Source organism: Ascaphus truei, unplaced genomic scaffold (genome assembly GCF_040206685.1).
Source record: "Ascaphus truei isolate aAscTru1 unplaced genomic scaffold, aAscTru1.hap1 HAP1_SCAFFOLD_391, whole genome shotgun sequence".
In the NCBI taxonomy this organism is placed as follows: domain Eukaryota; kingdom Metazoa; phylum Chordata; class Amphibia; order Anura; family Ascaphidae; genus Ascaphus; species Ascaphus truei.
Window position 1 is genome coordinate 1 of NW_027456721.1, and position 67,500 is coordinate 67,500.

Consider the following 67,500-nt stretch of genomic DNA (forward strand, 5'->3'; position numbering starts at 1 on the left):
CCTATATATCTTAACTGCCCTATACTACACCGAAATAACCTATACTGCTTTCTTCCAGATCTGACTCAAGCTTCACACGGAAGACATCGGAACCCCCCCTAACCCAGAAGACAGGTAGGGAACACCTCCCCTCCAATGTATAACATTGCGGGAATGAGGGTATCTGGACATTGAGGGACTGCGGATCAGGTAAGATCCCAGGAGGGATTGCTGCTTTAGATATTGTAAAGCGGGGACGTCCAGACACTGGTTAAGGGGTTCAGGAAACTAGTCATTCACACCTGGCTTTTATTTCTAGATCCAACATTTACAAACACACACACGTAACAAGGCCTAATTGTAGTATAATGTAATACAATAAATACATTTGTCAAAAACGAATGTTCTGACTAGGAATTTATTAAATGTATTTTATTAATATATTTTATTTTAAAGCGGGGTTGGGGGGCGGGACTAGGGGCGGAGTTGGGGGCGGGGACTAGGGGCGGAGTTGGGGGCGGGACTAGGGGCGGAGTTGGGCCGGGACTAGGTGGCGAGTAGATTTTTTGGTTGATTTGTCGAACACTGGATATACAGGCATACCCCGCATTAACGTACGCAATGGGACCGGAGCATGTATGTAAAGCGAAAATGTACTTAAAGTGAAGCACTACCTTTTCCCCACTTATTGATGCATGTACTGTACTGCAATCGTTATATACGTGCATAACTGATGTAAATAACGCATTTGTAACAGGCTCTATAGTCTCCCCGCTTGCGCACAGCTTCGGTACAGGTAGGGAGCTGGTATTGCTGTTCAGGACGTGATGACAGGCGCATGCGTGAGCTGCCGTTTGCCTATTGGGCGATATGTACTTACTCGCGAGTGTACTTAAAGTGAGTGTACTTAAAGCGGGGTATGCCTGTATACATATATATATATTTTGGGAGAGTGGGGGGTGAGGGAGTGAGGTGAGGAGTGAGGGGGATGGTTAGGGGAAGGGAGGTGAGGGGGAAGGGTAGGGGAGGGGGAAGGGGGGGAGGGGGCTTCTTACCTGTAGATAATGCCTTTCGAGTGAAGGAATTGTAATCCGCACAGAATCTCAGCTCCGTAAAACCTACAGAGGAATAAACACAAGAACTGAACAATCTCATCGCCTCCTTCAGACAAATAGAAAGATTGGGCGGCTTCGGTTTCTCTGGAAATGAGGGGACATTGGAGAGTTGGACCCTGTTCTGTTCATGTTAGTGAGCGTTATATACTCTCATAGTTCCCCTGGAATGAAACACTGCGGACTCACGTGGCTCGGTACAGGTCAAAACGTCCCTTGTCCTGAATGTGGAACATCAGGTCACCTCCGTTCAGGAACTCCATGACAAAGAAGAGATGTTCCTGTCCCAGGACACAAGAGGGGGTGAGAGGATGAGGAGAGGACAGGACCTCTTCAGCGCATCACTGACACCTCAAAATCATCTACCCGCCCCACCCTGAATTACCCAACAGACAGGGTGTTGGTGACACAGTAGACAAGACGCAACACGCAGTACCTGGCCGAGTAATGGCAGATAGATTTCTCCCTGGACTCCCCCTTCCATCCTACACCCACGTGGGTCTCCAGCCCCCCCCAACACCGGCACGGGTTCACCCCTCACATCAATGACCCCCTCCACCCCAAATAAAGATCCTTCCCCTTTCCTCAACGGTTAATCGTTGGACCGACGCGTTTAAAGGCCTCCAAACCGCGGGCGGCAGACGGAGGACATTGTGGGGCGCCAGGTCTACACACGCCCTGCAGTATAGTGCCTGCCAGCACGTGGCCCAACGAAAAAGAAGCTCATCCCAGACAAGGGGACGACTGGATGTTTGCCGCCCTGACCATAGTTCATTTTAACTTGGGGCTGGGCCATCTTTACAGGGCTAATCCCACTTCTGGCCCCAATAACTTTGTGTCCAAAAAATTACATCACACAAACTGAAAACGTTCTCAGAGATCTGTGAGGTCCAATATTGGTCTATTGGTAACAATCTACCACCAAAATCAAACCTCCAAAGACCAAATTTGACCACTAGTCTTGAAAATGGGTTTCCGATCCCCCAGATTTACCACCTTAACCACAACACTGACATTGCAGTCAGGTCATATCCTATGTGTGGTCTAAAACATGGTGTTTGAGGTGGGATCCGAATCCATTGCGGGCAGTGCCATGAGCCCCCTCTGTGCCCCAGCGGGTACCTTGGTCTGGAAGGTGCAGTAGACATGGGTGAGGAAGGGGTTGTCCCAGGCCAATGCTAGCACTCTCTTCTCTACCATGGTACACTCCACGTCATCGTCCATCAGCACCACGTCCTTCTTCAGGGCTTTCACCGCAAAGAACTCGTTCTTGCCTTTCAGCTCGGCCAACAGCACCTGCAAGGAGCCGGGAAGGTGAGCCGTCTGCGGGTGGCCAGAGGAAGGGACGCACCCCAAGCCTTTAGAGGGTCACATGTCACTCACCTTCCCAAAGCTGCCTTTCCCCAGGACCTTGTGGAAGAGGAAGTTCTCCGCTGTCAGGCGGTTGCTGATGCTGGAGACCCTGATGGGGGGCCGAGGGCTGACCCCCTCCCACAGCTTATCGTACTCGTTATCTGCAGGGAGAGGGGGGTCATGCGGAGGCAGGGAGAGGGGGGGGGGTCATGCAGAGGCAGGGAGAGGGGGGTTCATGCGGAGGCAGGGAAAGGGGGGGGGGGTCATGCAGAGGCAGGGAGAGGGGGGTTCATGCAGAGGCAGGGAAAGGGGGGGGGGGGTCATGCAGAGGCAGGGAGAGGGGGGTTCATGCGGAGGCAGGGAGAGGAGGGGGGATCATGCAGAGGCAGGGAGAGGGGGGTTCATGCGGAGGCAGGGAGAGGGGGGGGGGGATCATGCAGAGGCAGGGAGAGGGGGGTTCATGCGGAGGCAGGGAAAGGGGGGGGGGGGTCATGCAGAGGCAGGGAGAGGGGGGTTCATGCAGAGGCAGGGAAAGGGGGGGGGGGTCATGCAGAGGCAGGGAGAGGGGGGTTCATGCAGAGGCAGGGAAAGGGGGGGGGGTCATGCAGAGGCAGGGAGAGGGGGGTTCATGCAGAGGCAGGGAAAGGGGGGGGGGTCATGCAGAGGCAGGGAGAGGGGGGTTCATGCAGAGGCAGGGAAAGGGGGGGTTCATGCAGAGGCAGGGAAAGGGGGGGTTCATGGAGATTTAGGGAGAGGGGGGGTTCATGGAGATTTAGGGAGAGGGGGGTTCATGCAGAGGCAGGGAAAGGGGGGGTTCATGCAGAGGCAGGGAAAGGGGGGGTTCATACAGAGACAGGGAGGGGGTTCTTGAAGAGGGGGGTTGTCCCACTCCGCAGTTTTCATGGGGAGTTGCAGTAACACAAAGCATTCGCTGCTCACAACTTATCCGCGTGTGTATGTGCGCGCGCGCGTATGTAAGTGTATGTGCGCGCGCGCGTATGTGAGTGTGCGCGCGCGCATATGTGAGTGTATGTGCGCGCGCGTATGTGAGCGCGCATATGTGAGTGTATGTGCGCGTGCATGTGCGTGAGTGTGTGTGTATATGCATGTGTGTGTGCGTGTATGTGTATGCGTGTGTGCGTGTATGTGTATGCGTGTGTGCGTGTATGTGTATGCGTGTGTGTGTATGTATGCGTGTGTGTGTATGTATGCGTGTGTGTGTTTGTATGCGTGTGTGTGTGTGTGTGTGTGCGTGTGTTTGTGTGTGCGTGTGTTTGTGTGTGCGTGTGTTTGTGTGTGCGTGTGTTTGTGTGTGCGTGTGTTTGTGTGTGCGTGTGTTTGTGTGTGTGTGTATGCACGCGTGTGGCACATACAGTATGACTAACAACTTTTTTTCAGCCGAGACTGCCAAAAATATCGGCATCAGCAATCAGCTCTGATACACACTCACACATGCACACACATGCACGCACGCACGCACGCACGCACAGACACGCACGCACACGCTGTGAGACGCACAATCACTGACAGTGTTCCTGCTGCGTAGTCCACTGTATACAGGATAAGACGCGCTGCCCCTTCTGCCCTTGGAAATGCCAAACTCACCGGTTGCATCGGCCCCGCTGGCTCCGGGCGCTTTTGGAAACACGCCCTGGTAAATCCCAAACTCATCCAACACGGGATCGGATTTCCTGCTGGATTTCTAAGGACGACACACAAGAATGAGATCCGCCGCCTACCGCCGCGGTATTAGCAGATCCGCGGAATGCGTCGGCATGCAGTGCAAGGCGGGTTTTTTTTTTATTCCCTTTCGAATTTTGAGAAGAAAACGTGTGAAAATGATCGATTGTTACCAACATCGGTTTAGAAAATCCTAATATTCTCTCATTTACTAATAATCATTAGTTTCCAAATCTTCTCTCATTTCCAAATATTCTCTAATTTGACATTTTTTTTCCACCCAAAAAATAAGTGCCGATTTTTTCCAATCTCCTAACAAATTTGCGACTGTTCAAAAATACAAAAAACAAAACCCGTTTGTGGCGAGTAAAATGGAGGAGAATCCTTTGCCCGCCTCTAATGATTAGGGATAGCAGTCAGAAGCGGAGCACAAGCAGTCCCCTGTAAGGAGAGATAACCCAGCGCCGGCCCTCTGCCCAGCACCGCTCCTTTCTGCTCCTTCTGTCTCTACTATTATAGAACTCAAACTCCTCTCTTGCTCCGTGTCAGGGACTCTCGGCCCTGCTCTTCCCCCTCTCCTCGCCCCACAAGGGCAGTCTCTCTGCCCTGCTCTCCTCGCCCACCGAGGGCAGTCTTTTGGCCCTGCTCTCCCTCCTCTCCTTACTCCTTATGAGGGCAGTCTCTCAGCCGTGCTCTCCTCCCTCCCCGTAGGCAGTCTCTCAGCCGTGCTCTCCTCCCTCCCCGTAGGCAGTCTCTCGGCCCTGTTCCCCCCACCTCCCGAAGGCGGTCTCTCGGCAATGCTCCCCCCCTCCTGAAGGCGGTCTCTCGGCCCTGCTCCCCCCCCCCCTCTCCTCGCCCCCCCCCGAAGCCGGTCTTTCTGCCCTGCTCCCCCCCTCGCAGGCGGTCTCTCTGCCCTGCTCCCCCCCCTCTTCTCGCCCCCCGAAGCCGGTCACTCTGCCCTGCTCCCCCCTCGCCCCCCGAAGCCGGTCTCTCTGCCCTGCTCCCCCCTCGACGCCGGTCTCTCTGCCCTGGTACCCCCTTAGCCCCCCGAAGCAGTCTCTGCCCTGCTCCCCCCTCACCCCCCGAAGCCGGTCTCTGCCCTGCTCCCCCCTCACCCCTCGACGCCGGTCTCTCTGCCCTGGTACCCCCTTAGCCCCCCCAAGCCGGTCTCTCTGCCCTGGTCCCCCCTCACCCCTCGACGCCGGTCTCTCTGCCCTGGTCCCCCCTTAGCCCCCCGAAGCCTGTCTCTGCCCTGGTCCCCCCCCCCCGAAGCCGGTCTCTCTGCCCTGCTCCCCCCTCGACCCCCGAAGCCGGTCTCTCTGCCCTGCTCCCCCCTCGACGCCGGTCTCTCTGCCCTGCTCCCCCCTCGACGCCGGTCTCTCTGCCCTGCTCCCCCCTCGCCCCCCGACGCCGGTCTCTCTGCCCTGCTCCCCCCTCGACGCCGGTCTCTCTGCCCTGCTCCCCCCTCGCCCCCCGACGCCGGTCTCTCTGCCCTGCTCCCCCCTCGACCCCCGAAGCCGGTCTCTCTGCCCTGCTCCCCCCTCGACGCCGGTCTCTCTGCCCTGCTCCCCCCTCGCCCCCCGACGCCGGTCTCTCTGCCCTGGTCCCCCCTCGCCCCCCGACGCCGGTCTCTCTGCCCTGCTCCCCCCTCACCCCCCGAAGCCGGTCTCTCTGCCCTGCTCCCCCCTCGACGCCGGTCTCTCTGCCCTGCTCCCCCCTCGACGCCGGTCTCTCTGCCCTGCTCCCCCCTCGCCCCCCGAAGGTGCTCTCTCTGCCCTGCTCCCCCCTCGCCCCCCGAAGCCGGTCTCTCTGCCCTGCTCCCCCCTCGCCCCCCGAAGCTGGTCTCTCTGCCCTGCTCCCCCCTCGCCCCTCGACGCCGGTCTCTCTGCCCTGCTCCCCCCTCACCTCCCGAAGCTGGTCTCTCTGCCCTGCTCCCCCCTCGCCCCTCGACGCCGGTCTCTCTGCCCTGCTCCCCCCTCACCTCCCGAAGCTGGTCTCTCTGCCCTGCTCCCCCCTCGCCCCCCGAAGCTGGTCTCTCTGCCCTGCTCCCCCCTCGCCCCCCGAAGCTGGTCTCTCTGCCCTGCTCCCCCCTCGCCCCCCGAAGCCGGTCTCTCTGCCCTGCTCCCCCCTCGCCCCCCGAAGCCGCTCTCTCTGCCCTGCTCCCCCCTCGCCCCCCGAAGGTGCTCTCTCTGCCCTGCTCCCCCCTCGCCCCCCGAAGCCGCTCTCTCTGCCCTGCTCCCCCCTCGCCCCCCGAAGGTGCTCTCTCACCATGCTCCCCCCTCGCCCCCCGAAGGTGCTCTCTCACCATGCTCCCCCCTCGCCCCCCGAAGGTGCTCTCTCACCATGCTCCCCCCTCGCCCCCCGAAGGTGCCCTCTCACCATGCTAACTTGGGTCAGCGCTTCCGCCAGCAGCTTCTGGTTGATGCCACATAAATTGGCCACTTTCTTCTCACACTTGTGATGCGCGTTCATCCCGCACTCTGATCGCGGGAGAGAGCCAAGCGAGGGAAGCAGAGCAGTCATCGTGTTACTAACAGCAATACTAATAGCAAGAGTACTAATAGCAATAATACTAATAATACTAACAGCAATACTCTGATCGCGGGAGAGAGTCAAGCGAGGGAAGCAGAGCAGTCATCGTGTTACTAACAGCAATTCTAATAGCAAGAGTACTAATAGTACTAATAGCAAGAGTACTAATAGCAAGAGTACTAATAGCAAGAGTACTAATAGTACTAATAGCAAGAGTACTAATAGTACTAATAGCAATAATACTAATAGCAATAATACTAATAGTACTAATAGCAAGAGTACTAACAGCAATACTAATAGCAAGAGTACTAATAGCAATAATACTAATAGCAATACTCTGATCGCGGGAGAGAGCCAAGCGAGGGAAGCAGAACAATCATCGTGTTACTAACAGCAATTCTAATAGCAAGAGTACTAATAGTACTAATAGCAAGAGTACTAATAGTACTAATAGCAATAATACTAATAGCAATAATACTAATAGTACTAATAGCAAGAGTACTAATAGCAAGAGTACTAATAGCAAGAGTACTAATAGTACTAATAGCAAGAGTACTAATAGTACTAATAGCAAGAATACTAATAGCAATACTAATAGCAATAGTACTAATAGTACTAATAGCAATACTAATAGCAATAATACTAATAGTACTAATAGCAAGAGTACTAATAGCAATACTAATAGCAATAATACTAATAGTACTAATAGCAAGAATACTAATAGCAATACTAATAGCAATAATACTAATAGTACTAATAGCAAGAATACTAATAGCAATAATACTAATAGTACTAATAGCAATACTAATAGCAATAATACTAATAGTACTAATAGCCAGAATACTAATAGCAATAATACTAATAGTACTAATAGCAATACTAATAGCAATAATACTAATAGCAATAATACTAATAGTACTAATAGCAATAATACTAATAGTACTAATAGCAATACTAATAGCAAGAGTACTAATAGTACTAATAGCAAGAGTACTAATAGTACTAATAGCAATAATACTAATAGTACTAATAGCAATAATACTAATAGCAATAATACTAATAGTACTAACAGCAATACTAATAGCAATACTAACAGCAATAATACTAATAGTACTAATAGCAAGAATACTAATAGTACTAATAGCAATACTAATAGCAATAATACTAATAGTACTAATAGCAAGAATACTAATAGCAATACTAATAGCAAGAGTACTAATAGCAATACTAATAGCAAGAATACTAATAGTACTAATAGCAATACTAATAGCAATAATACTAATAGTACTAATAGCAATAATACTAATAGTACTAATAGCAATAATACTAATAGTACTAATAGCAAGAATACTAATAGTACTAATAGCAATAATACTAATAGTACTAATAGCAAGAATACTAATAGTATTAATAGCAATAATACTAATAGTACTAATAGCAATAATACCAATAGTACTAATAGCAATAATACTAATAGTACTAATAGCAATAATACTAATAGTACCAATAGCAGTAATACTAATAGTACTAATAGCCGTAATACTAATAGCAATAATACTAAAAGTACTAATAGCAATAATACTAATAGTACTAATAGCAATAATACTAATAGTACTAATAGCAATAATACTAATAGTACTAATAGCAATAATACTAATAGTACTAATAGCAATAATACTAATAGTACTAATAGCAATAATACTAATAGTACCAATAGCAATAATACCAATAGTACTAATATTAATAATACTAATAGCAATAATACCAATAGTACTAATAGCAATAATACCAATAGTACTAGTAGCAATAATACTAATAGCAATAATACTAATAGTACTAATAGCAATAATAACCATAAAAACATCAATAATAATAATATCAATAATATCAATAATAATAATACAAATAATAGTAACAACAGTAATAGTAATAATAGCAGTAATAGTACTAATAATAGTAATAATAAAGGCTAATTAGTTGTGGTGACATTTCTTAGAAACGCAGAGCGTGACGGCAGGTAAGAGCCCCCGCCGGCCCCCCGGCCCCCCGGCCCCCCGGCATCTGACCATTTTCCTATACGCTGTAAAACCTCGGACCCTATTAGACCCTTGGGGCTTTCTATCTTATATAGGATTTAGCCTGACGTCTGTCCCCAACAGCTTTGAATCCCCTTCCTGCATTACCCACTACCACCTCTGCTGGGAGCCACGCCATGCATCCACTGCCCTTTCAGCCTGACATTTCCCCTTGGCCCCGCCCCCTCTCATTGCCCACGACACACAGCCGGCGAGCGGTCACTCACCGTCACACTTCAGCCCCTGCTTGACCAGGCCCCACAGCAGGCTGCCACAGTGGTCACAGAACGTGGGGCTCATGTAGTTGTAGACCTTGAAGCGGTGAGGCATGTCGATGTTGAATCGTTCCTTCTGGAACTGTGAGGGGAGAGAGCCGTGGCGGGCGTTAGCAGGAGGCGCAGCGACACATCGGGAGTTGGGGGGGGGCCCAGAACGGCCCGGCGGGGGGCAGCACTCACCATGGTGTCCCGGCTGTTGGTAGCCGTCCCCGTGCACCTGCCGATGATCTTCTCGATGCATTTCTTGTGGATGGCAGCATTGCATTCTGGGAGCAAAATGAAGGGTTGTGTGGTCAGACGTGGGGCCGAGCCCCGCGAGAACGGGTCGCGTGGTCAGGCGTGGGGCCGAGCCCCGCGAGAATGGGTCGCGTGGTCAGACGTGGGGCCGAGCCCCGCGAGAACGGGTCGCGTGGTCAGACGTGGGGCCGAGCCCCGCGAGAACGGGTCGCGTGGTCAGGAGTGGGGCCGAGCCCCGAGAGAACGGGTCGCGTGGTCAGGAGTGGGGCCGAGCTCCGAGAGAACGGGTCGCGTGGTCAGACGTGGGGCCGAGCCCCGCGAGAACGGGTCGGGTGGTCAGACGTGGGGCCGAGCCCCGAGAGAACGGGTCGCGTGGTCAGACGTAGGGCCGAGCCCCGCGAGAACGGGTCGCGTGGTCAGACGTGGGGCCGAGCCCCGAGAGAACGGGTCGCGTGGTCAGACGTGGGGCCGAGCCCCGAGAGAACGGGTCGCGTGGTCAGACGTGGGGCCGAGCCCCGAGAGAACGGGTCGCGTGGTCAGACGTGGGGCCGAGCCCCGCGAGAACGGGTCGCGTGGTCAGACGTGGGGCCGAGCCCCGCGAGAACGGGTCGGGTGGTCAGACGTGGGGCCGAGCCCCGAGAGAACGGGTCGCGTGGTCAGACGTGGGGCCGAGCCCCGCGAGAACGGGTCGCGTGGTCAGGTGTGGGGCCGAGCGCCGAGAGAACGGGTCGCGTGGTCAGACGTGGGGCCGAGCCCCGCGAGAACGGGTCGCGTGGTCAGACGTGGGGCCGAGCCCCGAGAGAACGGGTCGCGTGGTCAGGCGTGGGGCCGAGCCCCGAGAGAACGGGTCGGGTGGTCAGACGTGGGGCCGAGCCCCGAGAGAACGGGTCGCGTGGTCAGGCGTGGGGCCGAGCCCCGCGAGAACGGGTCGGGTGGTCAGACGTGGGGCCGAGCCCCGAGAGAACGGGTCGCGTGGTCAGACGTGGGGCCGAGCCCCGAGAGAACGGGTCGCGTGGTCAGACGTGGGGCCGAGCCCCGAGAGAACGGGTCGCGTGGTCAGGTGTGGGGCCGAGCCCCGAGAGAACGGGTCGGGAGGTCAGGCGTGGGGCCGAGCCCCGAGAGAACGGGTCGCGTGGTCAGACGTGGGGCCGAGCCCCGAGAGAACGGGTCGCGTGGTCAGGCGTGGGGCCGAGCCCCGAGAGAACGGGTCGCGTGGTCAGACGTGGGGCCGAGCCCTGAGAGAACGGGTCGCGTGGTCAGAATCAGGGTGAAGGATGAACAGGGAAAGGCATGAGAGAGAGCGGGACCGCACGGGAAGGGAGAGAGAGCGCACGGGAAGGGTGAGAGTGCGCACAGGAAGGGAGAGAGCGGGACCGCACGGGAAGGGAGAGAGAGCGGGACCGCACGGGAAGGGAGAGAGAGCGGGACCGCACGGGAAGGGAGAGAGAGCGGGACCGCACGGGAAGGGAGAGAGTGCGCTCGGGAAGGGAGAGAGAGCGCACGGGAAGGGAGAGAGCGCACGGGAAGGGAGAGAGAGAGCGCACGGGAAGGGAGAGAGAGCGCACGGGAAGGGAGAGAGAGCGGGACCGCGCGGAAGGGAGAGAGCGCGCACAGGAAGGGAGAGAGTGGGACCGCACGGGAAGGGAGAGAGCGGGACCGCACAGGAAGGGAGAGAGCGGGACCGCACGGGAAGGGAGAGAGAGCGCGCACGGGAAGGGAGAGAGAGCGCGCACGGGAAGGGAGAGAGAGAGCGGGACCGCACGGGAAGGGAGAGAGAGCGCGCACGGGAAGGGAGAGAGAGAGCGGGACCGCACGGGAAGGGAGAGAGCGGGACCGCACGGGAAGAGATAGGGGGAGAGAAATTAGCGACAAAGAGTAAAAAAGTAACCGGCATGACAGATGTGGCTACAGAGAAGACAATAAGATGTTAGTTATCTGGTTTCCGCGCTCCCTTGTACGGTTATATGCACGCGTGTTCCTATCCGCGCTCCCTTGTACAGTATATGCACGCGTGTTCCTATCCGCGCTCCCTTGTACGGTTATATGCACGCGTGTTCCTATCCGGGCTCCCTTGTACGGTTATATGCACGCGTGTTCCTATCCGCGCTCCCTTGTACGGTATATGCACGCGTGTTCCTATCCGCGCTCCCTTGTACGGTTATATGCACACGTGTTCCTTTCCGCGCTCCCTTGTACGGTTATATGCACACGTGTTCCTATCCGCGCTCCCTTGTACGGTTATATGCACGCGTGTTCCTATCCGCGCTCCCTTGTACGGTTATATGCACGCGTGTTCCTATCCGCGCTCCCTTGTACAGTATATGCACGCGTGTTCCTATCCGCGCTCCCTTGTACGGTTATATGCACGCGTGTTCCTATCCGGGCTCCCTTGTACGGTTATATGCACGCGTGTTCCTATCCGCGCTCCCTTGTACGGTATATGCACGCGTGTTCCTATCCGCGCTCCCTTGTACGGTTATATGCACACGTGTTCCTTTCCGCGCTCCCTTGTACGGTTATATGCACACGTGTTCCTATCCGCGCTCCCTTGTACGGTTATATGCACGCGTGTTCCTATCCGGGCTCCCTTGTACGGTTATATGCACGCGTGTTCCTATCCGCGCTCCCTTGTACGGTATATGCACGCGTGTTCCTATCCGCGCTCCCTTGTACGGTATATGCACACGTGTTCCTATCCGCGCTCCCTTGTACGGTATATGCACGCGTGTTCCTTTCCGCGCTCCCTTGTACGGTATATGCACACGTGTTCCTATCCGCGCTCCCTTGTACGGTTATATGCACGCGTGTTCCTTTCCGCGCTCCCTTGTACGGTTATATGCACGCGTGTTCCTTTCCGCGCTCCCTTGTACGGTTATATGCACGCGTGTTCCTTTCCGCGCTCCCTTGTACGGTTATATGCACACATGTTCCTTTCCGCGCTCCCTTGTACGGTTATATGCACGCGTGTTCCTTTCCGCGCTCCCTTGTACGGTTATATGCACACGTGTTCCTTTCCGCGCTCCCTTGTACGGTTATATGCACACGTGTTCCTATCCGCGCTCCCTTGTACGGTTATATGCACGCGTGTTCCTTTCCGCGCTCCCTTGTACGGTTATATGAACACGTGTTCCTTTCCGCGCTCCCTTGTACGGTTATATGCACACGTGTTCCTATCCGTGCTCCCTTGTACGGTTATATGCACGCGTGTTCCTATCCGGGCTCCCTTGTACGGTTATATGAACACGTGTTCCTTTCCGCGCTCCCTTGTACGGTTATATGCACATGTGTTCCTTTCCGCGCTCCCTTGTACGGTATATGCACGCGTGTTCCTATCCGCGCTCCCTTGTACGGTTATATGCACACGTGTTCCTTTCCGCGCTCCCTTGTACGGTTATATGCACACGTGTTCCTATCCGAGCTCCCTTGTACGGTTATATGCACACGTGTTCCTATCCGCGCTCCCTTGTACGGTATATGCACGCGTGTTCCTTTCCGCGCTCCCTTGTACGGTATATGCACACGTGTTCCTATCCGCGCTCCCTTGTACGGTTATATGCACGCGTGTTCCTTTCCGCGCTCCCTTGTACGGTTATATGCACGCGTGTTCCTTTCCGCGCTCCCTTGTACGGTTATATGCACGCGTGTTCCTTTCCGCGCTCCCTTGTACGGTTATATGCACTCGTGTTCCTTTCCGCGCTCCCTTGTACGGTTATATGCACGCGTGTTCCTTTCCGCGCTCCCTTGTAGGGTTATATGCACACGTGTTCCTTTCCGCGCTCCCTTGTACGGTTATATGCACACGTGTTCCTATCCGCGCTCCCTTGTAGGGTTATATGCACGCGTGTTCCATTCCGCGCTCCCTTGTACGGTTATATGAACACGTGTTCCTTTCCGCGCTCCCTTGTACGGTTATATGCACACGTGTTCCTATCCGCGCTCCCTTGTACGGTTATATGCACGCGTGTTCCTATCCGGGCTCCCTTGTACGGTTATATGAACACGTGTTCCTTTCCGCGCTCCCTTGTACGGTTATATGCACACGTGTTCCTTTCCGCGCTCCCTTGTACGGTATATGCACGCGTGTTCCTATCCGCGCTCCCTTGTACGGTTATATGCACACGTGTTCCTTTCCGCGCTCCCTTGTACGGTTATATGCACACGTGTTCCTATCCGCGCTCCCTTGTACGGTTATATGCACACGTGTTCCTTTCCGCGCTCCCTTGTACGGTTATATGCACACGTGTTCCTTTCCGCGCTCCCTTGTACGGTTATATGCACACGTGTTCCTTTCCGCGCTCCCTTGTACGGTTATATGCACGCGTGTTCCTATCCGCGCTCCCTTGTACGGTTATATGCACACGTGTTCCTTTCCGCGCTCCCTTGTACGGTTATATGCACGCGTGTTCCTATCCGCGCTCCCTTGTACGGTATATGCACGCGTGTTCCTATCCGCGCTCCCTTGTACGGTATATGCACACGTGTTCCTATCCGCGCTCCCTTGTACGGTATATGCACGCGTGTTCCTTTCCGCGCTCCCTTGTACGGTATATGCACACGTGTTCCTATCCGCGCTCCCTTGTACGGTTATATGCACGCGTGTTCCTTTCCGCGCTCCCTTGTACGGTTATATGCACGCGTGTTCCTTTCCGCGCTCCCTTGTACGGTTATATGCACGCGTGTTCCTTTCCGCGCTCCCTTGTACGGTTATATGCACACATGTTCCTTTCCGCGCTCCCTTGTACGGTTATATGCACGCGTGTTCCTTTCCGCGCTCCCTTGTACGGTTATATGCACACGTGTTCCTTTCCGCGCTCCCTTGTACGGTTATATGCACACGTGTTCCTATCCGCGCTCCCTTGTACGGTTATATGCACGCGTGTTCCTTTCCGCGCTCCCTTGTACGGTTATATGAACACGTGTTCCTTTCCGCGCTCCCTTGTACGGTTATATGCACACGTGTTCCTATCCGTGCTCCCTTGTACGGTTATATGCACGCGTGTTCCTATCCGGGCTCCCTTGTACGGTTATATGAACACGTGTTCCTTTCCGCGCTCCCTTGTACGGTTATATGCACATGTGTTCCTTTCCGCGCTCCCTTGTACGGTATATGCACGCGTGTTCCTATCCGCGCTCCCTTGTACGGTTATATGCACACGTGTTCCTTTCCGCGCTCCCTTGTACGGTTATATGCACACGTGTTCCTATCCGAGCTCCCTTGTACGGTTATATGCACACGTGTTCCTATCCGCGCTCCCTTGTACGGTATATGCACGCGTGTTCCTTTCCGCGCTCCCTTGTACGGTATATGCACACGTGTTCCTATCCGCGCTCCCTTGTACGGTTATATGCACGCGTGTTCCTTTCCGCGCTCCCTTGTACGGTTATATGCACGCGTGTTCCTTTCCGCGCTCCCTTGTACGGTTATATGCACGCGTGTTCCTTTCCGCGCTCCCTTGTACGGTTATATGCACTCGTGTTCCTTTCCGCGCTCCCTTGTACGGTTATATGCACGCGTGTTCCTTTCCGCGCTCCCTTGTAGGGTTATATGCACACGTGTTCCTTTCCGCGCTCCCTTGTACGGTTATATGCACACGTGTTCCTATCCGCGCTCCCTTGTAGGGTTATATGCACGCGTGTTCCTTTCCGCGCTCCCTTGTACGGTTATATGAACACGTGTTCCTTTCCGCGCTCCCTTGTACGGTTATATGCACACGTGTTCCTATCCGCGCTCCCTTGTACGGTTATATGCACGCGTGTTCCTATCCGGGCTCCCTTGTACGGTTATATGAACACGTGTTCCTTTCCGCGCTCCCTTGTACGGTTATATGCACACGTGTTCCTTTCCGCGCTCCCTTGTACGGTATATGCACGCGTGTTCCTATCCGCGCTCCCTTGTACGGTTATATGCACACGTGTTCCTTTCCGCGCTCCCTTGTACGGTTATATGCACACGTGTTCCTATCCGCGCTCCCTTGTACGGTTATATGCACACGTGTTCCTTTCCGCGCTCCCTTGTACGGTTATATGCACACGTGTTCCTTTCCGCGCTCCCTTGTACGGTTATATGCACACGTGTTCCTTTCCGCGCTCCCTTGTACGGTTATATGCACGCGTGTTCCTATCCGCGCTCCCTTGTACGGTTATATGCACACGTGTTCCTTTCCGCGCTCCCTTGTACGGTTATATGCACGCGTGTTCCTATCCGCGCTCCCTTGTACGGTTATATGCACACGTGTTCCTTTCCGCGCTCCCTTGTACGGTTATATGCACACGTGTTCCTTTCCGCGCTCCCTTGTACGGTTATATGCACGCGTGTTCCTTTCCGCGCTCCCTTGTACGGTTATATGCACACGTGTTCCTTTCCGCGCTCCCTTGTACGGTTATATGCACACGTGTTCCTATCCGCGCTCCCTTGTACAGTTATATGAACACGTGTTCCTTTCCGCGCTCCCTTGTACGGTATATGCACACGTGTTCCTATCCGCGCTCCCTTGTACGGTTATATGCACGCGTGTTCCTATCCGGGCTCCCTTGTACGGTTATATGCACGCGTGTTCCTATCCGCGCTCCCTTGTACGGTATATGCACGCGTGTTCCTATCCGGGCTCCCTTGTACGGTTATATGCACACGTGTTCCTTTCCGCGCTCCCTTGTACGGTTATATGCACACGTGTTCCTATCCGCGCTCCCTTGTACGGTTATATGCACACGTGTTCCTTTCCGCGCTCCCTTGTACGGTTATATGCACGCGTGTTCCTATCCGCGCTCCCTTGTACGGTTATATGCACGCGTGTTCCTATCCGCGCTCCCTTGTACGGTTATATGCACGCGTGTTCCTATCCGCGCTCCCTTGTACAGTATATGCACGCGTGTTCCTATCCGCGCTCCCTTGTACGGTTATATGCACGCGTGTTCCTATCCGGGCTCCCTTGTACGGTTATATGCACGCGTGTTCCTATCCGCGCTCCCTTGTACGGTATATGCACGCGTGTTCCTATCCGCGCTCCCTTGTACGGTTATATGCACACGTGTTCCTTTCCGCGCTCCCTTGTACGGTTATATGCACACGTGTTCCTATCCGCGCTCCCTTGTACGGTTATATGCACGCGTGTTCCTATCCGGGCTCCCTTGTACGGTTATATGCATGCGTGTTCCTATCCGCGCTCCCTTGTACGGTATATGCACGCGTGTTCCTATCCGCGCTCCCTTGTACGGTATATCCACGCGTGTTCCTTTCCGCGCTCCCTTGTACGGTTATATGCACGCGTGTTCCTTTCCGCGCTCCCTTGTACGGTTATATGCACGCGTGTTCCTTTCCGCGCTCCCTTGTACGGTTATATGCACACGTGTTCCTTTCCGCGCTCCCTTGTACGGTTATATGCACGCGTGTTCCTTTCCGCGCTCCCTTGTACGGTTATATGCACACGTGTTCCTTTCCGCGCTCCCTTGTACGGTTATATGCACACGTGTTCCTATCCGCGCTCCCTTGTACGGTTATATGCACGCGTGTTCCTATCCGCGCTCCCTTGTACGGTTATATGAACACGTGTTCCTTTCCGCGCTCCCTTGTACGGTTATATGCACACGTGTTCCTATCCGCGCTCCCTTGTACGGTTATATGCACGCGTGTTCCTTTCCGCGCTCCCTTGTACAGTATATGCACGCGTGTTCCTTTCCGCGCTCCCTTGTACGGTTATATGCACGCGTGTTCCTTTCCGCGCTCCCTTGTACGGTTATATGCACGCGTATTCCTATCCGGGCTCCCTTGTACGGTTATATGCACACGTGTTCCTATCCGCGCTCCCTTGTACAGTATATGCACGAGTGTTCCTTTCCGCGCTCCCTTGTACAGTATATGCACGCGTGTTCCTATCTGCGCTCCCTTGTACAGTATATGCACGCGTGTTCCTATCTGCGCTCCCTTGTACAGTATATGCACGCGTATTCCTATCCGCGCTCCCTTGTACGGTATATGCACGCGTGTTCCTATCCGCGCTCCCTTGTACAGTATATGCACGCGTGTTCCTATCTGCGCTCCCTTGTACAGTATATGCACGCGTGTTCCTATCTGCGCTCCCTTGTACAGTATATGCACGCGTGTTCCTTTCCGCGCTCCCTTGTACGGTTATATGCACACGTGTTCCTATCCGCGCTCCCTTGTACAGTATATGCACGCGTGTTCCTTTCCGCGCTCCCTTGTACAGTATATGCACGCGTGTTCCTTTCCGCGCTCCCTTGTACGGTTATATGCACGCGTGTTCCTTTCCGCGCTCCCTTGTACGGTTATATGCACGCGTGTTCCTATCCGGGCTCCCTTGTACGGTTATATGCACACGTGTTCCTATCCGCGCTCCCTTGTACAGTATATGCACGCGTGTTCCTTTCCACGCTCCCTTGTACGGTTATATGCACACGTGTTCCTTTCCGTGCTCCCGCGTACAGTATATGCACGCGTGTTCCTTTCCACGCTCCCTTGTACGGTTATATGCACACGTGTTCCTTTCCGTGCTCCCGCGTACAGTATATGCACACGTGTTCCTATCCGCGCTCCCTTGTACGGTTATATGCACACGTGTTCCTTTCCGCGCTCCCTTGTACGGTTATATGCACGCGTGTTCCTTTCCGCGCTCCCTTGTACGGTTATATGCACACGTGTTCCTTTCCGCGCTCCCTTGTACGGTTATATGCACACGTGTTCCTTTCCGCGCTCCCTTGTACGGTTATATGCACACGTGTTCCTATCTGTGCTCCCTTGTACGGTTATATGCACACGTGTTCCTTTCCGCGCTCCCTTGTACGGTTATATGCACGCGTGTTCCTTTCCGCGCTCCCTTGTACGGTTATATGCACACGTGTTCCTTTCCGCGCTCCCTTGTACGGTTATATGCACGCGTGTTCCTTTCCGCGCTCCCTTGTAGGGTTATATGCACACGTGTTCCTTTCCGCGCTCCCTTGTACGGTTATATGCACACGTGTTCCTATCCGCGCTCCCTTGTAGGGTTATATGCACGCGTGTTCCTTTCCGCGCTCCCTTGTACGGTTATATGAACACGTGTTCCTTTCCGCGCTCCCTTGTACGGTTATATGCACACGTGTTCCTATCCGCGCTCCCTTGTACGGTTATATGCACGCGTGTTCCTATCCGGGCTCCCTTGTACGGTTATATGAACACGTGTTCCTTTCCGCGCTCCCTTGTACGGTTATATGCACACGTGTTCCTTTCCGCGCTCCCTTGTACGGTATATGCACGCGTGTTCCTATCCGCGCTCCCTTGTACGGTTATATGCACACGTGTTCCTTTCCGCGCTCCCTTGTACGGTTATATGCACACGTGTTCCTATCCGCGCTCCCTTGTACGGTTATATGCACACGTGTTCCTTTCCGCGCTCCCTTGTACGGTTATATGCACACGTGTTCCTTTCCGCGCTCCCTTGTACGGTTATATGCACACGTGTTCCTTTCCGCGCTCCCTTGTACGGTTATATGCACGCGTGTTCCTATCCGCGCTCCCTTGTACGGTTATATGCACACGTGTTCCTTTCCGCGCTCCCTTGTACGGTTATATGCACGCGTGTTCCTATCCGCGCTCCCTTGTACGGTTATATGCACACGTGTTCCTTTCCGCGCTCCCTTGTACGGTTATATGCACACGTGTTCCTTTCCGCGCTCCCTTGTACGGTTATATGCACGCGTGTTCCTTTCCGCGCTCCCTTGTACGGTTATATGCACACGTGTTCCTTTCCGCGCTCCCTTGTACGGTTATATGCACACGTGTTCCTATCCGCGCTCCCTTGTACAGTTATATGAACACGTGTTCCTTTCCGCGCTCCCTTGTACGGTATATGCACACGTGTTCCTATCCGCGCTCCCTTGTACGGTTATATGCACGCGTGTTCCTATCCGGGCTCCCTTGTACGGTTATATGCACGCGTGTTCCTATCCGCGCTCCCTTGTACGGTATATGCACGCGTGTTCCTATCCGGGCTCCCTTGTACGGTTATATGCACACGTGTTCCTTTCCGCGCTCCCTTGTACGGTTATATGCACACGTGTTCCTATCCGCGCTCCCTTGTACGGTTATATGCACACGTGTTCCTTTCCGCGCTCCCTTGTACGGTTATATGCACGCGTGTTCCTATCCGCGCTCCCTTGTACGGTTATATGCACGCGTGTTCCTATCCGCGCTCCCTTGTACGGTTATATGCACGCGTGTTCCTATCCGCGCTCCCTTGTACAGTATATGCACGCGTGTTCCTATCCGCGCTCCCTTGTACGGTTATATGCACGCGTGTTCCTATCCGGGCTCCCTTGTACGGTTATATGCACGCGTGTTCCTATCCGCGCTCCCTTGTACGGTATATGCACGCGTGTTCCTATCCGCGCTCCCTTGTACGGTTATATGCACACGTGTTCCTTTCCGCGCTCCCTTGTACGGTTATATGCACACGTGTTCCTATCCGCGCTCCCTTGTACGGTTATATGCACGCGTGTTCCTATCCGGGCTCCCTTGTACGGTTATATGCATGCGTGTTCCTATCCGCGCTCCCTTGTACGGTATATGCACGCGTGTTCCTATCCGCGCTCCCTTGTACGGTATATGCACGCGTGTTCCTATCCGCGCTCCCTTGTACGGTATATCCACGCGTGTTCCTTTCCGCGCTCCCTTGTACGGTTATATGCACGCGTGTTCCTTTCCGCGCTCCCTTGTACGGTTATATGCACGCGTGTTCCTTTCCGCGCTCCCTTGTACGGTTATATGCACACGTGTTCCTTTCCGCGCTCCCTTGTACGGTTATATGCACGCGTGTTCCTTTCCGCGCTCCCTTGTACGGTTATATGCACACGTGTTCCTTTCCGCGCTCCCTTGTACGGTTATATGCACACGTGTTCCTATCCGCGCTCCCTTGTACGGTTATATGCACACGTGTTCCTTTCCGCGCTCCCTTGTACGGTTATATGCACGCGTGTTCCTATCCGCGCTCCCTTGTACGGTTATATGCACGCGTGTTCCTATCCGCGCTCCCTTGTACGGTTATATGCACGCGTGTTCCTATCCGCGCTCCCTTGTACAGTATATGCACGCGTGTTCCTATCCGCGCTCCCTTGTACGGTTATATGCACGCGTGTTCCTATCCGGGCTCCCTTGTACGGTTATATGCACGCGTGTTCCTATCCGCGCTCCCTTGTACGGTATATGCACGCGTGTTCCTATCCGCGCTCCCTTGTACGGTTATATGCACACGTGTTCCTTTCCGCGCTCCCTTGTACGGTTATATGCACACGTGTTCCTATCCGCGCTCCCTTGTACGGTTATATGCACGCGTGTTCCTATCCGGGCTCCCTTGTACGGTTATATGCATGCGTGTTCCTATCCGCGCTCCCTTGTACGGTATATGCACGCGTGTTCCTATCCGCGCTCCCTTGTACGGTATATGCACGCGTGTTCCTATCCGCGCTCCCTTGTACGGTATATCCACGCGTGTTCCTTTCCGCGCTCCCTTGTACGGTTATATGCACGCGTGTTCCTTTCCGCGCTCCCTTGTACGGTTATATGCACGCGTGTTCCTTTCCGCGCTCCCTTGTACGGTTATATGCACACGTGTTCCTTTCCGCGCTCCCTTGTACGGTTATATGCACGCGTGTTCCTTTCCGCGCTCCCTTGTACGGTTATATGCACACGTGTTCCTTTCCGCGCTCCCTTGTACGGTTATATGCACACGTGTTCCTATCCGCGCTCCCTTGTACGGTTATATGCACGCGTGTTCCTATCCGCGCTCCCTTGTACGGTTATATGAACACGTGTTCCTTTCCGCGCTCCCTTGTACGGTTATATGCACACGTGTTCCTATCCGCGCTCCCTTGTACGGTTATATGCACGCGTGTTCCTTTCCGCGCTCCCTTGTACAGTATATGCACGCGTGTTCCTTTCCGCGCTCCCTTGTACGGTTATATGCACGCGTGTTCCTTTCCGCGCTCCCTTGTACGGTTATATGCACGCGTATTCCTATCCGGGCTCCCTTGTACGGTTATATGCACACGTGTTCCTATCCGCGCTCCCTTGTACAGTATATGCACGAGTGTTCCTTTCCGCGCTCCCTTGTACGGTATATGCACGCGTGTTCCTATCCGCGCTCCCTTGTACAGTATATGCACGCGTGTTCCTATCTGCGCTCCCTTGTACAGTATATGCACGCGTGTTCCTATCTGCGCTCCCTTGTACAGTATATGCACGCGTGTTCCTTTCCGCGCTCCCTTGTACGGTTATATGCACACGTGTTCCTATCCGCGCTCCCTTGTACAGTATATGCACGCGTGTTCCTTTCCGCGCTCCCTTGTACAGTATATGCACGCGTGTTCCTTTCCGCGCTCCCTTGTACGGTTATATGCACGCGTGTTCCTTTCCGCGCTCCCTTGTACGGTTATATGCACGCGTGTTCCTATCCGGGCTCCCTTGTACGGTTATATGCACACGTGTTCCTATCCGCGCTCCCTTGTACAGTATATGCACGCGTGTTCCTTTCCACGCTCCCTTGTACGGTTATATGCACACGTGTTCCTTTCCGTGCTCCCGCGTACAGTATATGCACGCGTGTTCCTTTCCACGCTCCCTTGTACGGTTATATGCACACGTGTTCCTTTCCGTGCTCCCGCGTACAGTATATGCACACGTGTTCCTATCCGCGCTCCCTTGTACGGTTATATGCACACGTGTTCCTTTCCGCGCTCCCTTGTACGGTTATATGCACGCGTGTTCCTTTCCGCGCTCCCTTGTACGGTTATATGCACACGTGTTCCTTTCCGCGCTCCCTTGTACGGTTATATGCACACGTGTTCCTTTCCGCGCTCCCTTGTACGGTTATATGCACACGTGTTCCTATCTGTGCTCCCTTGTACGGTTATATGCACACGTGTTCCTTTCCGCGCTCCCTTGTACGGTTATATGCACGTGTGTTCCTTTCCGCGCTCCCTTGTACGGTTATATGCACACGTGTTCCTTTCCGCGCTCCCTTGTACGGTTATATGCACGCGTGTTCCTTTCCGCGCTCCCTTGTACGGTTATATGCACGCGTGTTCCTTTCCGCGCTCCCTTGTACGGTTATATGCACGCGTGTTCCTTTCCGCGCTCCCTTGTACGGTTATATGCACACGTGTTCCTTTCCGCGCTCCCTTGTACGGTTATATGCACACGTGTTCCTTTCCGCGCTCCCTTGTACGGTATATGCACGCGTGTTCCTTTCCGCGCTCCCTTGTACGGTTATATGCACACGTGTTCCTATCCGCGCTCCCTTGTACGGTTATATGCACATGTGTTCCTATCCGCGCTCCCTTGTACGGTTATATGCACGCGTGTTCCTTTCCGCGCTCCCTTGTACAGTATATGCACGCGTGTTCCTTTCCGCGCTCCCTTGTACGGTTATATGCACGCGTGTTCCTATCCGCGCTCCCTTGTACGGTTATATGCACGCGTGTTCCTATCCGCGCTCCCTTGTACGGTATATGCACGCGTGTTCCTTTCCGCGCTCCCTTGTACGGTTATATGCACACGTGTTCCTATCCGCGCTCCCTTGTACGGTTATATGCACGCGTGTTCCTATCCGCGCTCCCTTGTACGGTTATATGCACGCGTGTTCCTATCCACGCACCCTTGTACGGTTATATGCACGCGTGTTCCTATCCGGGCTCCCTTGTACGGTTATATGCACGCGTGTTCCTATCCGCGCTCCCTTGTACGGTTATATGCACACGTGTTCCTTTCCGCGCTCCCTTGTACGGTTATATGCACACGTGTTCCTATCCGGGCTCCCTTGTACGGTTATATGCACGCGTGTTCCTATCCGCGCTCCCTTGTACGGTTATATGCACACGTGTTCCTTTCCGCGCTCCCTTGTACGGTTATATGCACGCGTGTTCCTATCCGGGCTCCCTTGTACGGTTATATGCACGCGTGTTCCTATCCGCGCTCCCTTGTACGGTTATATGCACACGTGTTCGTATCCGCGCTCCCTTGTACGGTATATGCACGCGTGTTCCTATCCGCGCTTCCTTGTACGGTTATATGCACGCGTGTTCCTATCCGCGCTCCCTTGTACAGTATATGCACGCGTGTTCCTTTCCGCGCTCCCTTGTACGGTTATATGCACGCGTGTTCCTTTCCGCGCTCCCTTGTACGGTTATATGCACACGTGTTCCTATCCGCGCTCCCTTGTACGGTTATATGCACGCGTGTTCCTATCCGCGCTCCCTTGTACGGTTATATGCACGCGTGTTCCTATCCGCGCTCCCTTGTACGGTTATATGCACGCGTGTTCCTTTCCGCGCTCCCTTGTACGGTTATATGCACACGTGTTCCTTTCCGCGCTCCCTTGTACAGTATATGCACGCGTGTTCCTATCCGCGCTCCCTTGTACGGTTATATGCACACGTGTTCCTTTCCGCGCTCCCTTGTACGGTTATATGCACACGTGTTCCTTTCCGCGCTCCCTTGTACAGTATATGCACGCGTGTTCCTTTCCGCGCTCCCTTGTACGGTTATATGCACACGTGTTCCTTTCCGCGCTCCCTTGTACGGTATATGCACGCGTGTTCCTTTCCGCGCTCCCTTGTACAGTATATGCACACGTGTTCCTTTCCGCGCTCCCTTGTACGGTTATATGCACACGTGTTCCTTTCCGCGCTCCCTTGTACGGTTATATGCACACGTGTTCCTATCCGGGCTCCCTTGTACGGTTATATGCACACGTGTTCCTTTCCGCGCTCCCTTGTACGGTTATATGCACACGTGTTCCTTTCCGCGCTCCCTTGTACGGTTATATGCACACGTGTTCCTTTCCGCGCTCCCTTGTACGGTTATATGCACGCGTGTTCCTTTCCGCGCTCCCTTGTACGGTTATATGCACACGTGTTCCTTTCCGCGCTCCCTTGTACGGTTATATGCACGCGTGTTCCTTTCCGCGTTCCCTTGTACGGTTATATGCACGCGTGTTCCTATCCGGGCTCCCTTGTACGGTTATATGCACACGTGTTCCTTTCCGCGCTCCCTTGTACGGTTATATGCACACGTGTTCCTTTCCGTGCTCCCTTGTACAGTATATGCACGCGTGTTCCTTTCCGCGCTCCCTTGTACGGTTATATGCACACGTGTTCCTATCCGCGCTCCCTTGTACGGTTATATGCACACGTGTTCCTATCCGCGCTCCCTTGTACGGTTATATGCACGCGTGTTCCTATCCGCGCTCCCTTGTACGGTATATGCACGCGTGTTCCTTTCCGCGCTCCCTTGTACGGTTATATGCACACGTGTTCCTATCCGCGCTCCCTTGTACGGTTATATGCACGCGTGTTCCTATCCGCGCTCCCTTGTACGGTTATATGCACGCGTGTTCCTATCCGCGCTCCCTTGTACGGTTATATGCACGCGTGTTCCTATCCGGGCTCCCTTGTACGGTTATATGCACACGTGTTCCTATCCACGCTCCCTTGTACGGTTATATGCACGCGTGTTCCTATCCGGGCTCCCTTGTACGGTTATATGCACGCGTGTTCCTATCCGGGCTCCCTTGTACGGTTATATGCACACGTGTTCCTTTCCGCGCTCCCTTGTACGGTTATATGCACACGTGTTCCTATCCGCGCTCCCTTGTACAGTATATGCACGCGTGTTCCTATCCGCGCTTCCTTGTACGGTTATATGCACGCGTGTTCCTATCCGGGCTCCCTTGTACGGTATATGCACGCGTGTTCCTTTCCACGCTCCCTTGTACGGTTATATGCACACGTGTTCCTATCCGCGCTCCCTTGTACGGTTATATGCACGCGTGTTCCTTTCCGCGCTCCCTTGTACGGTATATGCACGCGTGTTCCTATCCGCGCTCCCTTGTACGGTTATATGCACACGTGTTCCTTTCCACGCTCCCTTGTACGGTTATATGCACGCGTGTTCCTTTCCGCGCTCCCTTGTACGGTATATGCACGCGTGTTCCTATCCGCGCTCCCTTGTACGGTTATATGCACACGTGTTCCTATCCGCGCTCCCTTGTACGGTTATATGCACGCGTGTTCCTTTCCGCGCTCCCTTGTACGGTTATATGCACACGTGTTCCTTTCCGCGCTCCCTTGTACGGTTATATGCACACGTGTTCCTTTCCGCGCTCCCTTGTACGGTTATATGCACACGTGTTCCTTTCCGCGCTCCCTTGTACGGTTATATGCACGCGTGTTCCTTTCCGCGCTCCCTTGTACGGTTATATGCACACGTGTTCCTTTCCGCGCTCCCTTGTACGGTTATATGCACACGTGTTCCTTTCCGCGCTCCCTTGTACGGTTATATGCACACGTGTTCCTTTCCGCGCTCCCTTGTACGGTTATATGCACACGTGTTCCTTTCCGCGCTCCCTTGTACGGTTATATGCACACGTGTTCCTTTCCGCGCTCCCTTGTACGGTTATATGCACACGTGTTCCTTTCCGCGCTCCCTTGTACGGTTATATGCACGCGTGTTCCTTTCTGCGCTCCCTTGTACAGTATATGCACGCGTGTTCCTATCCGTGCTCCCTTGTACGGTTATATGCACGCGTGTTCCTTTCCGCGCTCCCTTGTACGGTTATATGCTTTTTTTTTATTTTATTTTTTTATTTTTACTTTCTTATTCCTTTTTTTTTTATTTTTCTCTTTTTTTGAATAATTTTATTTTTTTTTGTATGCACGCGTGTTCCTTTCCGCGCTCCCTTGTACGGTTATATGCACGCGTGTTCCTTTCCGCGCTCCCTTGTACAGTATATGCACGCGTGTTCCTATCCGTGCTCCCTTGTACGGTTATATGCACGCGTGTTCCTTTCCGCGCTCCCTTGTACGGTTATATGCACACGTGTTCCTTTCCGCGCTCCCTTGTACGGTTATATGCACACGTGTTCCTATCCGGGCTCCCTTGTACGGTTATATGCACGCGTGTTCCTTTCCGCGCTCCCTTGTACGGTTATATGCACGCGTGTTCCTTTCCGCGCTCCCTTGTACGGTTATATGCACGCGTGTTCCTATCCGGGCTCCCTTGTACGGTTATATGCACGCGTGTTCCTTTCCGCGCTCCCTTGTACAGTATATGCACGCGTGTTCCTATCCGTGCTCCCTTGTACGGTTATATGCACGCGTGTTCCTTTCCGCGCTCCCTTGTACGGTTATATGCACACGTGTTCCTTTCCGCGCTCCCTTGTACGGTTATATGCACACGTGTTCCTATCCGCGCTCCCTTGTACGGTATATGCACGCGTGTTCCTATCCGCGCTCCCTTGTACGGTTATATGCACGCGTGTTCCTATCCGGGCTCCCTTGTACGGTTATATGCACGCGTGTTCCTTTCCGCGCTCCCTTGTACGGTTATATGCACGCGTGTTCCTTTCCGCGCTCCCTTGTACAGTATATGCACGCGTGTTCCTTTCCGCGCTCCCTTGTACGGTTATATGCACACGTGTTCCTATCCGCGCTCCCTTGTACGGTTATATGCACACGTGTTCCTTTCCGCGCTCCCTTGTACGGTTATATGCACACGTGTTCCTTTCCGCGCTCCCTTGTACGGTTATATGCACGCGTGTTCCTTTCCGCGCTCCCTTGTACGGTTATATGCACACGTGTTCCTATCCGCGCTCCCTTGTACGGTTATATGCACGCGTGTTCCTTTCCGCTCTCCCTTGTACGGTTATATGCACACGTGTTCCTTTCCGCGCTCCCTTGTACGGTTATATGCACACGTGTTCCTTTCCGCGCTCCCTTGTACGGTTATATGCACACGTGTTCCTATCCGCGCTCCCTTGTACGGTATATGCACGCGTGTTCCTATCCGCGCTCCCTTGTACAGTTATATGCACACGTGTTCCTTTCCGCGCTCCCTTGTACGGTTATATGCACACGTGTTCCTATCCGCGCTCCCTTGTACGGTATATGCACGCGTGTTCCTATCCGCGCTCCCTTGTACGGTTATATGCACACGTGTTCCTTTCCGCGCTCCCTTGTACGGTTATATGCACACGTGTTCCTATCCGCGCTCCCTTGTACGGTATATGCACGCGTGTTCCTATCCGCGCTCCCTTGTACGGTTATATGCACGCGTGTTCCTTTCCGCGCTCCCTTGTACAGTATATGCACGCGTGTTCCTTTCCGCGCTCCCTTGTACGGTTATATGCACACGTGTTCCTTTCCGCGCTCCCTTGTACGGTTATATGCACACGTGTTCCTATCCGCGCTCCCTTGTACGGTTATATGCACGCGTGTTCCTATCCGCGCTCCCTTGTACGGTATATGCACGCGTGTTCCTTTCCGCGCTCCCTTGTACGGTTATATGCACACGTGTTCCTATCCGCGCTCCCTTGTACGGTTATATGCACGCGTGTTCCTATCCGCGCTCCCTTGTACGGTTATATGCACACGTGTTCCTTTCCGGGCTCCCTTGTACGGTTATATGCACGCGTGTTCCTATCCGCGCTCCCTTGTACGGTTATATGCACACGTGTTCCTTTCCGCGCTCCCTTGTACGGTTATATGCACACGTGTTCCTTTCTGCGCTCCCTTGTACGGTTATATGCACGCGTGTTCCTATCCGCGCTCCCTTGTACGGTTATATGCACACGTGTTCCTTTCCGCGCTCCCTTGTACGGTTATATGCACACGTGTTCCTATCCGCGCTCCCTTGTACGGTTATATGCACACGTGTTCCTTTCCGCGCTCCCTTGTACAGTATATGCACACGTGTTCCTATCCGCGCTCCCTTGTACGGTTATATGCACGCGTGTTCCTATCCGCGCTCCCTTGTACGGTATATGCACGCGTGTTCCTTTCCGCGCTCCCTTGTACGGTTATATGCACGCGTGTTCCTATCCGCGCTCCCTTGTATGGTTATATGCACGCGTGTTCCTATCCGCGCTCCCTTGTACAGTTATATGCACACGTGTTCCTATCCGCGCTCCCTTGTACAGTTATATGCACACGTGTTCCTATCCGCGCTCCCTTGTACAGTTATATGCACACGTGTTCCTATCCGGGCTCCCTTGTACGGTTATATGCACACGTGTTCCTATCCGTGCTCCCTTGTACGGTTATATGCACACGTGTTCCTTTCCGCGCTCCCTTGTACGGTTATATGCACACGTGTTCCTATCCGCGCTCCCTTGTACAGTTATATGCACGCGTGTTCCTATCCGGGCTCCCTTGTACGGTTATATGCACACGTGTTCCTTTCCGCGCTCCCTTGTACGGTTATATGCACACGTGTTCCTATCCGCGCTCCCTTGTACAGTTATATGCACGCGTGTTCCTATCCGGGCTCCCTTGTACGGTTATATGCACACGTGTTCCTTTCCGCGCTCCCTTGTACGGTTATATGCACGCGTGTTCCTATCCGCGCTCCCTTGTACGGTTATATGCACGCGTGTTCCTTTCCGCGCTCCCTTGTACGGTTATATGCACGCGTGTTCCTATCCGCGCTCCCTTGTACGGTTATATGCACGCGTGTTCCTATCCGCGCTCCCTTGTACAGTTATATGCACGCGTGTTCCTATCCGCGCTCCCTTGTACGGTTATATGCACGCGTGTTCCTATCCGCGCTCCCTTGTACGGTTATATGCACGCGTGTTCCTTTCCGCGCTCCCTTGTACAGTATATGCACGCGTGTTCCTTTCCGCGCTCCCTTGTACGGTTATATGCACACGTGTTCCTATCCGCGCTCCCTTGTACGGTTATATGCACACGTGTTCCTTTCCGCGCTCCCTTGTACGGTTATATGCACACGTGTTCCTTTCCGCGCTCCCTTGTACGGTTATATGCACGCGTGTTCCTTTCCGCGCTCCCTTGTACGGTTATATGCACACGTGTTCCTATCCGCGCTCCCTTGTACGGTTATATGCACGCGTGTTCCTTTCCGCGCTCCCTTGTACGGTTATATGCACACGTGTTCCTTTCCGCGCTCCCTTGTACGGTTATATGCACACGTGTTCCTTTCCGCGCTCCCTTGTACGGTTATATGCACACGTGTTCCTATCCGCGCTCCCTTGTACGGTATATGCACGCGTGTTCCTATCCGCGCTCCCTTGTACAGTTATATGCACACGTGTTCCTTTCCGCGCTCCCTTGTACGGTTATATGCACACGTGTTCCTATCCGCGCTCCCTTGTACGGTATATGCACGCGTGTTCCTATCCGCGCTCCCTTGTACGGTTATATGCACACGTGTTCCTTTCCGCGCTCCCTTGTACGGTTATATGCACACGTGTTCCTATCCGCGCTCCCTTGTACGGTATATGCACGCGTGTTCCTATCCGCGCTCCCTTGTACGGTTATATGCACGCGTGTTCCTTTCCGCGCTCCCTTGTACAGTATATGCACGCGTGTTCCTTTCCGCGCTCCCTTGTACGGTTATATGCACACGTGTTCCTTTCCGCGCTCCCTTGTACGGTTATATGCACACGTGTTCCTATCCGCGCTCCCTTGTACGGTTATATGCACGCGTGTTCCTATCCGCGCTCCCTTGTACGGTATATGCACGCGTGTTCCTTTCCGCGCTCCCTTGTACGGTTATATGCACACGTGTTCCTATCCGCGCTCCCTTGTACGGTTATATGCACGCGTGTTCCTATCCGCGCTCCCTTGTACGGTTATATGCACACGTGTTCCTTTCCGGGCTCCCTTGTACGGTTATATGCACGCGTGTTCCTATCCGCGCTCCCTTGTACGGTTATATGCACACGTGTTCCTTTCCGCGCTCCCTTGTACGGTTATATGCACACGTGTTCCTTTCTGCGCTCCCTTGTACGGTTATATGCACGCGTGTTCCTATCCGCGCTCCCTTGTACGGTTATATGCACACGTGTTCCTTTCCGCGCTCCCTTGTACGGTTATATGCACACGTGTTCCTATCCGCGCTCCCTTGTACGGTTATATGCACACGTGTTCCTTTCCGCGCTCCCTTGTACAGTATATGCACACGTGTTCCTATCCGCGCTCCCTTGTACGGTTATATGCACGCGTGTTCCTATCCGCGCTCCCTTGTACGGTATATGCACGCGTGTTCCTTTCCGCGCTCCCTTGTACGGTTATATGCACGCGTGTTCCTATCCGCGCTCCCTTGTATGGTTATATGCACGCGTGTTCCTATCCGCGCTCCCTTGTACAGTTATATGCACACGTGTTCCTATCCGCGCTCCCTTGTACAGTTATATGCACACGTGTTCCTATCCGCGCTCCCTTGTACAGTTATATGCACACGTGTTCCTATCCGGGCTCCCTTGTACGGTTATATGCACACGTGTTCCTATCCGTGCTCCCTTGTACGGTTATATGCACACGTGTTCCTTTCCGCGCTCCCTTGTACGGTTATATGCACACGTGTTCCTATCCGCGCTCCCTTGTACAGTTATATGCACGCGTGTTCCTATCCGGGCTCCCTTGTACGGTTATATGCACACGTGTTCCTTTCCGCGCTCCCTTGTACGGTTATATGCACACGTGTTCCTATCCGCGCTCCCTTGTACAGTTATATGCACGCGTGTTCCTATCCGGGCTCCCTTGTACGGTTATATGCACACGTGTTCCTTTCCGCGCTCCCTTGTACGGTTATATGCACGCGTGTTCCTATCCGCGCTCCCTTGTACGGTTATATGCACGCGTGTTCCTTTCCGCGCTCCCTTGTACGGTTATATGCACGCGTGTTCCTATCCGCGCTCCCTTGTACGGTTATATGCACGCGTGTTCCTATCCGCGCTCCCTTGTACAGTTATATGCACGCGTGTTCCTATCCGCGCTCCCTTGTACGGTTATATGCACGCGTGTTCCTATCCGCGCTCCCTTGTACGGTTATATGCACGCGTGTTCCTATCCGCGCTCCCTTGTACGGTTATATGCACACGTGTTCCTATCCGCGCTCCCTTGTACGGTTATATGCACACGTGTTCCTATCCGCGCTCCCTTGTACGGTTATATGCACACGTGTTCCTTTCCGCGCTCCCTTGTACGGTTATATGCACACGTGTTCCTATCCGCGCTCCCTTGTACAGTTATATGCACGCGTGTTCCTATCCGGGCTCCCTTGTACGGTTATATGCACACGTGTTCCTATCCGTGCTCCCGCGTACGGTTATATGCACACGTGTTCCTTTCCGCGCTCCCTTGTACGGTTATATGCACGCGTGTTCCTATCCGCGCTCCCTTGTACGGTTATATGCACGCGTGTTCCTTTCCGTGCTCCCTTGTACGGTTATATGCACGCGTGTTCCTATCCGCGCTCCCTTGTACGGTTATATGCACGCGTGTTCCTATCCGCGCTCCCATGTACGGTATATGCACGCGTGTTCCTATCCGCGCTCCCGCGTACAGTATATGCACACGTGTTCCTTTCCGCGCTCCCTTGTACGGTATATGCACGCGTGTTCCTATCCGCGCTCCCTTGTACGGTTATATGCACGCGTGTTCCTATCCGCGCTCCCTTGTACGGTTATATGCACACGTGTTCCTTTCCGTGCTCCCGCGTACAGTATATGCACACGTGTTCCTATCCGCGCTCCCTTGTACGGTTATATGCACACGTGTTCCTTTCCGTGCTCCCGCGTACAGTATATGCACACGTGTTCCTTTCCGCGCTCCCTTGTACGGTTATATGCACACGTGTTCCTTTCCGCGCTCCCTTGTACGGTTATATGCACGCGTGTTCCTATCCGCGCTCCCTTGTACGGTTATATGCACACGTGTTCCTATCCGCGCTCCCTTGAACGGTTATATGAACACGTGTTCCTTTCCGCGCTCCCTTGTACGGTTATATGCACACGTGTTCCTATCCGCGCTCCCTTGTACGGTTATATGCACACGTGTTCCTTTCCGTGCTCCCGCGTACAGTATATGCACACGTGTTCCTTTCCGCGCTCCCTTGTACGGTTATATGCACACGTGTTCCTTTCCGCGCTCCCTTGTACGGTTATATGCACACGTGTTCCTATCCGCGCTCCCTTGTACGGTATATGCACACGTGTTCCTTTCCGCGCTCCCTTGTACGGTTATATGCACGCGTGTTCCTTTCCGCGCTCCCTTGTACGGTTATATGCACACGTGTTCCTATCCGCGCTCCCTTGTACGGTTATATGCACACGTGTTCCTATCCGGGCTCCCTTGTACGGTTATATGCACGCGTGTTCCTATCCGCGCTCCCTTGTACGGTTATATGCACGCGTGTTCCTATCCGCGCTCCCTTGTACGGTTATATGCACACGTGTTCCTATCCGCGCTCCCTTGTACGGTTATATGCACACGTGTTCCTATCCGCGCTCCCTTGTACGGTTATATGCACACGTGTTCCTTTCCGCGCTCCCTTGTACGGTTATATGCACACGTGTTCCTATCCGCGCTCCCTTGTACAGTTATATGCACGCGTGTTCCTATCCGGGCTCCCTTGTACGGTTATATGCACACGTGTTCCTATCCGTGCTCCCGCGTACGGTTATATGCACACGTGTTCCTTTCCGCGCTCCCTTGTACGGTTATATGCACGCGTGTTCCTATCCGCGCTCCCTTGTACGGTTATATGCACGCGTGTTCCTTTCCGTGCTCCCTTGTACGGTTATATGCACGCGTGTTCCTATCCGCGCTCCCTTGTACGGTTATATGCACGCGTGTTCCTATCCGCGCTCCCATGTACGGTATATGCACGCGTGTTCCTATCCGCGCTCCCGCGTACAGTATATGCACACGTGTTCCTTTCCGCGCTCCCTTGTACGGTATATGCACGCGTGTTCCTATCCGCGCTCCCTTGTACGGTTATATGCACGCGTGTTCCTATCCGCGCTCCCTTGTACGGTTATATGCACACGTGTTCCTTTCCGTGCTCCCGCGTACAGTATATGCACACGTGTTCCTATCCGCGCTCCCTTGTACGGTTATATGCACACGTGTTCCTTTCCGTGCTCCCGCGTACAGTATATGCACACGTGTTCCTTTCCGCGCTCCCTTGTACGGTTATATGCACACGTGTTCCTTTCCGCGCTCCCTTGTACGGTTATATGCACGCGTGTTCCTATCCGCGCTCCCTTGTACGGTTATATGCACACGTGTTCCTATCCGCGCTCCCTTGAACGGTTATATGAACACGTGTTCCTTTCCGCGCTCCCTTGTACGGTTATATGCACACGTGTTCCTATCCGCGCTCCCTTGTACGGTTATATGCACACGTGTTCCTTTCCGTGCTCCCGCGTACAGTATATGCACACGTGTTCCTTTCCGCGCTCCCTTGTACGGTTATATGCACACGTGTTCCTTTCCGCGCTCCCTTGTACGGTTATATGCACACGTGTTCCTATCCGCGCTCCCTTGTACGGTATATGCACACGTGTTCCTTTCCGCGCTCCCTTGTACGGTTATATGCACGCGTGTTCCTTTCCGCGCTCCCTTGTACGGTTATATGCACACGTGTTCCTATCCGCGCTCCCTTGTACGGTTATATGCACACGTGTTCCTTTCCGTGCTCCCGCGTACAGTATATGCACACGTGTTCCTTTCCGCGCTCCCTTGTACAGTATACGCACGCGTGTTCCTTTCCGCGCTCCCTTGTACAGTATACGCACGCGTGTTCCTTTCCGTGCTCCCGCGTACAGTATATGCCCCGTTGTATGAAAGTATGGAAGTAAGGCAGTAACATTCGGGGTACTTACGCCGGCACTTGTATCCTTGCTTATTCAAACCCCTGCAAATAAACAGAGGCCAGTCAGGGGCCCTCCTCATACTACAAACACGGGGGGAGGGGGGGAGGAAAGAGGCTGGCGTTTGGGGTGCGCGGGGGGCTGGCGTTTGGGGTGTGCGGGGGGCTGGCGTTAGGGGTGCGCGGGGGGGATGGCGTTAGGGGTGCGCGGGGGGGCTGGCGTTAGGGGTGCACGGGGGCTGGCGTTAGGGGTGCGCGGGGGCTGGAGTTAGGGGTGCGCGGGGGCTGGAGTTAGGGGTGCGCGGGGGCTGGCCTTAGAGGTGCGCGGGGGCTGGCGTTAGGGGTGCGCGGGGGGCTGGCGTTAGAGGTGCGCGGGGGGCTGGCGTTAGGGGTGCGCGGGGGGCTGGCGTTAGGGGTGCGCGGGGGGCTGGCGTTAGGGGTGCGCGGGGGGCTGGCGTTAGGGGTGCGCGGGGGGCTGGCGTTAGGGGTGCGCGGGGGGCTGGCGTTAGGGGTGCGCGGGGGGCTGTGTCATAATGTTCATTTTACAGCTTCCCCAGCCAAATAATAGCCCCTGCCCGAGTGTTATAGGTAATTATTCACAGGGGGTGGGTGGGGGTAAGATATTTAACCCTCTGTGGGTCCCCTTGACCCTACTGCTGCCTCAGGGGTCGGGTTAATCAGTTTTTAACCAGGAAACCCCCTACCCCAGCTTTAGGGGGGCTTTAACAAGACGTTCTGGTAGCGGGGTCCTGTCTGCAGATTGCCGGCGTGCGTGGGGCGGGGGGCGCTGACACGGAGTTAGCGCAGGGAGCCTCACCACACAAACTCTTTGCACACGGAGCAGAAGGTCGGCTGGCGGAAAAACGTGGCGGTGAACTCGTGGTTCTTGACGTAGTGGATCTTGGCCTGTTTGATGGCTCCTCTCCTCCGGTTTATAGTCACCAAACCCTCATCTTCTCCCACGGGCTGCTTGCAATCTAAAGGAGGGGGAGGGAGAGAGGTGGGGGGGGGGGAGAGAGAAGGGGGGGAGAGAAGGAAGGTGGGTAGATCGAGGGAGATGGGGGTTAGAGAGGGAGGGTAGAGAGAGGGAGAGGGGGTAGAGAGAGGGAGGGGGAGGGTAGAGAGAGGGAGGGTAGAGAGAGGGAGAGGGAGGGTAGAGAGAGGGAGAGGGAGGGTAGAGAGAGGGAGAAGGGGGTAGAGAGGGGTAGAGAGGGGTAGAGAGGGAGTAGAGAGAGAAGGGGGGTAGAGAAGGGGGGTAGAGAGATAGAAGGAGAGAGGGGAAAGAGAGATAGAAAGCGAGAGAGAGGGGGCAGGGGAGAGAGAGGGGGCAGGGGAGAGAGAGGGGGCAGGGGAGAGAGAGGGGGCAGGGGAGAGAGAGGGGACAGGGGAAAGAGAGGGGACAGGGGAGAGGGGAGAGAGAGAGGGGACAGGGGAGAGAGAGGGGACAGGGGAGAGAGAGACGGGACGGGGAGAGAGAGACGGGACAGGGGAGAGAGAGACGGGACAGGGGAGAGAGACGGGACAGGGGAGAGAGAGAGACGGGACAGGGGAGAGAGAGACATTTGTTGTTGGATGAAAAATTGAAGGTTTTTACTTTTGCAATTTGCTATTAGATACACCTCACGCCCAGCGGGACACACAGCTACACACAGCTACACACACTTCCATCATACACACAGCTACAGTACACACAGCTACACACACTTCCATCATACACACAGCTACACACACTTCCATCATACACACAGCTACACACACTTCCATCATACACACAGCTACACACACTTCCATCATACATGCAGATGCACACACTTCCATCATACACACAGCTACACACACTTCCATCATACATGCAGATGCACACACTTCCATCATACACACAGCTACACACACTTCCATCACACACACAGCTACACACACTTCCATCATACACACAGCTACACACACTTCCATCATACACACAGCTACACACACTTCCATCATACACACAGCTACACACACTTCCATCATACACACAGCTACACACACTTCCATCATACACACAGCTACACACACTTCCATCATACATGCAGATGCACACACTTCCATCATACACACAGCTACACACACTTCCATCATACACACAGCTACACACACTTCCATCATACATGCAGATACACACACTTCCATCATACACACAGCTACACACACTTCCATCATACATGCAGATGCACACAGCCACACACAGCTACACACACTTCCATCATACATGCAGATACACACACTTCCATCATACACACAGCTACACACACTTCCATCATACATGCAGATGCACACAGCCACACACAGCTACTTCCTAACTGTGACTGTGCCGTGCGCTGCAAACACACCACACCCCAGGACCTGTGACATGCAGGTGGTGTGCACAGAACTGACCCGTCCGCTGTGTGGCCGGAGCGCTCTGCATGGCTCTGCTCCCAGCGAGGAGACCTGGTCCAGCTCAGAGCAGGATAAAGAGGCGTCCTGTGAAGTCACCAATCTCTCTCTCATCAAACAAGCAAGTGAGAGATGGTGCTACAAGCTGCTCTCTGCCACTGTGAAACTAAGTGCTCTGTGTAAGGGGGGGGGGGGGAGAGAGGGAGAGAGGGGGAGAGGGAGAGAGGGAGAGAGGGAGAGAGGGGAGAGAGAGAGGGGGAGAGAGAGAGAGAGAGAGAGGGAGAGAGGGAGAGAGGGGAGAGAGGGAGAGAGAGAGAGAGGGGGGGAGAGAGAGAGAGAGGGGGGGAGAGAGAGAGAGAGGGGGAGAGAGAGGGGGAGAGAGAGAAAGAGGGAGAGGGGGGGAGAGAAAGAGGGAGGGAGAGAGAGAAAGAGGGAGGGGGAGAGAGAAAGAGGGAGGGGGGAGAGAGAGAAAGAGGGAGAGAGGGAGAGGGGGGAGAGAGAAAGAGGGAGAGGGGGGAGAGAGAGAAAGGGGGAGAGAGATAGAGGGAGAGGGAGGGAGAGAGAGAAAGAGGGAGAGAGGGGGAGAGAGAAAGAGGGAGGGGGGAGAGAGAGAGAGAAAGAGGGAGGGGGGAGAGAGAAAGAGGGAGGGGGAGAGAGAAAGAGGGAGGGGGGAGAGAGAAAGAGGGAGGGGGGGAGAGAGAAAGAGGGAGGGGGGAGAGAGAAAGAGGGAGGGGGGAGAGAGAAAGAGGGAGGGGGGAGAGAGAACGAGGGAGGGGGGAGAGAGAACGAGGGAGGGGGGAGAGAGAACGAGGGAGGGGGAGAGAGAAAGAGGTAGAGGGAGGGGGAGAGAGAAAGAGGGAGGGGGAGAGAGAAAGAGGGGGGGAGAAAAGAGAGGGAGAAGGGGGAAGAAAGAGAGAGAAGGAGAAAGAGAAAGGGTGAAAGAGGGGGTGGGGAGAGAAAGAGGGAGAAGGGGTGGGGGAGAGAGAAAGAGGGAGAGGGGGTGGGGAGAAAGAAGGAGAGGACAGAGAGAAAGAAGAAGGGGCAGAAAAAGGGAAGGATAGAGAGAGAGAGACAGAGGGGGTAGGGGAGAGAAAGGACAGTGGGGTGGAGGAGAGAGAAAGAGGAAAAGGGTGTGGGGGAGAGAGAGAAGAAGGAGGGCAGAGAGAAAGAAGAAGGAGAGAGAAATGGGGGAGGAGAGATAAAGGGGGAGGAGAGAAAGAGGGAGAGAAAGAAAGAAGTGGGTAGAGAAAAAAAGATGGGGAGAGAAAGAAAGAAAACAGGTCCAGGTGTGGGGGAGAGAGAGAGAGAAGAAGCGGGCAGAGAGAAAGAAAGGGGGCAAGAGGAAGAGAAGGGGGAGGGGGCTAGAGAAGGGGGAGGGGGAGAGAAAAGAGAGAAGGTGGGGAGAAAGAGAGAGAAAGAGGGGGTGGGTGAGAAAGAGGGCGAGGGAGTGGGGGAGAGAGAAAGGAGAGTGGGGTGAAGGAGAGAGAAGGGGCGAGAGAAAGAAGAAGGGGAAGAGAAAGGGGGAGAGAGAAAGGAGGGGGAGAGAGAAAGGAGGGGGAGAGATAAAGGAGGGGGAGAGATAAAGGAGGGGGGAGAGAGAGAAAGGGGGGAGAGAGAGAAAGGGGGGAGAGAGAGAAAGGGGGGAGAGAGAGAAAGGGGGGGAGAGAGAGAAAGGGGGGAGAGAGAGAGAAAGGGGGGAGAGAGAGAGAAATATACTGTGCATCCATACATACTACACACCCTATACATACATCCATACATCCATAATATACTGTGCATCCACACATACTACACACACTATATATCCATAATATACTGTGCATCCATACATACTACACACCCTATATATCCATAATAGACTGTGCATCCATACATACTACACACCCTATACATCCATAATATACTGGGTATCCATACATACTACACACACTATATATCCATAGTATACTGGGCATCCATACATACTACACACACTATATATCCATAATATACTGTGCATCCATACATACTACACACACTATATATCCATAGTATACTGGGCATCCATACATACTACACACACTATATATACTGTGCATCCACACATACTACACAGGATATCCTCTCCATAGGAAAGTAATCAGCGGGCACTTCTTGGACAAAAAATGGCAAAGAGTCTTTGACAAAGTCCCTGTGCGGACGAAACGCGTCAGAGCGCTATGGGGGGACTCCTTCTCCCCTTTTTTAATCCATGTTTGCCGGGAACCAATAAAGGCTTTTAGATTTTTTGCACTGTCCGGCCTTCTTGCCACTTTCTGTCCACGCAGTGCCCGCTGATTACTTTCCTATGGAGAGGATATCCTGCTACTTTATTGCTCACAAGCCTGGAGCCGCCAACTGGAACAGACCAAGGAAAGAACTGAGTAAGTGTATTTCTTATTCTCAAGCACCCCAGGGGAACAGCCACTTTTAGTGCACTATTTATACATTTGAGGGGTCCCTAGCAGGTTACTTAACCTACTGGGTCAGCCCTCTGTATGTTGCCAGGCTGCTCCCATACTAGGGGAGAGTCAGTAGACTCATTTGCTGTTCATCATATGTGTTAACCCCTTATGGTCTGTTATCATGTTTCTGATTTAAATGGACTTCATATACCCGGAGTGAATCTCTGCAGCACAAGGAAATTTGAAGGGGCTCTACCCTTTCATGAGTGTTTCTGTACACATACTACACACACTATATATTCATAATATACTGTGCATCCATACATACTACACACCCACACACCCATAATATACTGTGCATCTATACATACTACACACCCTATATATCCATACACTCATAATATACTGGGCATCCATACATACTACACAACCTATATATCCATAATATACTGTGCATCCATACATACTACACACCCATAATATACTGTGCATCCATACATACTACACACCCACACACCCATAATATACTGTGCATGTATACATACTACACACCCTATATATCCATACACTCATAATATACTGGGCATCCATACATACTACACAACCTATATATCCATAATATACTGTGCATCCATACATACTACACACCCATAATATACTGTGCATCCACACATACTACACACCCTATACATCCATAATATACTGTGCATCCACACATACTACACACACTACATATCCATAATATACTGTGCATCCATACTACACACCCTATATATCCATAATATACTGGGAATCCATGCATACTACACACCCTATACATCCATAATATACTGTGCATCCACACATACTACACACCATATACATCCATACACCGGGCATCCATACATACTACACACCCATAATATACTGTGCATCCATACATACTACACACCCTATATATCCATACACCCATAATATACAGTGCATCCATACATACTACACACACTATATATCCATACACCCATAATATACTGTGCATCCATATATTATTATTGATCTTGGTATGTTTTTAACTAACAGAATGATCTGCAATCCCCCTGTTTTAAAAGAAATACCCCACCCTGCCTTTATTAGTGATCTTGGTACAGTATGTTTTGAATATCAAAATGTGTTTTTTCCCCTTTAACAGAGTGCTGCTAATTGTCCAATTGTCCAACTTGCAACAGGCAGATTTATTGAGGGAGGGGGGGGGGGGTTCATGTAACTGCATAGATGTATAAAAGTAACAACCCCCCCCCTGCATTGGCATTTTAGAGTGATGCCTCTTAAAGTGATCATCTTGAAGTGAGAATGTATAGTTAGGCCTTGCCCCCGCTGCCTACTACAGCGTCCGCTGTGGCGGACGCTGCGCGCACGAGAGCCCTCTCCTCAATGGCGCCGGGCCCGCTGCGAGGGGGGGCCGCAGCGCTCGCGCGAGAGCTACTCCTGCTCTCAATAGAATTGAGAGCAGGACTCGCGTCGAGCGATTAGGCACGCCCCCCGGCGGTTCAGCCAATGAGGGCGAACCTGCCGGGTGACGTCATGGCCGCGCCCCCGTCACTCCTCCGCCACGCCCCCCCCCCCGTCTCTCCACGTGCAGTGAGCTGCAGACCGGGGAATCGGCTGAACACGCCGCCAAAAGCGCGGGCGCGCGTTACAGCGGAGTGACCGGGGCCTTAGCGCTAGACTAGAGGTTGCTTGGGGACTGCATCTTTCTGCAAACTCTTCTACACATGCAACAAACGGTGAGCTACTCTGACCACACTATGATCTCATGCTTGTTAGCCTGCACACTTAACCCCCCCTATACACCTTATTTTACTGCAGCCTCCCCAACACTGACTGCACACAACTACCTCCCTCAACCACTGCAAACCCTGAATAGACCTTAGCATTGCAATACAGCAAAACATTTTAACAGGGAAAAGGCACACCCCTGCTGTTTGGTCTGCACACACACTTGGCTCACAACAGCTCCATGCAGCATTACCTACCTCTGTGATATTGAACCTGCTATGTATCTCAACTTTGTTTTTTCTCGTGACCTTGTGGATAAGTTAGGCCCGTAATATAGTGGGCGCGCTTGCTGCGCCGCGCGCGCGCAGCAGTTCTAGTTGGCTGTGGTTAGCCAGCCATTGTATGCAAGGGCCGCGCACGGCAGTGAGCGTGGAGCCGGGCAATAGCGAGGAAGACTCAAAAAGTAAGTATTCTCGCCGCTACCGCCGCTGTAATGTGTGTGTGTGTGTATGTATGGGTGTATGTATGGGTGTATGTATGGTATGTGTGTGTATGGTATTTGTGTGTATGTATGGGTGTATGTATGTGTACGTATGGTGTATGTATGTGTATGTACAATGTTAATAAATATTTTATTCTTACCGTGTCTTTTTTTTTTTTACATTTTAAAAATATACACACACACACACACACACACTGCAAACCTGTCGCTCCCGGCAGCATGGACCACCATACACACAAAAAGTGTGTGTCACGTGCACGCGCATTCGCACAGACGTGCGCCCGCACCTATTATAGAACAAGCCTTAGGCTGCGTCCATAGAGCCTCAGCCCGCGCTCCTCCGCGATGACGATGAGGCTCGCCTGCCCGGTCAGGAGCAATCCCATGTACTGGCAAGCGAGCCAGCGTGCGCAATCGGGAGGTGGGGGGGTGTGGGCGCGGGGCAGTGACGTCGCTGGTCCAATAGCTTGCGACGCACCAACGTCAATGCACCGTGACGTTGACGCTGCTTTGCTGTGATTGGAGGTTTTCAGCCGACAGCGCGTTGAAAAACAGCATTGGCTGTCGGCTAAAAAAAAACAACTCCACAGCACGCCTGCGGACGCAGCCTTACTCTCTCTACCCACTACAAACTCCTCCCTCCTGGCCCACACCCAATATCACCATACACCATGGACTACTCAGAAGCCTTGCACTATCTACTGAATGTTGGTGGAGAACTCTAAAAACCAGCACACCAACCACTGCTCACTCTAATGGCAAACACCACAAATTTACAACTTGCAAACAACTACCCAAATTTCTACTCATACTATTACTCTCTTTAGCAGGTGATATTGAACTTAACCCAGGACTTCCCTTTTCAACTCTGTCCCATACCCGAGACTACCCCCTTCAAATTCCAAAAAGGCCCATCTGTCGCCCATATAAATATCCGGAGCCTGCTGCCCAAACTGGACACAGGAACATGGCTAACCCCTAAAACTCCTGATGCAAATATTGCCATTCAGAGATATTCCATATCTAGGAGAGATAGGTCAAAGAGAGGAGGAGGGGTGTTATTTTATATTGCAGACACATTACAATTTACCCTCATGCCCACCCTCTTTTGAAATCCTAGTTGGCAAAAATTCCCTCCCCTTTTCTAAGCCCGTCTTGGTTGCTGGCATCTACCGCCCCCCTAAAGCCCCTCTACAATCCCTGACTGATATCACCCAATTTCTTGGCTCCATTTCCTCTCTGAATGAGAAGAGTGAGCTGCTAGTTCTTGCGGATTTCAACTTCAATTGACTCAACCCTAAAAACCACAAAATCCAGATACAACTCAAGTCACTTAACCTATCGCAACTCATTTCCCAACCCACACGGACAAACCTGAAATCGCATAACTGCATTCTCTCCTGAAATCCCAGCAGAATCCAATCCTCTGGCATCCTTCCTGATATTTTCAGTGACCATGCAATAGTGTACTGTGTAAGGAAAATTAAACCGCCCCAATCAAGCCCTAAAGTTCTCCTCACTAGAACATTTAGAAACTTTAACCCACAACAGTTTCTGGCTGACCTTACCAACTGCCCATGGCACAGAATCGATTTAATTCCCGACCCTGATTCTGCGCTCGACTATTTCTAATCCGAGATCTTAAAACTCTGCGATACCCATGCTCCACTACGCAGAATAAGGGTACGGGGGCCCACCTTCCATGGGTTACACCTGACCTTATTGCACTCTACCAGCTCAGGGATGCCTTGTGGAAAAGCCACAAAGTAACTGGCACTACCAAGGATCTCAATCACTACAGATGCCTGCGGAACGTGTGCACAAGGCAAACAAGGCATGCAAAAGCACAATATTACTCTGACAATCTCCTCCAGAACACATCAAACCCAGCTAACTTCTGGAAGGTTATCAACAATATATTCCAGTCTTCTAGCCATCAACAACCAAGTAATATCACTAAAGGGGATATTACTCTGACAAACCCCACTGACATTGCAAATGCATTCAATGATTACTTTGTGGGGTGTGCCACTAACTTATTAGCGAAACGCAGCCCAAACCACAAACCTGAATCTCATCCTGGGAGTACCCCTACAGTCCCACCCCCTCCCAACACTGCCCACAATTTTCAATTTGGCCCAGTATCCGAAGAGGAGATTACACAAGCACTCCTTAATTTAAAACTAAGCAGCCAATGTCGACCTGACTTACTACAATCTAGGTTCCTACGACTTGGTGCCCCAGTCATTGCCAAATCAATTGCTTCTATAGTCAACTCTCTTCTGTCTGCAGGCCATATCCCTAAGACCTGGAAAACTGCCAGAGATGTCCCAATCTTCAAAAGTGGGGACAAAAACACTGTCTCAAACTACAGGCCAATCTCACTTCTCCCAATTCTATCCAAAGTCATGGAAAAATGTGTCCACTCCCAATTAAGCGATTTCTACACCAAGACAAATTTCCCTAGCCAATTCCAATCTGGCTTTCGCCCCAAACACTCCACCGTAACTACCCTGCGAAAAGTTTGCAATGAAATTCAGTGTGGAATGGAACGGGGACAACTCACTGGTGCAGTATTCCTAGATTTTGCAAAGGCTTTTGTTACTGTTGATCATGTTATCTTGCTTAAACTCCAGTGCTCTGGAATAGGGAAGCATGCTTTAAACTGGTTTCATTCCTATCTATCAGGAAGATTCCAACATGTGTCCATCTCAGGATCTAACTCCAACCCCCTGGATATCACCTGTGGTGTCCCGCAAGGCTCTGTTCTGGGGCCCCTACTCTTCTCAGTGTTCATTAATGATCTTCCCACAGCTTGTAAGGAAGCCTCAATACACATGTATGCAGATGACACAATCCTATATGCACACAGCCCTCGCCTCTTCGACCTTGAACACATACCTCAATCTGACTTTTTGAGACTTGAAAATTGGATTTCCCAAAACAAACTGTTTTTAAACACGGACAAGACTGTAACAATGGTATTTGGGACTAAGACTAAATTTTTAAAGCTTCCAGCGACTGAGCTGATTAGAACCAACGCTAACACCACCCTAACACCTGTCACTAGTTTTAAATACCTGGGCTTATGGTTTGACTCCCACTTAACATTCGGGATGCACATTGATACCCTGACAACCAAGACCTATGCCAAACTAGGGTACTTTACAGGAACAAATCCTCCCTAAGTCTCCTGGTCAGAAAGCGTATCGCACAGCAGATGCTAATGCCAATTATTGACTATGGGGACATAGTATACGGCTCGGCTCCTCAAACCCACCTTAGCAAACTTAACACCCTCTACAATTCAATTTGTCGTTTTGTTCTCCAATGCAACTATAACACACATCACTGCGAAATGCTCAAAGAACTAGATTGGTCATCACTCGAGTCTAGGCGCAAAGTTCACCTTTCCTGTCTTGCCTTCAAATACTTTCTGGGCAAGCTACCCACCTACCTGAACAAGCTCCTCACCCCTACCACATGCAGCACCTATCACCTGAGATCAGACTCCAAAAGACTGTTCATGGTCCCAAGGCTCAACAAAGTATCCGGCCGCTCCTCCTATTATTTGTCATCTTAACTGCCCAGGACATACTTGAAACGAGAGATAACTCTCAATGTATTACTTCCTGGTAAAACATTTTAGAAAGAAAGAAATATACTACACAGCCTATATATCCATACACCGTGCATCCATACATACGACACACCCTATACATCCATACGTACAACACACCCTATATATCCATACACCAATTATATACTGTGCATCAATACATACTACACACCCTATACATCCATACACCCTATATATCCATACACCCATAATGTACTGGGCATCCATACATACTACACACCCTATACCCATACATACGATACACCCTATACACCTATACACCCATAATATACTGTGCATCCAGCGGCCGTGTAACCTCCCCGGGAACCTCCGCCTCTCACCTTCCAGCACAGAGGTCGCCCCCCCCCCCCCCGGTATACTCGCAGGGGGTGTTGGGAAGGGGAGGGAGGCTCGGACCTTGGCCGGGGGGTGACCGGGGAGGCCGCAGACTGCTCTGTGAGGGCTCCTCGGGGGGAGGGCGGGGGACGATGTGTTCCGCTCTGAACCTGATGAGAGGTCTCGCAAAAGCCACCCACCCTGGGCCCAGGGAAAGCCGTCTGCGGCCCTGTACACACATGCGCGCACACAGACGCACGCACACACACAGGCGCGCGCACACAAACACACGCACACACACAGGCGCGCACACACACACACAGGCGCGCGCACAGACGCACGCACACACAGACGCACGCACACACACAGGCACACGCACACACACACACACACACACACACACACACACAGGCACACGCACACGCACACAGGCACACGCACACACACACACAGGCGCGCGCACAGACGCACGCACACACACAGGCGCGCGCACAGAAGCACGCACACACACACAGGCACGCGCACACACAGGCACGCGCACACACAGGCGCGCGCACAGACGCACGCGCACACACAGGCACGCGCACACACACAGGCGCGCGCACAGACGCACGCACACACACAGGCACGCGCACACACACACACAGGCACGCGCACACACACACAGGCACGCGCACACACACACACAGGCACGCGCGCACACACACAGGCACGTGCACACATACACAGGCACACGCACACACGCACACACACAGGCACACGCACACACACAGGCACACGCACACACACAGGCACACGCACATACACAGGCACACGCAAACACACAGGCACACGCAAACACGCGCACAGACACACGCACACGCAAACACGCGCACAGACGCACGCACACACACAGACACACGCACACACACAGGCACACGCAAACACGCGCACAGACGCACGCACACGCAAACACGCACACAGACGCGCACACACACACAGGCACGCGCACGCTCACACACGCACAGGCACACGCACACACACACACGCACATGCACAGGCACACACACACAGGCACACGCACACACACACACACACACAGGCACACGCACACACACACAGGCACACGCACATACACACGCAAACACACACGCAAACACACAGGCACACGCAAACACGCGCACAGACGCACGCACACGCAAACACGCGCACAGACGCACGCACACGCAAACACGCGCACAGACGCACACACACACACAGGCACACGTACACACACAGGCACACGCAAACACGCGCACAGACGCACGCACACGCAAACACGTGCACAGACGCACGCACACACACAGGCACACGCACACACGCACACACACAGGCACACGCACACACATGCACACGCACACACACACACACACACAAACACGCGCACAGACGCACGCACACACAAACACGCGCACAGACGCACGCACACACACAGGCACACACACACACACAGGCACACACACACACACGCACACACAAACACGCGCAGACGCACGCACACACACACACACACGCACACACACAGGCACACACAGGCACACACAAACACTTGCACAGACGCACGCACACACGCGCACACACAGGCACTCGCGGTTCATGCAGAGATGGGAATCTTACAGATCACTTACCTGTGTCTTCTAGAAAATACTGCACTGACATCAGCACCTTCGCCTGGGGCTGCAGGTCCAGCTACAGGACAGGGGGACAGGGTGTCAGGGGGACAGGGTGTCAGGGGGACAGGGTGTCAGGGTGTCAGGGGGACAGGGTGTCAGGGGGACAGGGTGTCAGGGGGACAGGGTGTCAGGGGGACAGGGGGACAGGGTGTCAGGGGGACAGGGTGTCAGGGGGACAGGGTGTCAGGGGGACAGGGTGTCAGGGGGACAGGGTGTCAGGGGGACAGGGTGTCACGGGGGCAGGGTGTCAGGGGGACAGGGGGACAGGGGGACAGGGGGACAGGGTGTCAGGGGGACAGGGTGTCAGGGGGACAGGGTGTGAGGGGGACAACGTATAAATCAGAATGTAATACACACACACACCTTAATTTCCTCACTAATGACCGTCCCCCGTCTCCTGGTTATAACCCCGGACCCCCCGTCTCTCTGCCCCTGGTTATAACCCCGGGACCCCCGTCTCTCTGTCCTGGTTATAGCCCCGGGACCCCCCCCCGTCTCTCTGCCCCTGGTAATAACCCCGGGACCCCCCGTCTCTCTGCCCTGGTTATAACCCCGGGACCCCCCGTCTCTCTGCCCCTGGTTATAACCCCGGGACCCCCCGTCTCTCTGCCCCTGGTTATAACCCCGGACCCCCCGTCTCTCTGCCCCTGGTTATAACCCCGGGACCCCCCCCCCCCCGTCTCTCTGCCCCTGGTAGTAACCCCGGGACCCCCCGTCTCTCTGCCCCTGGTTATAACCCCGGGACCCCCCGTCTCTCTACCCCTGGTAATAACCCCAGGACCCCCCGTCTCTCTGCCCCTGGTTATAACCCCGGGACCCCCCGTCTCTCTGTCCTGGTTATAGCCCCGGACCCCCCGTCTCCCTGCCCCTGGTTATAACCCCGGGACCCCCGTCTCCCTGCCCCTGGTTATAACCCCGGGACCCCCCGTCTCCCTGCCCCTGGTAGTAACCCCGGGACCCCCCGTCTCTCTGCCCCTGGTTATAACCCCGGGACCCCCCGTCTCCCTGCCCCTGGTTATAACCCCGGGACCCCCCGTCTCCCTGCCCCTGGTTATAACCCCGGGACCCCCCGTCTCCCTGCCCCTGGTTATAACCCCGGGACCCCCCGTCTCCCTGCCCCTGGTTATAACCCCGGGACCCCCCGTCTCTCTGCCCCTGGTAATAACCCCGGGACCCCCGTCTCTCTGCCCCTGGTAATAACCCCGGGACCCCCCGTCTCTCTGCCCCTGGTTATAACCCCGGACCCCCGTCTCCCTGCCCTGGTAATTACCCCGGGACCCCCGTCTCCCTGCCCCTGGTAATTACCCCGGGACCCCCCCGTCTCTCTGCCCCTGGTAATAACCCCGGGACCCCCCGTCTCTCTGCCCCTGGTTATAACCCCGGGACCCCCGTCTCCCTGCCCCTGGTAATAACCCCGGGACCCTCGTCTCCCTGCCCCTGGTAATAACCCCGGGACCCCCTTCTCTCTGCCCCTGGTAATAACCCCGGGACCCCCCGTCTCTCTGCCCCTGGTTATTACCCCGGGCCCCCGTCTCTCTGCCCCTGGTTATAACCCCAGGACCCCCCGTCTCTCTGCCCTGGTTATAACCCCGGGACCCCCCGTCTCTCTGCCCCTGGTTATAACCCCGGGACCCCCGTCTCCCTGCCCCTGGTAATAACCCCGGGACCCCCGTCTCTCTGCCCCTGGTTATAACCCCGGGACCCCCGTCTCCCTGCCCATGGTAATAACCCCGGGACCCCCCGTCTCTCTGCCCCTGGTAATAACCCCGGGACCCCCGTCTCCCTGCCCCTGGTAATAACCCCGGGACCCCCGTCTCCCTGCCCCTGGTAATAACCCCGGGACCCCTGTCTCCCTGCCCCTGGTAATAACCCCGGACCCCCGTCTCCCTGCCCCTGGTAATAACCCCGGGACCCCCGTCTCCCTGCCCCTGGTAATAACCCCGGGACCCCCGTCTCCCTGCCCCTGGTAATAACCCCGGGACCCCCGTCTCCCTGCCCCTGGTAATACCCCGGGACCCCCGTCTCCTGCCCCTGGTAATAACCCCGGGACCCCCGTCTCTCTGCCCCTGGTAATAACCCCGGGACCCCCCGTCTCCCTGCCCCTGTAATAACCCCGGGACCCCCGTCTCCCTGCCCCCGTAATAACCCCGGGACCCCCCGTCTCTCTGCCCCTGGTAATACCCCGGACCCCCCGTCTCTCTGCCCCGGTAATAACCCGGGAACCCCCGTCTCCCTGCCCCTGGTTATAACCCCGGGACCCCCCGTCTCCCTGCCCCTGGTTATAACCCCGGGACCCCCCGTCTCCCTGCCCCTGGTTATAACCCCGGGACCCCCCGTCTCCCTGCCCCTGGTTATAACCCCGGGACCCCCCGTCTCTCTGCCCCTGGTAATAACCCCGGGACCCCCGTCTCTCTGCCCCTGGTAATAACCCCGGGACCCCCCGTCTCTCTGCCCTGGTATAACCCCGGACCCCCGTCTCCCTGCCCCTGGTAATTACCCCGGGACCCCCGTCTCCCTGCCCCTGGTAATAACCCCGGGACCCCCCGTCTCTCTGCCCCTGGTAATAACCCCGGACCCCCCGTCTCTCTGCCCCTGGTTATAACCCCGGGACCCCCCGTCTCCCTGCCCCTGGTAATAACCCCGGGACCCTCGTCTCCCTGCCCCTGGTAATAACCCCGGGACCCCCCGTCTCTCTGCCCCTGGTAATAACCCCGGGACCCCCCGTCTCTCTGCCCCTGGTTATTACCCCGGGACCCCCGTCTCTCTGCCCCTGGTTATAACCCAGGACCCCCCGTCTCTCTGCCCCTGGTAATAACCCCGGGACCCCCGTCTCTCTGCCCCTGTTTATAACCCCGGACCCCCGTCTCCCTGCCCCTGGTAATAACCCCGGGACCCCCGTCTCTCTGCCCCTGGTTATAACCCCGGGACCCCCGTCTCCCTGCCCCTGGTAATAACCCCGGGACCCCCCGTCTCCCTGCCCCTGGTTATAACCCCGGGACCCCCCGTCTCCCTGCCCCTGGTTATAACCCCGGGACCCCCCGTCTCCCTGCCCCTGGTTATAACCCCGGGACCCCCCGTCTCTCTGCCCCTGGTAATAACCCCGGACCCCCGTCTCTCTGCCCCTGGTAATAACCCGGGACCCCCCGTCTCTCTGCCCCTGGTTATAACCCCGGGACCCCCGTCTCCCTGCCCCTGGTAATTACCCCGGGACCCCCGTCTCCCTGCCCCTGGTAATAACCCCGGGACCCCCCGTCTCTCTGCCCCTGGTAATAACCCCGGGACCCCCCGTCTCTCTGCCCCTGGTTATAACCCCGGGACCCCCGTCTCCCTGCCCCTGGTAATAACCCCGGGACCCTCGTCTCCCTGCCCCTGGTAATAACCCCGGGACCCCCCGTCTCTCTGCCCCTGGTAATAACCCCGGGACCCCCCGTCTCTCTGCCCCTGGTTATTACCCCGGGACCCCCGTCTCTCTGCCCCTGGTTATAACCCCAGGACCCCCCGTCTCTCTGCCCCTGGTAATAACCCCGGGACCCCCCGTCTCTCTGCCCCTGTTTATAACCCCGGGACCCCCCGTCTCCCTGCCCCTGGTAATAACCCCGGACCCCCGTCTCTCTGCCCCTGGTTATAACCCCGGGACCCCCGTCTCCCTGCCCCTGGTAATAACCCCGGGACCCCCGTCTCTCTGCCCCTGGTTATAACCCCGGGACCCCCGTCTCCCTGCCCCTGGTAATAACCCCGGGACCCCCCGTCTCTCTGCCCCTGGTAATAACCCCGGGACCCCCGTCTCCCTGCCCCTGGTAATAACCCCGGGACCCCCGTCTCCCTGCCCCTGGTAATAACCCCGGGACCCCCTTCTCCCTGCCCCTGGTAATAACCCCGGGACCCCCGTCTCCCTGCCCCTGGTAATAACCCCGGGACCCCCGTCTCCCTGCCCCTGGTAATAACCCCGGACCCCCGTCTCCCTGCCCCTGGTAATAACCCCGGGACCCCCGTCTCCCTGCCCCTGGTAATAACCCCGGGACCCCCGTCTCCCTGCCCCTGGTAATAACCCCGGGACCCCCGTCTCTCTGCCCCTGGTAATAACCCCGGGACCCCCCGTCTCCCTGCCCCCGGTAATAACCCCGGGACCCCCGTCTCCTGCCCCCGGTAATAACCCCGGGACCCCCCGTCTCTCTGCCCCTGGTAATAACCCCGGGACCCCCCGTCTCTCTGCCCCTGGTAATAACCCCGGGACCCCCCGTCTCCCTGCCCCTGGTAATAACCCCGGGACCCCCGTCTCCCTGCCCCCGGTAATAACCCCGGGACCCCCCGTCTCTCTGCCCCTGGTTATAACCCCGGGACCCCCCGTCTCCCTGCCCCCGGTAATAACCCCGGGACCCCCGTCTCCCTGCCCCTGGTTATAACCCCGGGACCCCCGTCTCCCTGCCCCTGGTAATAACCCCGGGACCCCCCGTCTCTCTGCCCCTGGTAATAACCCCGGGACCCCCGTCTCCCTGCCCCTGGTAATAACCCCGGGACCCCCGTCTCCCTGCCCCCGGTAATAACCCCGGGACCCCCCGTCTCTCTGCCCCTGGTAATAACCCCGGGACCCCCCGTCTCTCTGCCCCTGGTAATAACCCCGGGACCCCCCGTCTCCCTGCCCCTGGTAATAACCCCGGGACCCCCGTCTCCCTGCCCCCGGTAATAACCCCGGGACCCCCCGTCTCTCTGCCCCTGGTTATAACCCCGGGACCCCCGTCTCCCTGCCCCTGGTAATAACCCCGGGACCCCCCGTCTCTCTGCCCCTGGTAATAACCCCGGGACCCCCGTCTCCCTGCCCCTGGTAATAACCCCGGGACCCCCGTCTCCCTGCCCCTGGTAATAACCCCGGGACCCCCGTCTCCCTGCCCCTGGTAATAACCCCGGGACCCCCGTCTCCCTGCCCCTGGTAATAACCCCGGGACCCCCGTCTCCCTGCCCCTGGTAATAACCCCGGGACCCCCGTCTCCCTGCCCCTGGTAATAACCCCGGGACCCCCGTCTCCCTGCCCCTGGTAATAACCCCGGGACCCCCGTCTCTCTGCCCCTGGTAATAACCCCGGGACCCCCCGTCTCCCTGCCCCTGGTAATAACCCCGGTACCCCCCCGTCTCTCTGCCCCTGGTAATAACCCCGGGACCCCCGTCTCCCTGCCCCTGGTTATAACCCCAGGACCCCCTGTCTCTCTGCCCCTGGTAATAACCCCGGGACCCCCGTCTCTCTGCCCCTGGTAATAACCCCGGGACCCCCGTCTCCCTGCCCCTGGTTATAACCCCAGGACCCCCCGTCTCTCTGCCCCTGGTAATAACCCCGGACCCCCGTCTCTCTGCCCCTGGTAATAACCCCGGGACCCCCGTCTCCCTGCCCCTGGTAATAACCCCGGGACCCCCGTCTCCCTGCCCCTGGTTATAACCCCGGGACCCCCGTCTCTCTGCCCCTGGTAATAACCCCGGGACCCCCGTCTCTCTGCCCCTGGTAATAACCCCGGGACCCCCCGTCTCTCTGCCCCTGGTAATAACCCCGGGACCCCCCGTCTCCCTGCCCCTGGTAATAACCCCGGGACCCCTCTCTTACCCAGAACTCGGACTTCCCGTTCCTTTCTTGCAGCGCTCGGCCAGCAAAGAGACCCCCACTGTGGCCTCAGACAGGGGGTCCTCAGCCGCCTTCATCAGCACAATCTGGATCACGCGCCCCTCGTGGATGTGAGCGTCAAACGGGGACTTCCAGTCCGGGTACATGGTGGGCTTCCTCTGCACCAGGGTCTTACCGCGCTCTGCCGGGAGAGGAGAGAGAGATATATATATGTATGTATACACCGTACACTGTATGTATGCATGTATACACACACACCTCACCCCTCCCCCCCATTCCCTCTCACCCCTCCCCCCCATTCCCTCCCCCCTCCCCCCATTCACTCTCACCCCTCCCCCCCATTCCCTCTCACCCCTCCCCCCCCCATTCCCTCTCACCCCTCCCCCCCATTCCCTCTCACCCCTCCCCCCATTCCCTCTCACCCCTCCCCCCCCATTCTCTCTCACCCCCCCCTCCATTCCCTCTCACCCCCTCCCCCTCCATTCCCTCTCACCCCTCCCCCCCATTCCCTCTCCCCCTCTCCCCCCATTCCCTCTCCCCCCATTCCCTCTCACCCCTCCCCCCCCATTCCCTCTCACGCCTCCCCCCCATTCCCTCTCACCCCCCCCATTCCCTCTCCCCCTCCCCCCATTCCCTCTCACCCCCCCCATTCCCTCTCACCCCCCCTCCATTCCCTCTCACCCCTCCCCCCCCCCCCCATTCCCTCTCACCCCCCTCTATATGAACCCAGGCGCTGGCCAAACACTAAGGTACCCTCGGATTGCTTTATTAGGGAACGTCTGCCAACAGCAGGATCATTACTCACCCGGCACTGAGCACAGACCTAAAAGGTTCGGAAACAGCCCCCCTGAGTGCCCTCCGCACATACGGCCTGGCATCTCCTGCCAGCTCCCTGTGCCCGGGAGGGGGGTGGGGGGGGGCGCACATGATCACCTAATCCCTTGCATGCAAGCCAAGCAGTGAAGGGGTTAACCCCCGGATTACCTGTGCTGAGCGATTCCTTCACCTTGATGGCGCAGAATGGCTGGCACGGCTCCCCTGGCTGGGCATGGCACCCAGCTCAAAGGCATTAAAGGCGATCCGCAGGAAGGGCGCCATGGCGGGGCCTCTGAAAGGAGAGGAGGGGGAGAGGGAGAGGGATCAGCAAGGAGGGTTACGGGGTGCATTAGGGGGGAGGGGGCTGAAATGAAAGCAGTGGGACTGCCCCGCACTGGAGCAAGACAACTGTGGTTCGCTGGACGGAAGGGTGAAAACTGTCCCACACACGGTCACTCATACCAAACATTGTGGCCAGGCACTGCGCTTACCCACCATCAAGGCCAGGCACTGCCATCTACTGCGCTTACCTACCATCAAGGCCAGGCACTGCCATCTATTGCGCTTACCCACTATCAAGCCCAGGCACTGCCATCTACTGCGCTTACCCACCATCAAGGCCAGGCACTGCCATCTACTGCGCTTACCCACCATCAAGACCAGGCACTGCCATCTCCTGCACCTGTCCACCAAGGCCAGGCACTGCCATCTACTACGCTTACCCACCATCAAGACCAGGCACTGCCATCTCCTGCACCTGCCCACCAAGGCCAGGCACTGCCATCTACTGCACTTACCCACCATCAAGGCCAGGCACTGCCATCTACTGCTCTTACCCACCATCAAGGCCAGGCACTGCCATCTACTGTGCTTACCCACCATCAAGGCCAGGCACTGCCATCTACTGCGCTTACCCACCATCAAGGCCAGGCACTGTCATCTACTGCGCTTACCCACCATCAAGGCCAGGCACTGCCATCTACTGCGCTTACCCACCATCAAGGCCAGGCACTGTCATCTACTGCCCCTACCCACCATCAAGGCCAGGCACTGCCATCTACTGCGCTTACCCACCATCAAGGCCAGGCACTGTCATCTGCCCCTACCCACCATCAAGGCCAGGCACTGCCATTTAGTGCCCCTACCCACAATCAAGGCCAGGCACTGCCATCTCCTGCGCTTACCCACCATCAAGGCCAGCACTGCCATCTCCTGCACCTGCCCATCAAGGCCAGGCACTGTCATCTACTGCCCCTACCCCACCATCAAGGCCAGGCACTGCCATCTACTGCACCTACCCACCAAGGCCAGGCACTGTCATCTACTGCCCCTACCCACCATCAAGGCCAGGCACTGCCATCTACTGCGCTTACCCACCATTAAGGCCAGGCACTGCCATCTACTGCGCTTACCCACCATCAAGGCCAGGCACTGTCATCTACTGCGCTTACCCACCATCAAGGCCAGGCACTGCCATCTACTGTGCTTACCCACCACCAAGGCCAGGCACTGCCATCTCCTGCGCTTACCCACCATCAAGGCCAGCACTGCCATCTCCTGCGCTTACCCACCATCAAGGCCAGGCACTGCCATCTACTGCGCTTACCCACCATCAAGGCCAGCACTGCCATCTCCTGCGCTTACCCACCATCAAGGCCAGCACTGCCATCTACTGCAGAGGTGCTCAACCCCAGTCCTCAAAACCCCACCCAACAGGTCAGGTTTTCAGGATATCCGTACTTCAGCACAGGTGGTGCAGTCTAATACTGAGCCTGTATCCTGCAAACCTGACCTGTTTGGGGGGGAGGGGGGGGATTCCCTCACCTGCTGTATCTGCCTTCCATCACACCGCTCAGACCCGTCCAACCCCGTCCCTGCTGTCTGATCTGGTTTGTTGCACTTATTGTGTTAGAATTCCCCCTGCGCTGCATGGTCTCTCGTGTAAAGTGCTGAGTACACTGTGAGACACACACACGCGCGCGCGGGAACACGAAAATCCCCCAGAAGTGTTTCACCGGTCTGGCAAGGGGTTTGTGTGCACGCGTACCTGGCTGATTTTGTGTGTGTGCGGTATGGTGTGTGTGTGTGTGTGTGTGTGTGTGTGTGTGTGTGTGTGTACCACACTTATTAAGGTTATGGTGGGTAAAAAAAGTGACAAAAACCCTCCACAGTAAAGCATAAAGCAACTGTAAATATTCCTGTATATTCATTTGCATGTCTTAGACAGGTCTGCAACCCTGTCTCTCCCCATCTCACCCAGCACACAGCGCTTCCACTGTGTTTAAAGCAGCATGCATTGGCTTAAGGGTGGCTCTGTAATAGGAGCTTGAGATAAAAGGTGGCACTGTGTGCTCATTTGCATGTCATTTCCCAGAATCCCTTGCTGCAGTGGAAGTGCTGTGTGCTGGTGATAATGGTGAAAGGCGGGGTTGCAGACCTGTCTAAGACATGCAAATGAACATACAGGAATATTTACAGTTGCTTTATATATATATATAAATAAAACAAGCAGTGTGATATATGTTTTATTTTTCAAACATTCAGTAAACCTATTAATCTCACCCATGCAATAATGCGCGGGCATCGCCACCTACTGGTAAACTGCAGTACTATAAAATAGGGGAAAAGGGAGAGGGATGAGCGCATGCTACAGGCTATGTGGGTGGTGAGAGGTGCCTGGGGCTAATTAGTGAGAGGTGCCTGGGGCTAATTAGTGAGAGCTGCCTGGGGCTAATTAGTGAGAGGTGCCTGGGGCTAATTAGTGAGAGGTGCCTGGGGCTAATTAGTGAGAGGTGCCTGGGGCTAATTAGTGAGAGGTGCTAATGGATACACAGGACCACTGGTCTAAGGAAAGACAAGAACAGAAAAGGCCCCGTTCTCTGGCACTCAACTCTTGAGTAGTGAATTATTTAAAATGTCACCTTTATTGGGTGTATAATAAAATAATGTGACACAAACTAACACAATGATAACAACACTTACACTAATAATAGGTATATGATGTTTACCAAAACCACAAAAGAAGTATAGTGGACCCTATCGTGGGGATCAAAGAACTATCCTCAGACCAGATACCACGGATAAGGAACGGGCATCTTGTGGTGGATCACTGGGTACAGGAGAGACCGGGTACTCGGGTACCACCGGGCTTAATCTAATCTCTATATACCAGCACCAAAGGCCTAGTCACATATTTATAGTGGAGTACTAGAATAGTTACCCCCTACCACAGATGTATACAGGCATACCCCGCTTTAAGGACACTCACTTTAAGTACACTCGCGAGTAAGTACATATCGCTCAATAGGCAAACGGCAGCTCGCGCATGCGCCTGTCATCACGTCCTGAACAGCAATACCGGCTCCCTACCTATACCGAAGCTGTGCGCAAGCGGGGAGACTATAGAGCCTGTTACAAATGCGTTATTTACATCAGTTGTGCACGTATATGACGATTGCAGTACTGTACATGCATTGATAAGTGGGGAAAAGGTAGTGCTTCACTTTAAGTACATTTTCGCTTTTCATACATGCTCCGGTCCCATTGCGTACGTTAATGCGGGGTATGCCTGTGTTACATACATGCTGCGGTCCCATTGCGTACGTTAATGCGGGGTATGCCTGTGTTACATACATGCTCCGGTCCCATTGCGTACGTTAATGCGGGGTATGCCTGTATAGGAATATATAGTCAGCACTCTCACATACCGGACTACTAATGTGGGTGGCATATAGCGTAGCTGACTCAGTAATCACGGTAAACGTAATAACCTATTTTCTTTTTCGGTATCTACCTATTATACCTATATTAATTTACCTATTATTAGTGTAAGTGTTGTTATCATTGTGTTAGTTTGTGTCACGTTATTTTATTATACCCCCAATAAAGGTGACATTTTAAATAATTCACTAAAGAGTTGAGTGCCAGAGAACGGGGCCTTTTCTGTTCTTGTCTTTCATTAGACCAGTGGTCTTGTGTAACCTGCAGTACTGCATGGGCGAGAGGGCGAGAGGGCGAGAACAATATGAAGTTATGGAATATACACAAGCGCGCAGACACACACGAGCACACACACTAATATACACATGCACGCAGACACACGCACACTAATACACATGCACACACACTAATATACACATGCACGCAGACACACACACACACTAATACACATGCACGCAGACACACACACACTAATACACTAATACACATGCACGCAGGCACACACACACACTAATACACATGCACACACACTAATATACACATGCGCGCAGACACACACACACTAATACACATGCACACACACTAATATAACCATGCGCGCAGACACACGCACACTAATACACATGCGCACACACTAATACACATGCGCGCAGACACACACACACACTAATACACATGCACACACACTAATATACACATGCGCGCAGACACACACACACACTAATACACTAATACACATGCACGCAGACACACACACACACACTAATACACATGCACACACACTAATATACACATGCGCGCAGACACACGCACACTAATACACATGCACACACACTAATATACACATGCACGCAGACACACACGCACACTAATACACATGCACACACACTAATATACACATGCGCGCAGACACACGCACACTAATACACATGCACACACACTAATATACACATGCGCGCAGACACACACGCACACTAATACACTAATACACATGCACGCAGACACACACACACACACACACTAATATACACATGCGCGCAGACACACGCACACTAATACACATGCACACACACTAATATACACATGCACGCAGACACACACGCACACTAATACACTTGCACACACACTAATATACACATGCGCGCAGACACACGCACACTAATACACATGCACACACACTAATATACACATGCGCGCAGACACACACACACTAATACACATGCACACACACTAATATACACATGCGCGCAGACACACACACACTAATATACACATGCACACACACTAATATACACATGCGCGCAGACACACACACACACTAATACACATGCACACACACTAATATACACATGCGCGCAGACACACACACTAATATACACATGCACACACACTAATATACACATGCGCGCAGACACACACACACTAATACACATGCACGCAGGCACACACAAGCAAGCACACCAATATACACATGCGCGCAGACACACACACTAAGGCCCCGGACATGTTTGCTGCGTGCTTGCGGACGCGCGCTCCCGCTCAGCACTGAGCCCCTACAAGCCGCAATTAGAGCGGCTTTAGTAGGGGCTCACCTGCGCTTCCGCGCGCTTGCGGAAGCGCAGGTCTTGGGGGAATTTAAAATTCCCCCGCTTGCCGGCAAGACAGGCCGGTCACGTGAGCGGTTCGCCCAATGAGGGCGAACCAGCTCCGTGACGTCCATGACCCGCCCCCGGCCAGTGACGCGCCCGCCCCCGGCCCGCCCCCTGACGGCTGCTGAGAGCGCGTGCGGTAAGCAACCGCACGGCCAGGGAAAGCACCCGCTTTCCCTGTGCCTCAGCACGCCAGCTGGGACCATGGACTCGGCCTAATACACTAATACACAAGCACGCAGGCACACACAAGCACGCACACTAATACACTTGCACGCACACTAATATACACATGCGCGCAGACACACACGCACACTAATACACATGCGCGCAGACACACACCGCACACTAATACACATGCACGCAGACACACACACACACTAATACACTTGCACGCACACTAATATACACATGCGCGCAGACACACACGCACACTAATACACATGCACACACACTAATATACACATGCGCGCAGACACACGCACACTAATACACATGCACACACACTAATATACACATGCGCGCAGACACACGCACACTAATACACATGCACACACACTAATATACACATGCGCGCAGACACACGCACACTAATACACATGCACACACACTAATATACACATGCGCGCAGACACACGCACACTAATACACATGCACACACACTAATATACACATGCGCACAGACACACACACACTAATATACACATGCACGCAGACACACACACACTAATACACATGCACACACACTAATATACACATGCGCACAGACACACACACACTAATATACACATGCACACACACTAATATACACATGCGCGCAGACACACGCACACTAATACACATGCACACACACTAATATACACATGCGCGCAGACACACACGCACACTAATACACATGCACACACACTAATATACACATGCGCGCAGACACACACGCACACTAATACACATGCACACACACTAATATACACATGCGCGCAGACACACACGCACACTAATACACATGCACACACACTAATATACACATGCGCGCAGACACACGCACACTAATACACTTGCACACACACTAATATACACATGCGCGCAGACACACGCACACTAATACACATGCACACACACTAATATACACATGCGCGCAGACACACGCACACTAATACACATGCACACACACTAATATACACATGCGCGCAGACACACACGCACACTAATACACTTGCACACACACTAATATACACATGCGCGCAGACACACGCACACTAATACACATGCACACACACTAATATACACATGCGCGCAGACACACGCACACTAATACACTTGCACACACACTAATATACACATGCGCGCAGACACACGCACACTAATACACATGCACACACACTAATATACACATGCGCGCAGACACACACACTAATATACACATGCACACACACTAATATACACATGCGCGCAGACACACACACTAATACACATGCACACACACACTAATATACACATGCGCGCAGACACACACACACTAATATACACATGCACACACACTAATATACACATGCGCGCAGACACACGCACACTAATACACATGCACACACACTAATATACACATGCGCGCAGACACACACACACACTAATACACTAATACACTAATACACATGCACGCAGACACACACACACACTAATACACATGCACACACACTAATATACACATGCGCGCAGACACACACACACACTAATACACTAATACACATGCACACACACTAATATACACATGCGCGCAGACACACGCACACTAATACACATGCACACACACTAATATACACATGCACGCAGACACACACGCACACTAATACACATGCACACACACTAATATACACATGCGCGCAGACACACGCACACTAATACACATGCACACACACTAATATACACATGCGCGCAGACACACACGCACACTAATACACATGCACACACACTAATATACACATGCACGCAGACACACACACACACACTAATACACTAATACACATGCACACACACTAATATACACAAGCGCGCAGACACACGCACACTAATACACATGCACACACACTAATATACACAAGCGCGCAGACACACACACACACTAATACACTAATACACATGCACACACACTAATATACACATGCGCACAGACACACACACACTAATATACACATGCGCACAGACACATACGAGCTTCTCCATTTTGGCTTTATTTTTGTTAAATAAATCATGACACGGTGTAATATCTCATGCGTTGTTGTTCACCTGAGGTTGTATTTACCTAATTTTTAGACCTGCTAAGGAACAGATGATTGTTATTATGTCCTGATATGTAAAACCATAGAATTTAAAGAGGGTGTACTTTCTTTTTCACATTACTGTATAGTGTGTGTATGTGTGTATGTATGTATGTGTGTGTGTGCGCTGCACTGTGCAAGCAGCTCAATCCAAGCACCGTACACACCCAGCACAATGACACACTCAGGCGCAGGCTACAGCCAATAACGGAGACTTTCCCCTTTGTCCGAGTGAATAATAATTCCTTTCCTTCCTGGATTGTCCCTGCGAGGGTACCCTTGGGGACAAAGCCGGAAGTGCTCAGAGTAATGAGTCACCCGGTCGCATGACATCTGGTATAGCAGTAATCCTGAGTCAAACTGGAGTCACACCGGCGCGATGTGTAGTGCTTACACTGACATTATAGCAGTAATCCGGAGTCAAACTGGAGTCACACCGGCGCCATGTGTAGTGCTTACACCGACATGTATTATAGCAGTTATTACGAGTCAAACCGATGTGACCAGTAATGTCCACACCGACGTTCTTTTTCAGAGTCAAACTGGTGTCCACACTGACATGGGCCATACAGTATGAGCTATTAAGAGTGAAACCAGAGTCAAATGAGGACACTGCATGGTGTCCACACGAACATCTCCTACGCGTAGAATCAGAGTGAGGTCGGGAAATCGGTCTGAAGCCGGTGTCACGTGTGGTACACTGGCAACTGCGTGGTGTGCCCCAAGACACCGGAGGGGCAGTGGAGAGGTTAAATTGGCAGGGAGGGGCGCCAGGCAGTGCCCCCGAGGCATAGGAACGAAAGGCAGCGCCCCTGACACTAGGGTCGGCTCGCACCACTCCCCCCCCAGAGATGTACAAACTTGGGGACCCCTCCCCCAAAGTCGTAGGAACGGAATCATAAAGGGCTGGCTTTAGGGCAAGACAAGAGCAGGCCGCCTCCTGTAGCGTCACGTTGCCATGGTGACCGATGCCACATGACGCTGCCGGGGGGCCGTTCGTCAAGGAAAGTCCCCTTAACTGTTTTACAAAGGGGGGACCCCACAAAGCCGAAGGCCGGCCCTGCGCCCGGGCCGCGAGATGTAGGAACGAGAGGCAGCGTCTTCTCCCCCCCCCCCAAACGTAGGAACGAGAGGCCCCCCCCCCCCCGAGATGTAGGAACGAGAGGCAGCGTCTTCTCCCCCCCCCCTAACGTAGGAACAAGAGGCTGTCCCCCCCCCCCCCCCCGGAGATGTAGGAACGAGAGGCAGCGTCTTCTCCCCCCCCTACCCCCCCAAACGTAGGAACGAGAGGCCGTGTGCATCACTCAGGAAAAGGCAGCGCCCCTCACTGCGAGCGTCACTCAGGAAAAGGCAGCGCCCCTCACTGCGAGCGTCACTCAGGAAAAAGCAGCATCCCCTCCTCACTGAGTGTCACTCACTGGCAGGCTATGGCAAACTCGGCATCCCTGCAGATAACTGGCAGATTGAGTAATGTCCCTCACTGTGAGAATCACTCAGGAAAAGGCAGCGTCACTCAGGAAAAGGCAGCCTCCCTCACTGTGAGTATCACTCAGGAAAAGGCAGCAAGCGTCACTCAGGAAAAGGCAGCCTCCCTCACTGTGAGTATCACTCAGGAAAAGGCAGCGAGCGTCACTCAGGAAAAGGCAGCGTCCCTCACTGTGAGCATCACTCAGGAAAAGGCAGCGTCCCTCACTGTGAGCGTCGCTCAGGAAAAGGCAGCGTCCCTCACTGTGAGCGTCGCTCAGGAAAAGGCAGCGTCCCTCACTGTGAGCGTCGCTCAGGAAAAGGCAGCGCCCCTCACTGCGAGCGTCACTCAGTAGAAGGCAGCCTCCCCTCCTCACTGAGTGTCACTCACTGGCAGGCTGTGGCACACTCGGCATCCCTGCAGATAACTGGCAGATCGAGTAACAGAAAACAGATGACATCGCTGTCACGGGAGACCAGGGCAATCACACCGGGGATCAATTCACCAGAAAAACAGTTTATCAAATTAATTTATTGGAAAAAGAAATATCCACGATTATTTACAGGTACACCACACATACAACTGGGAAACTGGGGTAACCCTATAGACGTGAGTGCAGGGACACCCCTAAAGAGATTTCCCTGCAGTGTCCTCCCCGGGTAAAAGATGCTCTGGCAAAACCAGAGTAACTGCTGCGCCGGAATCCAGCATACCAGCGGTCATCCGGTTCCCAATGGTCATTCATCGGAGGTGCTTGATCCAGACATCCTTGGGACCAAGACCGACCGTGGCATCTTGGAATGCTGGGGGTTGGTCGCTGCGACTGGGATCAGGAATGTAGGTGAAGGTGCTGGATCATCCGGGCTGCCTATGCAGGTGACGGCCCGGGCTGCTGGGGTACGTTGCCCAGTCCCTTCACCCTGGGGCTGGAGAAGCTTGGGACAGTCACATTTCATGTGCCCAGTCTGGTTGCACCTGAAGCACCGCCATTCATGGGCAAAGTCGGTGGCCCCTGGCCGGGTGCTGGTAGGCGTTGTGGCTGGAAGCCAGGAGCTCGCGGGATCAGGCTCTCGGGACTGGAATGGCATTGCAGGTGTAAGGGGCCCCGGGAGCCACCTCCGGAGCTGGGGACATGCGGCCACGAAGTCATCTGCCAGGGCAGCCACTTGTCTCGCGCTGGTTGGTTTGCGGTCAGTGACCCACTCTCACACCTCGGACAAGCCTTTCAGCATGAACTGCTCTTTGACCATCAGGCCATGGAGTGTCTTAAAGGTTGTTACCTCACACCCAGCCATCCATTGTTTAGACTGGTGCTCTAGCCGGGACATGAACTCGAGGTGCGTATCCTGGCACCCTTTGTTCATGGCTCTGAACTGGGTCCGGTAGGTCTCCGGGGTAATGGCATAACGTGCCAGGAGAACCTCCTTCACAACCGGGTAGTCCTTTGCATCGTCCTGGTCCATCTCTTTGTGTACCACGGCTGCTTTGACGCACAGCTGAGGGACCAGGTATTTGACCCAGTCCTCCTCAGGTCATGAATTTCACAATAGTTCTCAAATTCTCAAAAGGACCACAGATATCCATCGATGTCATCCGTGTCTCCTCGCAGAACGTGGCAAAGCTGCCATATGTGAGTCAGGGTGCCCGACTGGCACAGGACCTCCGACTTCCAGAGGACGATCGGGACCTCGATAGGATGGGTGCGCGAGCAGCAGCATGGTGACTCGTTCAGCGGCGGTAGCCCTGCTGCCCAGGTTATCCAGCACCCGCCGGATGTCCGCTGGCATGCCCATCTCCGCTGCAGGCGGACCCGCCAGAGCCACCACCGACTCATCACCAGAGTTGGCTGGCGAATCCTCTAGTCCGGAAGGGAACGTAGCAACATCGGGGCTTGCCAGCGCCTCAGCTCTATCCACTGAGCACTGCGTCTCATACGCTACCAGGTCGGCGACCAGCTTCTTCTTGTCGCGGTTCCCCGTAGGTACTCCACATTCCTCACACCGGAGTGCAATCTTGTGCTTGGTCCAGAACAGATACTTGCCTGACATCCTTGTAGTCTTGTCTGTACGTCGACTAAGCTACAGGAATGGGAAGAGGTGTGTCTGAGTACTGTAACTCTGAGTTCTGTGGTCTTCAAAATTGAGACCTTACTCAGGACAGATATTACCGGAAAAATATCGGTGCCGAGCCTGGCAATCCTACCGCTGCCACCTGGGTGGGAAAATAGCCTGTCACGGGAGACCAGGGCCAATCGCCAGACAGAACACGAGAGTTTATAAGATTCATTTATTGGAAAAAGAAACATCCACAACTATTTACAGGTGTACACACACACACACACACACACACACACACACACTGGAAACTAGGGTTACCCTATAGACGTGGGTGCAGGGAACACCCTAAAGAGCTTCTCCCTGTTCTTTCTTCCTGCAGTATCCTCTGCAGCTTCTCCCAGTTACTCACAGCTTCTTCCCAGCAGCCTCAGCTAAAGAACTCTGAAGTAGTAAACAGCTAAAGCTGAGCAGATCTTATCTGATCTAGCTAGGGGTCTACTGTATCTCCCCCCAGGTGTTTGCAATATGTCCCAGCCCCTGATTGGTGGATGGAAATGCAACAAATGCAGTTACTTGGAAAGATCACAGACAAGTCTGAAACATTCCAGCTGAACATAACATTAACCCCTGGTGCCTGCAGTGCTGGGACCAGGCTTACAGTACATATACATACAGTACATATACATACAGTACATATACATACAATATATATATATATGCTGGGCGATAATGGGGAAAGACAGGGTTGCAGACCTGTCTAAGACATGCAAATGAACATACAGTAATATTTACAGTGGCCTTATGCTTTACTGTGGAGGGTTTTTGTCACTTTTTTTACCCACCATAACCTTAATGACAGTGGTGATTACCTAGTCTAGTCGCAAACCTGCTAGCCATTAAGACCAGCCTCACACTGATGATACCCATCAAGGTTGAAACATGTCTGTGAGTGGGTTTACTGGCTTTGCATCTCATCCCAGCCTCTGTCTAAAAGCTGTGTTTAAAACAGCATGCATTGGCTTGAGGATTGGCTTGTGTAATACGAGCTTGAGACAAAAGGTGGCACTGAGTGCTCATTTGCATGTCATTTCCCAGAATCCCTTGCTGCAGTGGAAGTGCTGTATGCTGGGCGATAATGGGGAAAGACAGGGTTGCAGACCTGTCTAAGACATGCAAATGAACATACAGTAATATTTACAGTTGCTATATATATGTATGTATGTGTATATATATATATATATATATATATATATATATATATATATATATATATGAGCATACAGCTATATTTGCATATACAGTATATATATATATATATATATATATATACATACATACATATATATACATACATACACATACATATACATAGCAACTGTAAATATTACTGTATGTTCATTTGATGCCCTACGTTCTCAACCTCTTCTACTTCCCACCCAGCGCCGATAGGCAAACGTAAACCCATTCACCAACGCCTCCCCCGCCCCCCTTTGTTGCAGGTGTCGCCGAAAATGGCGCAAGAAAGATGGCCGCCACCTGGCGCAAGGAAATTGCAGCTTGGGGATTTGTGACAAAAGAACGACTTGCCCTTTGAGATACGTAGAGCTAGAAGTGTCCAGGGGGTTAAAATGGAGGCCAGGCTAAGGTTAATAGGGTAACACCGGAAGACAAGAATGCCGAAAAACAGGTTTTACCTTAAAAAACAAAACAAACAAAAAAACATACACAAACCAGCCCCTTCCACTCACGTCCCTCTCTCCCCCCCTTCCGCTCACGTCCCTCTCTCCCCCCCTTCCACTCACGTCCCTCTCTCCCCCCCTTCCACTCACGTCCCTCTCTCCCCCCCTTCCACTCACTTCCCTCTCTCCCCCCCTTCCACTCACGTCCCTCTCTCCCCCCCTTCCACTCACGTCCCTCTCTCCCCCCCTTCCACTCACGTCCCTCTCTCCCCCCCTTCCACTCACGTCCCTCTCTCCCCCCCTTCCACTCACGTCCCTCTCTCCCCCCCTTCCACTCACGTCCCTCTCTCCCCCCCTTCCACTCACGTCCCTCTCTCTTCCCCTTCCACTCACGTCCCTCTCTCCCCCCCTTCCACTCACGTCCCTCTCTCCCCCCCTTCCACTCACGTCCCTCTCTCCTCCCCATCCACTCACGTCCCTCTCTCTTCCCCTTCCACTCACGTCCCTCTCTCTTCCCCTTCCACTCACGTCCCTCTCCTCTCCCCCTTCCACTCACGTCCCTCTCTCCTCTCCCCCTTCCACTCACGTCCCTCTCTCCCCCTTCCACTCACGTCCCTCTCTCCTCCCCCCCTTCCACTCACGTCCCTCTCTCCTCCCCCCCATCCACTCACGTCCCTCTCTCCTCCCCATCCACTCACGTCCCTCTCTCCTCCCTTTCCACTCACGTCCCTCTCTCCTCTCCCCCTTCCACTCACGTCCCTCTCTCCTCCCCCCATCCACTCACGTCCCTCTCTCCTCTCCTTCCACTCACGTCCCTCTCTCCTCTCCGCCTTCCACTTACGTCCCTCTCTCCTCCCCCATCCACTCACGTCCCTCTCTCCTCCCCATCCACTCACGTCTCTCTCTCCTCCCCTTCCACTCACGTCCCTCTCTCCTCCCCCCCATCCACTCATGTCCCTCTCTCCTCTCCTCCACTTCCACTCACGTCCCTCTCTCCTCTCCCCCTTCCACTCACGTCCCTATCTCCCCCCCCCCACACGTCCCTCTCCTCCCCCCATCCACTCACGTCCCTCTCTCCTCCCCTTCCACTCACGTCCCTCTCTCCTCTCCCCCTTCCACTCACGTCCCTCTCTCCTCCCCCCATCCACTCACGTCCCTCTCTTCTCTCCTTCCACTCACGTCCCTCTCTCCCCTCCCCCTTCCACTCACGTCCCTCTCTCCCCCTTCCACTCACGTCCCTCTCTCCTCCCCCCATCCACTCACGTCCCTCTCTCCTCCCCATCCACTCACGTCTCTCTCTCCTCCCCTTCCACTCACGTCCCTCTCTCCTCCCCCCATCCACTCACGTCCCTCTCTCCTCTCCTCCACTTCCACTCACGTCCCTCTCTCCTCCCCTTCCACTCACGTCCCTCTCTCCTCTCCCCCTTCCACTCACGTCCCTCTCTCCTCCCCCCCATCCACTCACGTCCCTCTCTCCTCTCCTTCCACTCACGTCCCTCTCTCCCCTCCCCCTTCCACTCACGTTCCTCTCTCCTCCCCTTCCACT

At 54.1% G+C, this 67,500-nt stretch overlaps 1 protein-coding gene across 1 annotated transcript; it reads right to left on the reverse strand.

The window, feature by feature from the left end:
* Positions 1–1,003: 1,003 nt before the first annotated feature.
* LOC142483912 (protein kinase C delta type-like) lies at positions 1,004–53,361 on the reverse strand. Its single transcript, XM_075583833.1, is given in 15 exon segments — positions 1,004–1,097; positions 1,281–1,372; positions 2,214–2,387; positions 2,475–2,605; positions 4,050–4,146; positions 6,504–6,604; positions 8,959–9,088; positions 9,190–9,275; positions 33,921–33,952; positions 34,725–34,884; positions 46,604–46,664; positions 52,239–52,261; positions 52,264–52,437; positions 53,241–53,297; positions 53,300–53,361. Coding segments are annotated over 15 exon segments (1,440 nt in total). The 5' UTR covers positions 53,355–53,361; the 3' UTR covers positions 1,004–1,030.
* Positions 53,362–67,500: the final 14,139 nt, after the last annotated feature.